This window comes from Diadema setosum, chromosome 14 (assembly GCF_964275005.1).
Source record: "Diadema setosum chromosome 14, eeDiaSeto1, whole genome shotgun sequence".
NCBI lineage: Eukaryota > Metazoa > Echinodermata > Echinoidea > Diadematoida > Diadematidae > Diadema > Diadema setosum.
In genome coordinates, this window is record NC_092698.1 from 248,452 (window position 1) to 309,399 (window position 60,948).

General features: G+C 38.3%; 2 protein-coding genes and 1 pseudogene across 2 annotated transcripts; 1 reads left to right on the forward strand and 2 right to left on the reverse strand.

Moving 5' to 3' along the window:
- Positions 1 to 11,872: 11,872 nt before the first annotated feature.
- Positions 11,873 to 22,551, forward strand: LOC140237805 (uncharacterized). Its single transcript, XM_072317735.1, has 2 exons — positions 11,873 to 12,608; positions 22,451 to 22,551. The coding sequence occupies exons 1-2, from the start codon at positions 11,873 to 11,875 to the stop codon at positions 22,549 to 22,551; spliced, it is 837 nt and encodes a 278-aa protein (XP_072173836.1).
- Positions 22,548 to 37,171, reverse strand: LOC140237806 (cholinesterase 1-like; annotated as a pseudogene).
- Positions 37,172 to 42,878: 5,707 nt separating this feature from the next.
- On the reverse strand, positions 42,879 to 57,479 carry LOC140237807 (acetylcholinesterase-like). The gene is made up of 12 exons (XM_072317736.1): positions 57,457 to 57,479; positions 57,144 to 57,171; positions 53,644 to 53,757; positions 53,152 to 53,328; positions 51,276 to 51,435; positions 49,730 to 49,807; positions 49,038 to 49,156; positions 48,685 to 48,852; positions 47,676 to 48,127; positions 47,368 to 47,562; positions 43,783 to 43,964; positions 42,879 to 42,994 (listed from the first exon to the last, which is right to left on the reverse strand). The coding sequence occupies exons 1-12, from the start codon at positions 57,477 to 57,479 to the stop codon at positions 42,879 to 42,881; spliced, it is 1,812 nt and encodes a 603-aa protein (XP_072173837.1).
- Positions 57,480 to 60,948: the final 3,469 nt, after the last annotated feature.

Genomic DNA, 60,948 nt, shown 5'->3' on the forward strand with positions numbered 1-60,948 from the left:
TGAGTAGGACAAACTATACAGGAACATAATTCTTTTCCTTTTTTTTTTTTTTTATGTTGAGTCCCTTGTCTTCCAGGAAGCGTGCAACTTGTCTTCAGTTTTCGACTTGATCTCCTATGTCCATGATAATTGTTAGTGTTGTCCTTACTTATTATTCTTGTACACTATCAAACTATGGTCTTCATGTGAAGCTTGACGTCACCCATACAGTGAATGGTATCTGCGACAATTGTTGTTTTTCCTTGCAAGATCTTGAGTGTTTTTTAAGAATGTAGTAACAATAAAAAATGGACACCAATTATTGACTATTTGATTTAAGTCACGAATTACCATTTTGTGTTTTTGTTTTTCTTCTTGTGCCATTTAGCTAACTGAGCTTTCCATCATAAGAACATTCCCATTTCTTCCAGGTTTGTGGGTAAAATTTCGTTAGACATTTCAACGTTTAAGAATAATTATCTCTTTCAACATTGGTCATGCGTGTGTGTGTGTGTGTGTGTGTGTGCGTTTGTTTGTGTGCGCGTGTGTGTGTGTGTGATATGACCTATGTGTTTATGTGAGCCAACAAATAAAAAGCTAAGCAAACAAACCATAAATCAAATCTTAAAGGAACATTACCACTACTGTTAAACACCGAAAAATTATGAGTCATCGATGGGCTGAATAAGCAAGAGTATCGTCAGGTTTCATCAAAACACCAGCAGCTTCGAACAGGTACTCCTTTACGCTATTGAGTTGTGTTTTTTTTTTTTTTTTTTTTCTTGAGCAATAAACATTATGGCCCAAATTCACGAAGGTGGTACAAATGTAACCATTGTTTAAACCATGTACAAAAACCATGGAGCGCCAAGTGTCGCATGGAATATTTCGTTACAAAATTGGTCATTTCGTCGAAAAAATGACAGTTTCGTTTACGAAACTATCATTTCGTGAACGAAATGTTCATTTAGATACAAAATGTTGTCATTTCGTTACAAAATAATAACTTCATCGACGAAATGACTGATTTTGTAACGAAATATTCCATGCGACACTTGGCACTCCATGGTTTTTGTCCATGGTTTAAACCATGGTTTCATTTGTACCACCTTCGTGAACTCGGGCCTATGTGTCATGCGTTTACATGCATGGTAATGTTATCTGCATGGTTTTATTGTTACTACTATGCTCTCCTTTATGAAGTAAAAGGTGTAAGATTATGCAGGGTATAGTCAATCTTGAAATCTACAACTAGACGCAAGGACAAGGGTAAAGTTTACTATGCTCTCTAGAAGAGGGACAAGGCATATTTTGATGATAAAGAGATTCCCATTGTTCAGTAGGCAAGATGTCAGTCCTTTGAGAATAATCAACACACAAATACAGTCCCAAGAACAAAAGCAAAATCTGGTCAAAAGCTTGACAGCCTGGAGCAAATTTACGCTACAAACAAGCAAACACATAAAAACAGTATCGATTAGAGGTGTAATAATTTTGTAAGAAGTGGTAAGATGTCTGAACTAATCAGAATTAGCAGCCGCAACTCACTCTTCAAATGCCAATATTGTAATATTGGCCAAAGTGGATATCGCCATACTTGGTGTCACCACACGTCGATACGTTTCACAACATAACCTCACTTTGATTAGCTACCTGTCACTACTGTAACAGTAGCAAGTTGTATGTGATATATGTACATCACAATTTGTTTCACCACAATCTCACTACGATTCTCATGTCGGCATACGTTACATTTCACCAAAATAATGTCATAATAAAGCATAAACCTGAAATAGATGTTTACAATATCGAAAACAAATTAAATTATGTGTAGGTTAAAGTCATTGAATTCCCATCTATCAGACACAGGCAATATCGTAGATCCTTGTAAAACCCCTACAATCAGATGATTTTGATGTTTTTCATCCCATGATGTCATGCGTGCGTTAGGTTTACAATAAACGTAGATTATACTTGTAGTTGTACGTCGGTACTCGTGGAAAGCGACATCTCTAGTTCATATGCCGTTAATATCAGACAAGGGTTGAAAGCACTGAACTCTAGCGATATGACGCTGCTCGCAGTAGGTTTTTTGTAGGTCCATGGTTGGAACAGCGAGGTGAGACTTCTCACCTCCCTCAGTCTGGGTGGAAGGACACAGTACATGTAGACGTATATACTTGCAATCTCACTGCTAACGGCGATACGTGGTGTGTCCCGCCAAAGATTGGAGTTCCAACTGGCTGTAATTATGCAAACAGTTGTCAGTTTGTACAAAATAATTCCACAGGTGCATTTTGTGCTTTTGGTGATGTGGGTTTGATGCCGTATCTTGCCGAGCAAGCTGAAGATTCATTTTGAACGTTAACATAACGTTGGTTATATATTGCCTGTTTATTTATTGAATGACATGAATTCTCACTCGATGATAAAGCATATAAAGCAAAAGCCAAACCGTCCAGATAAATGTGCAAAAGTGTAAATCAGACTTGTATCATGTGAAAGTGTTTAAAACTGTACTCTCCTGGAAAACCGGTTTTTATAACTTTTCCATTTAATTCTGACAAATAAAACTGACATGGAATAATCTTGAAGCATAATGCCTTCCATTAATAGTTATATCAGATCAGTGCCCGGGCATGCCTAGTTTAGTAATTTTCATTTTCTTTGTATCATTTTTTGCTCAATTTCTATTGAATTCGCGCTTTCTCGCGTCTAGGAATACCATTATATATCACTTAATATCTTTAATAAGCAGGGATGGCAAAAAGTAGGGACCATCACAAAGACATTTTTTTTTTTTTTTTTTTTTAAGTGGCTGGTGATTATGCAGCGACTCGAGTCATTTTGTTTTCCTACCTGGGCGGCCGCAGATCCAGTTTGCACATGCTCAGATATTTTCGAGTGGCGGCATCGAACGTGGCTTCAAAGGAAATAAGAGAGTTTTGACTCTATTCTCTTGAACCTCCTGGTCCTGCATTTCTATGTGTTAATCTACATATCTATAAACAATGTTTCACTAAAATTTAGTCTAGCTTCTGGACTCTTTCTACTCGTAGCGGTGATTCAGTGTACTACGTGACAAGCAGTAAGAGGGCCTGACAACCGAGAATTGCAATACGTAAGAAAAAGAAAAGAAAAGAAAAAAAGAAGAAGAAGTTTCGTTAGGCGTGTTAGGAGTGCCCGATTCACGCCTCACTTGCTCATCGCTAATATGACGTCACCTTTCAACGGAATCAAACGGATTTTCTTGAGAACTACCACACTTTCAGATTACCAACGTCAGTAGTCTGGTTTGCAGCGAGAGCAGGCCTAACCTTTGTTACGTCCTCCTAATCCGCCGCGTGTCGTCGTCTTGTGATGTTGTTTTGTGGGGATTGTGCTTGGGAATTGTCTCGAAGTAGTTTTTTATGTCGCTGGAATAGACTTTGCTTAATTATTTCCATGACATACAGTTTCAAAGAACTAACTTTTTATTTTGAATCTTAAAAAAGTTCTGCGAGTAAAGTGCTTAATGAGAAAAGAGGCTTTGACTTTTAAGGTCTCTTTAAGCACGTAATCTCTGAATACCAAACCATGACCTGTGCAATTATAATTGGGAAAAGTAGGATGTAGAACTCAAAAGTAACCACAATAAAGGGATTATCAGATTATGCTGATATTTTGCACACTTTGTCTCGCATTCACGAAGGACGTGGTACAATCTTTGTCCATGGTTTAAACCATGGACAAAGACCGTAGTTTTGTATGGGGCGCCAAGTGTCGCATGGCCTATTTCGTTACGAAATGATCATTTCGTCGACGAAATGACTGACAATATCAGTTATACATTATACATTGTGTTCCTTAAAAAAAGAAAAAAAAAACCAAGGTAACCGAAGTTCGAAGGTCAGCTATATCAATAACACATGGTTTATTCTTGTCAAATGTTTACTACCATACGAAGTAACTCATCAGCTTTAATTTGACCCCCTGTTTGCGTCACCATTGTTGCGGATCAACATGATCACAGAGTAAGGGTTTTTCGTTGGTGAAGTATACAATGCCTACTTTTTCCAAGTTTTGATTTGTAAGGTACGAAACCAACTTTTCTGTAAGTTTTTTGGATTCATCGTTTGTTTGTTTTTCACACCAAGTTTTAATGAAATCATATCCCCTCTCTTAACATTTTGCGAGTGACTGTAATTTACAATCTCTCGTTAGCACATCATTCAGCCCTTGCCTTTTATGAACCAACACCTTCGACGTGTCCACCTCCCCTGTCGACACAAAGCTGTGAACGACGCTGCATGTCTCGCACTGCTCTCCTAACCATTACGGGATCACAATGACGAAGAATATCCAATTCGATCTTAAACCGAATACGCGCCTGCAAGTTACCCAGATCACGTGGAGGGGATGCGTATACCCTGCTTTTTAGGTATCCTCAGAGGGGAAAAAAAGTCACAGGGTGTCAAGTCATGAGATTGTGGAGGCCATTCCATCTCGTGATTGAGGGCTATCATGCTTTGGAAAAATAGCTCTACCAGTCTCTCAAGGACAGCTCGGAGAAGGTGAGCTGGAGCACGGTGACCATGCTGTAGGACCTACCCACCAAAGGTGCCGAAACACTCCTCGTGTTTCAAAGTTTTCTTCCAGCTAGGGCACAAGACCCTAACTGATCAAGTGCATGTCACCATTCATGTTGAAGAAGAATGGCCCATTTATTTGGCCACTTCCACGAGCGCCAGCCCACACATTCCATTTTTGTCTGCTCATGTTTACGCCATAATTGAACTCTGGTGGATGTCCTGCAGCCGCGTACTCCACGACATTGTGGGTGTTCACTTTCCCGTTCATGCTAAATGCGGTTCCGTTGAAAAAACAACAAACAAACAAAAACAAAACAAAACTTTCGCAGGAAATTGGCATCGCCTTCAATCTTGCCCAGGAGCCACCACGAAAAATTTAGCCTCCTCTGGAAATCCCTCTGCAGCAGGCGATATCTTTTTTTTCCCCAGGATGGGAAAGGCATTTATTTGTCTTGGTGACTTGGATAGAGAATAACTATCAAGTCTTTGACTTTATTACTCTCTCTAAGCCTGACGGAATAAACCGTTACAAACTTAATATACTTTAGAAATTAAGAGCAAAAATGAAAACAAGATGTTGAGCAAAACCCAGCTTAGGGTTCGAACCACCGTCCCATGATCAGAGCACTAACACATCGTGCCTCAGCGAGGAGCTGCCGAGGTTTGTGGTCATTGGAGTTTTGAAGTATGTGAACACAATTTGTCTTCCTATAGTCTTAGGTTTCAGACCTTTTTTTGTCAGTAGACTGCCGTAGACTTTACACTCACTATTGACTTTCCAAAAAATGTTGCTAAAAGCGTTGATGACGTTCAAGCACTTTGTAGGATAATCGTGCGATACGGTGGAAAGCTGTTGGCCTTCAAATATCCCTAAACCGTTACGGCGTGCAGTTGCGGTCCTTGATGGATGGACTTGTTGTCTCCCGATAGTCTCAATGTTTTCTGAGCATCTCCTACTCCTCCGCCTATCAGAACTACCTCTGTTTCTGGTAATGCTTGTCCCGTATTGTTAGTATTTGTGCACATTCGCCCAGATAGTCATTCTGGATGGAGGATCTCTGTCTGGGGACCACAAACGGAACGCTTCCCTTGCATTCATTATGCTACCAGTACGGTCAAATGATGTCACCGCAAAATATGTCCTTTGATCAACTGTAAGTTGCGCCATGATCAGATATCATTTTGCTGTCTCCTGTTACATTTCAGACTGCACTTGTCACAATTGGTTATACAATTAAGTGGTGATCGAGTACTCACCACTGACCTTGCTGCTAGAGCAATGGGCTGTTACATGACAATGTAGCAAATCAATGCCATTCTTTAAGAAGAATGTGGGCCTGTGCTCTTCTGACATTGCAGCTGGAAATTTACCTCCGTTTTAAAATGACAATGAAACAATGTCAATCCCTCAGAAGAATGCGGAGGTTATGCATACCTGACATTGCAGCAGGGTAATTACTCTGCTGGATGAAAGTGTAGCAATCGATACGTTGATGTCATTTATCTCTCATTTTTATTCAAATGAAAAACAGAGATTGCTGCTAGACACTGGTTATGTAACTTTACATTCACTTACAAAAAGTTAGCAGAGGGGATAGTATTTCATTAAAACTTGGTGTGAAAAACAAACAAACAATGACACCCAAAAACGTATGGAAAAGTTGGTTTCGTACTTTACAAACCAAAACTTGGAAAAAGTAGGCATTGTACGATTGTACCCTTCACCTTCGAAAAATCCTAACTTTTTTTGATCCGCAACAATGTTGACGCAACCAAGGGGTCAGATTAAAGCTGATGAGTTACTTCGTATAGTAGTAAACATTTCCCCCAAATAAACCATGTTTTATTGACATAGCAGGGGCGTCACCAGCTTTTTTTCAAGGGGGGTGCGATTTGACACTAAATGTAACGAGATTTTTAGGGACAGACATTTGGAATTCAGGAAGCTCTCAATCCCCAGACTTTTAGGTTTTGTTCTGTTTTGTTTGTTTGGCTGTTAGTGTGCAAGGGAGCGAAGCACCGAGCCCGAGAGAACGGAGCGAGCAGGGGGGGGGGGATGTGGGAGGGGGTTGTCCCCCCTCCTACGGGGAGAACGTTTTGCATTTTGATGATGTAAATGGTGCAATTTGATGCAGGTTTTTGCGTGTTTTATCGACTTGAAACAGTCCCACTTGTTTAAGGTAGCAGTATGTTCTGATGTCGATTGTTGATGTTGATTGTTATTGAACAATAATTTGCCAATAAAGTAGTACAATCAAAATAAACTTCCTGTTTTGATATTTACACTGAATATCATGACCGCGACGAAGCAAGAGCGGGTGGAGTGAGCAAGGGGGAGGGTGTGGGAGGGGATGTCCCCCTCCCACGGTAAGAAGGTTTTGCATATTGATGTTGTAAATGGTGCAATTTGATGCATAAATATATTATTTGTGCTTGTTTTGCGACTTGAAACAGTCCCACTTGTTTAAGGTAGCAGTATATTCTGATGTCGATTGTTGATGTTGATTGTTTTTGAACAACAATTTGCCTATAAAATAGTACAATCAAAATAAATTTCCTGTTTTAATATTTACACTGAATATCATGAACGCGATGAAGCAAGAGCGACTATCGGAGTGAGCAAGGAGGAGGATGTGGGAGGGGGTGTCCCCCTCCCACGGTGAGAAGTTTTTGCATATTGATGTTGTAAATGGTGCAATTTGATGCATATATTAATTGTGCTAGTTTTGTCGACTTGAAACAGTCCAATTTCTTTAAGGTAGCAGTATTTTGATGTAGATTATTATTGAACAATTTGCCTATAAAATAGTGTCATTGAAATAAACTTCCTGTTTTAATATCAACACTGAATACCATGCACGCGACCAAGCAAAAGCGAACGGAGGGAGCGAGGGAGAGGGTGTAGAAGGGGGATGTCCCCCCTCCCACGGTGATAATTTTTTTTTTTTTTTCATTTTGATGTTGTAAATGGTGCAAGTCGATGCAGGATTTTGCGTGTTTTATCGACTTGAAACAGTCCCACTTGCTTAAGGTAGCAGTACATTTTGACGTAAATTGTTATTGAACAATGTCCCTATAAATGATATCGTTAACTAAAACTTCTCGTATTAATTCTTACACTGATGTCATGAACGCGACCGAGCCCGAGCAAGCAGAGCGAGCGAGGGGGAGGGGGTCGTCCCCCTAGCACGGTGAGAACTGAAATTGCATTTTGACGTTGTAAATGGTGCAATTTGATGCATGTTTTTGCTTGTCTTACATGTGCCTTATCGGCTTGAAACAGTCCAGCAGTGCATTTTGATGTAGATTATTGTTGAACAATTTACCTATAAAATAGTATCATCAAAATAAACGTCCTGTTTTAATATTTACACTGAATATCGTAAACGCGATGAAACAAGAGCGAGCGGATGAACGAGGGGGAGGGTGTGTCCCCCGCCCACGGTGGGAACTTTTTGCATTTGATGTTGCAAATGGTGCATTTTGATGCAGGTTTTTGCGTGTTTTATCGACTTGAAACAGTTCCACTTGTTTAAGGTAGCAGTACATTTTGATGTAAATTGTTAACGAACAAGTCTTTTTGCCTATAGAATGGTATCATTTATATAAACTTCTTGTATTAATTCTTACACTGATGTCATGAACGCGACCGAGCCCGAGCAAGCGGAGCCAGCGAGGGTTTAGGGTGTGGGAGGGGGTTGTCCTCCTCCCACGGTGAGAACTTTTTTGCATTTTGATGTTGTACATGGTGCATTTGATTTTTGATGCAAGTTTTTGCGTGTTTTATCGACTTGAGACAGTCCCACTTGTTTTAGGTAGCAGTACATTTCGATGTATTGTTAACGAACAAATCTATTTGCCTATAGAACGGTATCATTTAAATAAACTAACTCTTACACTGATGCCATGAACGCGACCGAGCCCGAGCAAGCGGAGCGAGCGAGGGTTTAGGGTGTGGGAGGGGGTTGTCCCCCTCCCACGGTGAAAACTTTTTGCATTTTGATATTGTAAATGGTGCAATTTGATGCAGGTTTTTGCGTGTTTTATCGACTTGAAACAGTCCCACATAGGTAGCAGAACATTTTGATGTAAATCATCATTTAACAATTTGCCTATAAAGTGGTGAAACTTTTTGTATTGATTCTTACACTAATTATTATGAACGCTGTCTATTAAGCAATCAAACAGAAAAAAAAAACATGCATAAGGTGTACATAATAAAGGGGCATTTCTCCTCCCAAACAAAGATGATTTTGTATTTTCAGACATGTAATTCAACGATATGGTGCAAAATTTTGGTGCAATTCAACTCTAAGTAATTTTTTTTTTTTCCGCAGGCCGCTCCCAAAAATAATAATTTAAACAAATATTTTTTTTTTCTTTTTCCGGTGAAATGTTAATGGCTCTTATTCCGAGTGTGCATCATCTCTGTGTACGTACAAAGTATAGTGAGGTAGTGCTTATTGGGAGGATGTGGGAGGGGGATACCCCCTCCCGCTCGACTGAGCTTCTGAGTTTTTAGAATTGAAATAAAGCGATCTGAAGCACACTTTTTGTGGAAAATCCGGAAATTGTCATTCCCCATAGTGTACTAAGTCTATTGAAGGGACAAGGCAATGGGAGGGTGGTAAGATACCTCTCTCCCATATTCGATTATATTTTTTTCCGCCTTCCAAAATCTTGGGGGGGGGGGAGCGACTGCCCCATTGCTCCCCCCCCCCCCCTTAGCTACGGCATTGGGAAAGGCTTAATTGTTAATTGAAAGGAGATAATATCCCCTTCCCCACTTTTTTTCATAAGTAAAGTGACAGATTTGGTTCACACTTTCGATGAAACATTAGGTTTGTAAATTTGTCAATGTATAGGTGTATTAGGTCCATGGAAAATAGACCGAACGGGGGAAGGTGTGGGAAGAGGTATCCCCCTCCCACACGAGAGAGACTTTGCTTTTTAGAATTGAAATTCAGCAACCTGCCATCTGGTGCATACTTTGGGTGAAATAATTGGACAGATTTCTAACAAAACAAAAAAAAAAGAATTTTTTTTTCATCGCGGGAATGATCATTATGTGGGGTGGGGCAGATATGGTGCGCTTGCCCCTCGAACATTTGATGGAGGCAACTTTTTTTTTTCTGTCAAAAAGCAAGAAAATCTTCTCATCTCACTATGAATATGGGAGGCAAAATAATTATTATAATATGCCTGCCCTTCCAATGTTTTTATGGGGGTAAACTTCTTTTTCAGGCAAAAAAGCAAGAAATCTTTTCGTCTCGGGAATTATGGGGGGGGGGGGCAAAATGATATACTTGCCCCTCCATTTGTTTTTATGAGGCTAAGGCTCGCACTTGGGCTCGCATTATCAATATGGACTGGTCAGAAGTAACGTGCTGTATACATATACCCTACATACTTGTAAGTAGCACACGTACATGCAAACGTATACATGTTCCGTACCGTACGGATGTACAGTGCGGTCAATAAATAGTAAACACTATAGAATACTCGTAGATATGTATAAAATCAGTGCTGACAGAGCCCAGGATGAGAATTGTTTTGCCCATGATTTTGTTGTCCCTGGTGCAAAATAAAAAAAAAAAAAGTAAATAAAACAGAAGAAGCCAAGAATAATTATTTAGCGTCCGGCGTTGAGGCCGCTCGCAGACTGAAGTGGTGATTTTTTTTTTTTTTTTTTTTTTTTTTTTTTGTCTGAAGGGGGGTGCGTCCGCACCCAACGCACCTCCCCCCCCCCTGGTGACGCCCATGCATAGCTGACCTTTGAACTTCGGTTACCCTTTTGTATGAACACACTGTCAAGGCTCGATGCAAAGGCAGCCGAGCAGCAGTACACATACCTCTCAAGTCTAGATCGGTCCGCGGTTTCACGCTTTTCGGAGATTTTCAGGCGAATGGACTGGGTCTCCATTCATTCATTAGTTCCGATCGACGGTTGATTGCGTTCCCTTCGTTCGTGGCTGTGGCCCGTTTCTCCTCAAGGCACAAGTGGCCCATTTCGCCTTTTCTTTTCCTTTGATTGAATTCCTTGATTACGTTTTTCCCACCTTAGTTCATAGACTCTCTTCTTCTTTGGAGGTCTCGGGTGTATTTTGATTATTCAGTTTCATTTTCATACCTTTCATGATAAAATGATTTTGTACTCTCTGAAAAATCGAGTGAAAATATTCACTCTTGAAGGAGTGAATACAAAAAAGAATAAATATAGAGTGAAATTGGAGTGAATTTTGAGTGAAAATGTTCATTTTCACTTGTTTTAGAGTGACCTCAGGGATCACTCCAAAATCTTCGAGTGATTCCTGAGGTCACTCCAAAATGAGTGAAAATGAACATTTTCACTTAAAATTCACTCCAATTTCACTCTAAATTCACTCCTTCATGAGTGAATATTTTCACTCGATTTTTAAGAGAGTATTGTTCAAATATACTTACGTTGTAGAATATTGTGAGGATCTAAGGATAGATGCTGCAGTCATGGCAGGAAAGATGTTCAGTGAAAGTTGCCACAATTAATATTTGTCGCTGTAGCTCCTCGTGTTATTCATAGGTATAGTTAGTGGAAATGGATCAGATACATTATTTTCTACTTCCATTTTAAGCTGCATCCCAAGGAGCTCTGATAAGATGTGATTTTTTGCTCTATCTAATTTAGTTTGCCACATCGTGAGTTGCTATCCCAAAAGAATCCCTCATTGGTTGATCCTAAATTCTTAATTCGGGATCTATTGTACGTACCATCTGCTCTGATAAGCGTCTCATCTCGGTTCACATGAACTGCGTGCAGCCGAGCCATTCCCTGCTGCATTATGGAAGTGTATGTCAGAATTCATATAAAAGAGATCGTTTCTATTGGCAAGTAACCATTTGTCAAAACAGGAACGCTGACTACATGACGTGGTGCCGCGATCTATGGGTGATACGTTGCTGCAAGTACAAATTTAACTCGTATAAAGTCTACAACCATACGTGACTACTTTGTCATTATCAGCGAACGGGCAATTCCTGAAAAGGATCGTGTTTTGACTACAAAGACCGGCTCAAAACTAGTCTTTTTTCTTGTATTGAGGGGAAAATATGGACAACTGCTTAAACATTTAAAGTGCATTTTCTATCTTTCTAATACCAGTTCTGCTTCTTTTGGGTTGTATCGAAGCAAAGCGATCAGTATTTTGTGCTCCTTGTTACCACGAATATAACACACTGAAGGTGAATTAGTAGAGGTACTGATAGTCTACTTTACCATTTATAGTATCGAAATTTAGTCATTATTTTAGTAAGTCGTAAAATCTTAGGGCAGGAGTAGAACCAGCATGGTCCTAAGCCAGAAGTACACCCTGCGCCTCATCATTGGCTGCTTGGCTGTAGGGTTGGGTATCCCTGGCAATACAGCAGCAATTGCAGTTTTCAGACAGATCGGAGTAAGGAACGCCACCGATGTCACTTTCATTGCTCTTGCTTTGGTTGATCTCGTGGCCAGCGTGGTGAACGGTTCCAAAATCGTCATGGTTTTCTTTCACAATGGACATCCTTGGGCGTGTTTTGTCGAAGTTGTTGCTGCTAGATCCGTTTTGTATGCTGGACTCTATCTTACTATGTCAATTGCAGTTTATCGTTACCAGGCAGTGTGTAAGCCGTTCGGTTCTCGCATCGGACGCCGAGCAGCCGCATGGATCTCCCTTGTATGCTTCGTCGTGGCATTTGGACAACACGTCCCATTCTTTTTCATCACCACTTCTCGAAAGTTGGGTAGTGACTACTCATGCAACGTGTACGGCAATGTGGCGTGGAGGCGAGATTTGTACGCTAAAACCCAGGCAGCCATCTTCTGTCTATCCGCGGTGGCAATCACGATTCTCTACGGTAATATATACAAGTTTATTCGAGATCATCAGACAATTCGCCAGAAAATGATGAAAGGAACGATAAGTGATGAGTCAACAGCCAGAAATCAGTCTGTCGATCACATATCGATTCCTTCCATCAGTTCACACTTATCAGCCTCAGAAGTCATTCCTTGCCAGAACGTTGATGAAAAACGCAAAAGATGTGAGATCCCAGAAAGCGTCTCTGCCAGCAAACAAAGCTGCGAGCCCAAGGAGTCGAGGAGGGACAGCCCCTCTCGACAACTTCGGACGTCGACATCGCCGTTTCTCCGCCGCCAATCTGACCACAGGACAACACAGACCCTGATCATTATTACTGTCTTATTTTTCTCCCTCTGGCTACCTAATGTCATCATTGATCAGCTCTCATTTCAACAAATTAATCGCATCAGCTCTGCTATTCCTAACGGTTCCTTCATCATATATTTCCTCTATCAAATCAAGTATCTCACTCACATTACGAACATTTTCGTTTATCTGGGAATCAACAAGAGATTTCGGGAAACTTTTAAGCAGTTGTTTTCCTGTGACAAAATATCTAAAAGTTGAGAGATCACCACCTACGTGTCATACCTATAGCCATGTCCGATAAATTTGCAAAAGTAGCTTTAACGCGTGAAGAATAGTTTTCTTTTCCTCTAAATACAGCGAAACTTGGGTTGATACATTGAAACATGTGATCTTGCTGCACAAAATCTACAAGACGTCAGAAAGGATTGAATTTCCGGTATGATTGTGCACATGTCAATTTTGGTCAACCGTGTGGATGAAATATGAGATTGTCATTTTCGAAGTGGTAAAGGTCTATACGAGTTTGTCTCAATGAATTATCCTTTATTGTGTGTAGAAGAATTAGAGAAATTTAAAGTCTTTGGCACTCACTGTATGAATCATCAGATTAACGTACAATTTTAAATAACGTAGTAATATACTCATTGATAGTATTCAAGTATCATTCAAGGCATCGTAAAATGAACTTTAACAGGTTGTGTAGCAGTTGTGTTTAGCAGTTGTGTAGATAAACCTGCTCTTAATCTGTTCATTGCTTTTTATAGTGATGTTCTGTGTGATAGGTAGATAATGAAGAGCCACTAACGAAACAAAACAGGTAGCAAATTCGTGACCTTGGTAGAATAACGTGTAACTGTGCAACTCGTCGACTATGTCTACATTGTATTCACACATAACGTATCAAATAGATAAATGAATGAATCAATATCAAACATGTATTAATAGTTGCCTGTATGCTTTATTGTCAAAAGTACAACATGACAAAAAAAAAAAAAAAACTTGGGAGTTTTATCCTGCTTTTTGGCTCTTGTGGTAAAATTGCAGCAACTTTTTCTTCACGACAACAGTAGCACGTGGAGTAATACTAAATGAGAGTGTATCACCCTATTCTGATTCGTTTATGGAATACATTTTTAACCAAAATTCGTAGATTCTCTAGTGATGAACATGTTCTACATGCGTAAAGTAATCGTGGCAGAAATGCCGATATGCATTTGATTACATCTAGGTGTAGGATGTCTGATGATAAAACTTGTTTTAAGGTGAAAGGGACCAAGTGGCAGTGTTGGATTTTTTTCGCATTACTTTAGAATTTGGAGCTTCTTGAAGTAGCATCACATTTCTAATGATCATTTTTCTATCTTCTTCATCATTGCTTGTAGTAACTTTTAATTGTTACAATTATCATCGTGTGCCTATTGTTTACACTACTGCGCACTCCCGTTATAACGAAGTCCTAGGGACCTGTAGTTTTGTTTCGTTATATCGAAGTTTTGTTATATATATTCTTACAAATACAGTATATGGGCAATTCCGCAGTTAGGTGGACATGACATGGATAAAAGAAATGTGCCTCTTTATCTTACTCTTTAATCTAGGTATCAACTAATGCCATGGATGTTCATCAATCATTAAGGTCTTTCAAATTCAGTAGATTTTATTTTTTGTATTTATTGCTATTGCGAGATCTAAAACCATCATTTAAAATGTACATGTGGGACTGGGGACGCTGAAATTCACTTAAATGCAAATTACAGTGGGTTCCTTTAAAAATTTTTTCCTCCAAGTTTTGCTTATGGGTAAAAGATGAATACATTTAAATACTCCGGAAGTCATGTGACATTTTGTCAATTACAAAAGGGTGAAATGACCTGCGGAATTACTCCGGACAAATGTAACGTTACTAACCGTAACGTTACTAACCATGCTTTTGGGGGTCTAGCTAAAAAGTTATTGGTCGAACTGCTAAAAAGATTTGCGTGAACATTTGTCATGATGCAACAATTGAAATTAATGCAACACTTTGTTTGAAGTAACTTGAATTTTTGCACACTTTTTGTTACAAGACATTGATTTTTTGTCATGTCCTTTTTTTCGTAACGTTACTAACCAGCCCTCGAAGTTGCCATAGCAATTCTAATATTTCTTGGATTGTATTCATTCTTTTCTGTATCATAAACCTGGGAAGGATGAACATGTTTTTGACATAATTTTGACTTGAAATGAATAAATGGTAATTTAGTAGTAAAAACAAATATCTGAATTTGTTCAAATTTAACGTTACTAACCGCGGAATTGCCCATACGATGAAATCACCCTAACCATATTGCACGTTGTTTATTGAAATCCCATCACAAGCTAAAAACCCAAAGATAATGGCGATGCTATTTTAATTAATTTCGTTGAAATGTTACATTATTTCAAGAGACAGTAAAGAGTTGTTTCTACTTTCGTGAATAGTTTGGGGAAAATGTTCATAAAAAATAAAAACAAATATGGGTTGGGATTCTGTTGCAGTTTGTTATTCAAAAGGTTCGTCACTCCGAAGGATTTTGTTTTCGAAGGTTCGTTCTTTCAAAGATTCATTATTCCCAAAGTTCGTAATTCCGAAAGTGAAATGAGGTTTGTTATTCCGAACGTTCGTTCTTCCGAAGGTTTGTTTTTCCGAAAGTTCGTAATTCCGAATGTGAAATAAAGTTCGTTATTCCGAATGTTCGTAATTACGAAAATGAAATCAGGTTCGTCATTACAAAGCTTCGTCAATACGCAAAATGAAAAAAAAAAATAGTTATTCCGATGGTTTGTTTGTTGTTTTCGAGAAAAAAAAAAGAGAAGATGAGGTTTGTAATTCCCGAAATTTATTTGTTCAGTCACTTTTTTTATTCTACTTTCGGATTAACGAGCCTTATTCCTTGTTCTGATATTTTGACAAACCTTCGGAATAATGAAAATTCAAACCATTTTCTGACTAAGGAACCCTCGTGATAACGAGACGCTCTGCTGTTTGATTTCGTAAGCGGTCTTGCAGTTGTATTCATTATAAGTGTACATGTATGTCCATGTCAATTAGGACGGAAGATATTCTCCTACACTAACATGACTAAGAAGACAATATGAGGAAAATATTTACGGTTGAATGTTTATACGCCACCTCTCTTTTGTATCATTTACTTTGTGTTTCCTTTCTGTATATATCTTTAGGCACAAGTGTGAAATGTCGTGAAAACGAGCACAAAAGTATGTACCGAATATTTCAAGGGTTTCGTTTTGCACAATAAATGGATAAAATGAGTCGTTATACTAATGTTTTATTTCTATTTTAAGAAACTGTTTGAGAATCTTGTTTTTTGGGGTGGAGCTATGAACGCTCGGTCACAAATGCCTTTACAAACTGCCATGAACGCCATAAGAAGGATTTTAGACCATTTCGTAAGATCTTTTTAAAACCAGCGTTCGCAGCTGGTCTATAATCTTGTCCAAAATTTGTTTCCACATCGTACCAACCCCCTTTTCGTACGAATGTCGTAAGAACAACGTAAAAACCTCACAGGATTTTTGTAGATTTCGTAGGTTCTTGAGACAATTCTAGAAGCCTCAAATTGTTAAGATGTTAGTTCGTCAGAACGCCTTAAGTTGTTCGTAATGGCTTTTACAGCGATTGCAAGAAAACCTTACGAACGAGATTCGTACGACGTTCATACGAACGACTCATAGCGTTCATAAGACGTTCGTAAGCTGCTCGTAAGGAGTACGTAGACAATTTGTACAATTGTTGAGTTTGAGTGAGTATGAAACCAATTGACACTAACATTTAATATTGACAGTATCAAACTTTAAATAGCCATAACATTTTCGACAGTACAGGGCAGCGCTTTTTTTTTCAAAAGTATAAAAAAATTCGTAATATCTTATTAAGAATGACTTGACAATGTCGTACAATCACGAAAATCGTAAGATGTGGGTGGGCATGGTGTGAGTCGGTTAAAAGTTTGATATTAAGACTAAACCAGGGCGACTTTTTGACAAGGCAGTGTACAGTATTAATTTTTGCAGTATTTTAACACTACAATCACTAAGTTTACCACTGCTTGTGATTTCACATTTAACTGCTGCAAAAGAATATTTTTGCTTAAGGATCTCTATTCCCAGGATATCATGACATATACTAACTGCTGCAAAATCTTTGGAACTGAATAGATCTTTTGAGCAGCAAATTATTTTGAAAAAGGTCGCAAATCGATGTAAAAGATATGACAGCTAATGCACTTGCTCTATTCCATTCCTTGGCCTTTTTTTTTTTCTCTCTCTCTCTCTCTATGATCCCTACTTTCTTTGAGTTAAGATGAAATCAAGTGACTTCATGAATCACAGTTAATGTGATCGAGGTTATGGGGGTGTACCAGTATAACAATGCATGACGACAAAAAAAAAAAAGTCAATCTCATCAAAGTATCTTATTTACCAGATTTTTAAATGACAGTACAAAGTTAATGGGAACTTATAAAAGCTTTGTGCACCAAACGGTATTGAAAACCTGGTCTGACTTGGTAAAATTGGTCTGAAGAATTTCTTTCAGCTGCTCAATTCCATTCCTAGACATCCTTCACAATGTCTATTGAAATGCCGATCGATTATATCTTTAGTGGGCTTTTGAATTGCTGAAATAGGTGAAGACTAGTTTTCATAATGGACGCTTCTCGCAAGATGGATCTCACTAGGAATTTAAAAGCTATTGATAGAAGGATATTAAATGCATAAATATTCGATTGATATTGGGTCCCTGATAGAAATCTATACAGGGGCGGTATGATGTTCACGATATTTATCTGCCTGAACATCAAGGTCCGAGAAATGTCAAGAGAGTTGTATCACAAAGATGATAAAAGGTTTCCTGATGAAAGCAGAGATACCTGTAACTTTCTCTACAATAAGAACTGACTTCAAGAATTTAACTTTCTAAACCAAGTGATGAGTAAGGAACGATGTGGGTTAGTGGAAGTAATCAATATTGCGCTTCAATACTACTAAGTGCGTATTCGACGGTTTTTATTTAGTTCTTCGGAGGCCCCCGTTGTAGAAAAAAAAAACAACAACAGCAACGTACAATTATTATAATACTAGGCATGTCATGCAACAGGCTTTTCAGTTTCATCTTCTTTCGCAGATATGCCCCGGAAGAGAGAGAGAGAGAGAGAGCTTGTGTGTGTGTGTGTGTGTGTGTGCGCGCGCGGGCGTCTCAGGGTAATTCATTTTCCTTATTGTGACTGTGATAATCCACTCTCATCTAGAAATAGCCTTTTGATTATCAGGATTGGTAGAACTTTAATGTCGTTTGCTTGCTCAGTACTGTTCACTAATTTGTTCCATAAAGATCAATAAGATAAATTGTGTTCATTATTATTCTTCGAGCCAATTGAGGGAGTCAATTCCATCTGTGTCTGAGCATAGGCAATGAATATCGAACTGCCCTGTAGTAACTCCATCCGTGATATGAATACTACAGAAGTGCAAGTGACATAATACATCCACTCACATGCGCACGCACACGCACACACATACACGGATCTCACCACTAGGACGACGAGGTCTCTTTTGAAATGTTCTTTGAATGTCGAGTTCGATGTGAACAAGAAGAATCATACAACAGCTACGTTCCCTTTATTTGTCAAGAAATTATATTACATTATGAACGAATCTTCGCATCTTGATTGATTGATTGATTTTATTTCTGCCTCTTTCCAAATGACACATAACAAAAGAATAGACATATTTAGAAATTAACGTTACACGACATTTAAGCATATACTGTCTTGCAAATTAATTCAAGGTACATATACACACACACACACACACACTATGAACGTGACAGTATTCGATGTATAATACGTGTAGCATATCATTCACAAAAAAAAAAAAAGGTTCGGAGGAGAATCGTTAAATCAACACTTGTAGAGTATGTAAATGAATAACTGATTATTCAGTCAGAGTATATCACGTCGTTTCATTAAACGAATTTTAGAAAAAAATAGAATATAACACAGGGGATATGAATAAATTGATTTTTAAAATTCAATATTTTTTGGTTATTATAATAACAGAAAAACAGAAGACCGCGATCATAAGCAGCAGCTTGACATGGATCGAGGCCTCGGGGTAAAATTCGAGACTTAAAATCGATTTGCATATCTGTATAACGGACGTGTCTACAAAAATAGAATCAATAGTCAAATCCAAAATATTGTAATAATTTATGAAATCAGAAGTAAAGGGGGAATTTAAAAAAAGTTTTCGTTTATTTGTTATCAATAGGCATTTTTACCATAATACTGTGCTGAGGTGAGTGCTGTGCTGTGCTGTGCTGTGCTGAGCTGTGCATGGGATGAAATACAATTTTGTTAATTTAATGTTTGGGTATATATACCTGATTAAATTGATTCTGGTTTATTCTTTGTGTCACATGTATGTCTTCTACATACTTCTGTATACAATTTTGATGCGCAGCAAAGTACTAAAACTAATACTATATCAATATAAACTGTTTGTGAGTGAACGTAAAAAAAAACAAAAACTTCTTATCACTCATATATCATTACATTTCGATAAAAGATATTTTTTCATAAGTGCCTTAAAAAAATGTAATTTGGTGGTTGTCTTAATTTGCTCGGGGAGATTATTCCAAACGTCAGGTCCATGATGTCTAATTGACTTGTGAGCTATCATTAACTTGGGATTGTGGAGGTGATAATCTTTTATAGAATGTCGAGTTGGGTAAGCGTGGACGCTGGAGTTCACAGTGAATAGGTTGTGGAACGAGGAAGGGAGGGTGTTGGATTTGTATTTGTACATGAATATTGCGCTTTGTAATGTATGAATATCATGGATTTTCAAAGTTTTCAATTTAAAAAAATAATGGTTCAGAATTTGCAAGATAATGTGAGTTGGTACAAATGCGGAGTGCTCTTTTTTTGGAGAAGATGAACTGATTGAATTTTTGTCTTGTTAGAATTTTCCCATACCATATTGCAGTGTGTCATGTATGGTAAAATCAATGCATTATATAAAATAAAAAGAGACTTTTCTATCAAAAAATCTTTCAGTTTGAACAATATACCTATGTTTCTTGATACAATATTACTTATATTATTTACACGTTCATTCCAGGTAAGATTAGCGTCAATAATTACACCAAGAAATTTAGTAGACTTTTTTTCTACAAGGGGTAGCCCATCAATATATAAATTACATTCAATATCAAAAGAATTAACGTTCTTGAAATGTATAAGATAGTTTTATCAATATTTAAAGATAATTTATTGCATTTGAACCAGGAAGAAACTTTACCTAATTCAAAATTAAGTGTGTGGATAAGTATCTGTGGATCTTTGTGTGAATAAAATATATTTGTATCATCTGCAAACAAAATGTAAATTAATATTGGTGAAACATTAATTATATCATTAACATAAATAAGAAATAACACAGGGCCTAAGATAGACCCTTGTGGTACTCCACAATTGATTTTTAACCTCCTGGAGGAACATGAATCAAATTCAACATATTGCTCACAGTTAGATAAATAATCGGTGAACCATAGAAGAGGTATTCCTCGAACTCCATAATGTTTTTATTTGCGGATAAGAAGTTTGTGATCAATAGTATCAAATGCCTTACTCAGGTCCATAAAAACTCCAACAATATGTTCCTTATTAATAAAAGCTTCAATTATCTTATCACAAAGTTGAGTAATAGCGTAATCTGTAGAATGGTTTTTCCTATTCCAAATCCAAATTGATTCGGAATAAGAATTTCATTTTTATTTAAAAAAGAAAATAGTCTTTTATAAACAATTTTCTCTATAATTTTTGATATGCTTGGGAGAAGGGATATTGGGCGGTAGTTTTTTAGTTGTGTGTGATCGTCTTTTTTATGGATGGGAATCACTTTTGCGATTTTCAGTGAGTTTGGGCAGCGTCCAGAACTGAGAGATATGTTGAATATGTGTACTAGTGGGGGTGCGATAAAATGAATGATATGTTTCAGGAGATAAACACTTAAAACCCGAAGACTTACTAAATTTGAGGTCTTTAACAATGTTAACTATTTCATGGTATGAAGTTGGTGAGAAAAAAAAAAGAGAAATATCAAATGATTCAGAAAAATACTGCATAAAATCAATATCGGTTTCATTTATGGAAGATGCTAAATTTGATCCTATATTAATAAAATGCTCATTAAAGTAATTAGCAATATCACTTGGGTCCGTAATTTCATATCCATTTTCAATAATTTTAGAACAAATAACTTTTTTTATTTCCCAAAAGATCCTTAAGTATCTTCCAAATTGAGTTTGTATTGGATCCTTTAGATTCAATATTTTTTGAATAATAAAATTTACGTGACAATCGTATAATATTTGTTAATATATTTCTGTACTTTTTATATCTATTAAAATCAGCATCTTGATACGTTCCATCATTATGCAGCCGAATACACTAGGGTGAAAATTTGCACTGTGAGTTTTCCTTGTAGTTCGTGAACTCTCGTTGCCAATTTGAAAAGTCACCCCTCCAGGACTCGTACACTAGATTCCACTCACGTAGTACATCATCAATGTCGTCTGCAAAACGGACACAGAGTGGATATGGTAACATTATCGCAAACTCTTTTAGGACATGTGAGTGTACAAGTCTCATAGAACAGTGACAACATTTCATTGACAACTGTTTTAAAGTCATTTACTTGATTCCAAATCTAGAATAATTACAAATGACTTTTTATGACTTTTGACAAGTGCACTGGTGTTGCATAAATGTAGGCCTACAATTAGTATACGCACACGCATATGCATGTTATATATCGTTATCAGCAATTCTGCAATTAAGACACTGGTAACGCAATAACAATTAAATAGCGTATAGGCATGACAAAATGCCTTTTTTTCTGTAATTAGGATAACATACACTCTTCTATGAGGTAAGCACCTACAATGTTTTGAAAAAAAAAAGGACGCAGAAAAATCGAAAAACGAAATAATATATATGCCCCTCTTCCCCTCTTTCGCTTTGGGGGGGGGGTGGAGGACACAATATATCCTTTAACAACAATTATCTCGATACAAAATTATCTGACAAAAATTGTGCAAACGCATTCCAATAAAAACTGCTCAATCAAAAGACTGTACAATATGTAAATTTGCTCTTGTGACCAGAGTAGACGAGTGAATATACCTGTAAATGGCAGCAAACGTAGCAGATACTGGCTCCAAAAGTGACACTGTTGGGCCCTTGCCGCTCTACCTTCACCCATTCTTGGAGACAAGACTTTGTACCTCAGTTCAGGTAATGTAAATTTTGGCCAGCTCTCGGATGGATTACTGAGTTCCAAAGAAATTGGAAAATAGAACACGTAGGTAATCACAGTTGCACATTAAGACTGAATCAACTAGTGATAATAAACTTTTGCGAATAGAATTCAAAAATGACGTACGTAATACATATAGAAAGATTCCAGAAGATTTTACTGAAAAAATCAAATGAACAGAAGAGTCAGGGAAATCAGTGCGCATTGCAGCATTTCAAGGCGAATAGTGTAGGAACATAATATAGAGGAAGATTAGCCAAACATGAAATGCAAAAAACTCTACAAAGTAACTGTTTTGAGGCAACAAACTAGATTTACCCGGTCTTTGCGAAATTTGTCCACATTGTCATAAAGTCGACACTGAGAGCTTTCTCGACACTAGTGAGATTGTAAACATGGACACCATCAAGCTCCTTGATGAATGGAAGGCCCCAGACGAAAGTCAATTCCTCTAGGTGTCCTGCGCCCAGCCATGGAGTTGAAGGTAAAAGGTTCTTATACTGGAGGTAGCTCCTACAAAGATTGAGAAGGGTTGTGATTTCACTTTATAGCAATTTTATTCATTTCAAGATCAAAGGCAGAGGTTCGCTTTTGTAATCTTCACAATATCTACAATTTTGTGTCTTATTACTGCATCCCCTATCTAAAATGCATAAGCTTGTAACATTGACGTGAGCTTATACCTGGACAGTTTAAGTTTATTCTATATTAATTCTGATCAATTTGGTTTGAACGGTGACTGTTTTACGATGTACTTATCGACCTGTGGTTTCCATTCGAATATCCATATCTAGGCCCTATCTACTTGATTTATCACATTTATCAGCACTTGTATTTCTACCTCAGACAGATTTTGCCAATTACAGTGCACTACATAGATCCACCATCTCAGCCCCTCCCTCGGTCCATAATGGTGGCAAATTTGTTTCGTGCTCGTGTGTTTCATAATGGTCAACATGAGCGTGTGATAACATGTTCAAGATGTCTAGAGAGGGGGCACGTTTTGTCACAGTGCTCGAACAGTATCAAATGCAAAATCTGCAACAAAACTGGCCACAAAAGCACAAGGTGCATGGAAAACACAAACACTGCCACGCCCAGTACATCGTCGCGTAACTTCCCAGCTAATAGCAGCTCACGTGACAGTGTGAGGAATCCATCGAAGTCACATGACCAAACCGCGGCAGCAACCGACGCGAATGACACACATGCTTCTCAACAATGGAATGATGTTATCAACGATGCCCTGATGACAGCTTGCGACTCCTCTTCCAGACAAACAAACAACCAGGAATGTGGAAATAAAAGCAACTCACAAGTTCAGACGGGCCCAACGCTGGATGCCAAGCGAAGCGATGATTCCAGTGTACGCTCGAAGACCCCACACCAGCAGAATATTATCCTACTTCTTGCGTCCTAAACACACAGCGTCACCTCAGTGTACGGATGCCACTGGAGAAAGCGCTAGAGAGCAAGCAAGCAACGACTCGAATAACATCTCCTCTGATGACACCTGCACTGATGACGATCAACAAATTGTCACACCTAAATCTCCAAAGTCAAACAGTGAAAAAAAAAGAAATCCGGAGGGAAAAGAGGGAGTCAACGAAAATAGAAAAACATACAAAACAAACAAGCAAGCAAGTGAATGATGATAATGAAACCCGTGGTGGTGATGATAAATCGTAAAAAAAAAAATTGAAAGAAGTACATAGTATGATGTTCTCAAAAACTCAAAGTATATCCCTTCTATCTCTCAATGTACGGGGAATCAGAGATAAGTGCAAATGTTGTTATGTTACAAGAAACATTCTTAATATTAACACCAGAATTGGAAGCAGTTATCAGAGTAGAAGGTCGTTACCATTGCTATTTCAATCATGGTTCAAACCATTCAAAAGGTGTAGCCATCTTTATTCGTAAAAATGAATTTGTCAAGCCACTCGAATGCTACACTAATTTTGATGGAAGGGCTGTAGCATTACGGCTGTATAGTCGTGATAGTGGTAATTTTTTTTTATCTTGTTTTGAATGTTTATGCACCTACCAAACCTAACGACAAAGAGCAGTTTTATAGAAAATTGTTCAAATGGCTGAAGAAGGTGAAACGTAAAAGTGACCTATTGATATTAGGAAGGGATTGGAATTGCGTGCAGAACCCTTCGCTTGATACTCGTGGCGTATCTTATGCATATAAACAAGTGAATTGGTTTCAGAAATTGCTTAATCCATTTGATATGGAGACATTTTTCCACTCAGAAGGCAATACACTTGGCGTCAATTAACGCTGAATGTTTTTTTTTTTTTTTTTTCGCGATTAGATTACTGGCTTACATCAAAATTTATTTTACCTTTTGCTCAGGCAACAGAAATAAAACCAGTTGTAAAGTGTGATCATTGTGCCATCACCTATAATACGAATAACAACTTCGCATAATCAGAGAGGAAGTGGAGTATGGAAGATGAACAACTCTTTATTGAAAGATGATTACTATGAAGAAAATGTAAAGCGTGTAATTGACACATTTAGATTGGAAAATATTCAAATGAATGCACAAGTTAAATGGGATATGTGCAAAATACGAATTAAAGAATACAAGATTAAGTATGCGAAACAACAATGTAGAGAAAAAGAGGAAATAGGAGAAAGTTACAAAATAAATCTGAGGAGTTTTTTGTGAAGACTGATGAAAATCCGTCTGAGGAAACTGTAAGGAAATTAACAGAAATTCAGAAGAGTTATGATGATGTTTTAACACAAAAATGTAAAGGCGCGTTTATAAGGTCAAGACAGCAATGGATGGAATATGGTGAAAAATCCACTAATTACTTCCTTCAAGTTGAAAAAAGGAATGCTCAGAAAAAAACAAATAAACTGTATAAAAAGAGATGGAAAGTATGTTACAAATCAAGAAAGTATACTCAAGGAAATATCTTGTTATTATAAAGAGCTGTCATACTCTCAGAAGTCAGCATTTGATGTTGATGAATGTGATGAGTATCTAACCTCAATCGAAATCCCCACTCTTAATGATGAAGAGGCAATGTTATGTGAAGGGCTGATTACTGAAAAAGAATGCCACGAAGTCCTTTTAACTATGAAAAATAATAAGTCACCAGGTAGTGATGGACTGTCAGCAGAGTTTTATATGTGTTTTTGGGATGATGTCAAGTCCTTATTAACCGAAAGTGTGAATGAAGGTCTTCGGAAACAAGAATTATCTGAATCTCAGAAGCTGGCTATTTTGACATTATTGTATAAGAAGGGGGACAAACTATGTTTGGATAATCGGAGACCAATATCCTTATTAAACATAGATTATAAGATTATAGCAAAGGTATTGTCCAAAAGATTGAAGAAAGTAGTAGAAAAGTTGGTTTCCTTTGATCAGACAGGTTGCATCAAACGTCGTTCGGCTATGCAGAATTTACGATTAGTTCAAGACGTTATTGAATACTGTGATTATTGTGATTTACCAGGTATTTTATTATTCATCGATTTTCAAAAGGCCTTTGATTGTGTTTGTCATGAATTTATTTTTCATTTATTGCGTAAAATGAATTTAAAAGAATGTTTTGTTGGTTGGATTAAAGCATTATATTTTGATGTTAAAGGGAGTGTTATGAATAGTGGATGGGTATCAGAGGTTTGAAATAAAACGGGGAATAAGGCAGGGCTGCCCACTTCCCGCTTTATTATTTATACTTGTAGCTGAAGTAAGGGTTTGAGAAGTAAGCAGAACAGTTATGTAAAGGGTATAACTGTTATTTCCGGCAACACAGCCCAACAAAAAGAATTCAAAATCTCACAACTGGCCGATGATACTGTTATTTTTGTTAATTCGATAGAGTCTGCTAGTATAGCACACGGAGAAGTTAAACTTTTGGGCAATTTGATGGACCAGTTTTGAATGTCATGAAAACAAGAGCAGCAACAATGAAATTTAAAGAAAATAGTGTAAATGATTTGAATTGGACTAGTGATCCTGTGAAATACTTGGGTGTATCTTTAACAAAGAACAGAAACGAATCTGAACAATTGAACTGGTTTTCAAAATTAGAAAAGGTCAAAGTTATTTTAAATTTCTGGAAAATGAGAAATTTAACATGGTATGGTAAAGTGGTCATATTAAATCATTGATAATTTCACAATTTGTGTATGTAGCTTCAATATTACCATTTCAAGAGAAGTTCATTATGGAATTGAATAAATTGATTTATAATTTTCTTTGGAATTCTAGGAAAGAAAGAGTGAAGCGATATATCTTGCTAAATCCTATTGAGAAAGGCGGTTTGAATATGTTTGATTTACATGCTCGATTTCAATCGTTGTATTTGTCGTGGTTCGCAAATTATTAAGATTGTCATCCAGACTCGCCATGGAAGTTTATGTTCATATTTTGGGTAGAGAAAATCGGTCCAAGTCCACTGATAATGAAAACGAACTGTTCATGTAAAGATATGTCAGCACTATGCAAGAAGCATAGACTACCTCGTTTCTATACTCATTGTTTACTTTCGTGCTGTGAATCAAGACATATTGATTTTCTTCATGTGAACAACATACTAGATGAAATATTGTGGTATAACAGTAATATATGTTTTAATGGAAAAACTTTGTTTTTTTGAAGAATGGCACAAGAAAGGACACTCTTGACACTTGATGATGTAGTCGAAAATGGATGTTTTAAATCTCGTGAGTCAATTTGTTGTGCTCTTAATTCTGATAATCTATTAGTGGACTTTAAGTATTCAAAACCTAAAAAGGCAATTCCAAAGATATGGGTGGAACGTATATCAGCAGTAGATAAATGTGAAAACACTCACAAAGATTGTGATATTGATTTATATGCGATAAAGGACAATGATTCTATCAGATTATCTAAAACAACATCAAAACAATTTCATACTTTGTTATGTGAGAGTAAGACAAGTGATGTAACTATACTGTTATATTGGAAAGATAGATTTGATTTGAATACTGATTTTGATTGGAATACTGTTTTGAAACAAAAATTTCGAAAACTAAGGAACAACAAAGTTAAGCAATGCTACTTCAAGACATTACATTGTATCTTACCTTATAGATATAATCTTTTCAAATAGAAAATTGCAAGTGACAATTTGTGTACATTTTGCTCTGGAACAGAAACCTTTAGTCGTGTTCTCCTGGAGTGTTCTAAAGTGTCTATGTTTTGGAAAAAGATCACTGATTTAATTCAGTTCGCTTTTAGAGAAACAATTTTATTAAACGAGAAATTATTGATTATTGGAGTGGAATCAAAGAGTCCAAATGTAACGAATATAGATAGCATATTGATATATGCGCAGTATGCAATTTATAAACAATACATGATGCATGTATTTCAAGGGCATTCATACAATAGTTTGAAAATATGGATTAGTTTTAGAAATGAAATACTGTTAGATAATGTTTCTGAGATTGTATCAAACATGATGAAATCATTTACTTAGTAACCAATGACGTATCTGTACTTTTTTTAGTATGTGCCCATTCAGTATTTGAAAAAAAAAGAAGAAATTGTTCGATGTATCGTTTTGGAAATAAATGAATAAAGTACCTCTGTAGAGGGAAAAAAATTACAGTGCACTCCCGTTACAACGAACAGGGTTATAACGAAGTAAGAATACAGGTCCCCAAATTATTGTCATTAAAGTCAGTGGTACAAATTCGCTTATATCGTATAACGAACACGATTATAGCGAAATTTTTGCTATTACGAAGTCTTTTCCGAGCGCCATCAACAAAGAAAAGCAAAAGAAATGTATATACATGGGCGGATGCTTCACATATCACCCTGCGTTTGCTTCGTGTGTCACGCACCGTTTCTGAGGAGAACTTACACGATCATAATTCATTAATCTGCAATGAAATAAGGTTCGTTAGTACGAAACACACAAATTGTGATATATCTAGATGTTCATTAATTCGAAAATGACATAGGGTTTGTTACGAACATTGTGGCGTTATTCCGAAGGTTCGTTATTCATAAGGTTCGTTAATACGAAAATGATAGCAATCTTCGTTACTTCAAATGTTCGTTAATCGGAACATGAAATAAGGTTCGTTAATCCAAAAGTGAAAAAAGCGAGTACACAAACAAAACTTCGAAATTACAAACATTATTTTGTCTTCGGATAAACGAATCTTCCGAATAACGAACCTTTGTGGATTAACAAACCTTTGGAATAACGAAATTTATTTCATTTCAAATTAACGAATCTTACAAACAGCGAACCTTCGGATGATCGAACCTTTCTCATTTTTTATTCATAAGCCATCAGAATAGCGAACCTTATTTCATTTTCGGCTTAACGAACCTTCAGAACAACAAACCTTATCACACTTCTGGAATTACGAACTTTCGGAAAAAAACGAATCTTCGGAAGATTGAAGATTCAGAATAACGAACCTTATTTAATTTTCGGATTAACGAACCTTCGGGGTGAGGAATATATCATGAAAATGGCGACCCTTCGGAATAAGGAGCCTTTGGAATAACGAACTAAATCCTAAACCGTCACTTTTTATACATGTGTGTTCACTGGGCATGAAAGTACAAACAATTTCATGCTCTAATACATAAACGAAATAATGAGATAGCATCACGCTTGACATAGATTTTTAATAAACAACGTACAATATACGCATGGTAAGCGGTTTTTTTTTTTTTCATCATATAGGCAAACTGTATTTGTTTGGTTATAACGAAATTTCATTACAACGAAAGAAAACTGTCGGTCCCGAGGATTTCATTATAACACGAGCGCACTGTATTTACACGTATATGTCCTGGTACCCGTTCAACTAAGATTAATCCTCAGATTGATCTCATGATTTATGCAATTAAAAAAAAACAAGTTATCATCAATATGCTATCACACCTACGCTTTAAATCAACGCCGAAGTATCTTCATAAAACAGACTTACAATGAATAACTCCCTTAAGCTCGATTCACTGAGTTACGCTCAATAAATCAGCTCCTGATCTACAAATCAATGTTTATTTTCTGTAAGTAAGTTTGATGATATCGTTATTTCTTAGACCCGGAAGGCTAGTCATTTAGAATTATCTAGAGTTTATTGGAAAGATACACACCCATCATCACTGGCGTACAATTTACTTAATAATGTAATGGTGAGAAAAAAAGAGAATTGTGTGACGTACATGCTTGGGTCGTGAGTCATGTAGTATTGGAAAACGGTATCACCCAAAACAGAGTGCAATCTGGAGATCTCATTGGTTGGGCAGATGAAGTCAAAATCTCCATGGAAATTGATGAGTTCTTGCAGGAAGTCTGCATCCGCGTCATCAGCTTTGGTCCAGTTTATGTACTGGTGTAAGATGGCCTCTTTAAGGATGTCATCTCCAATACCATACCGTGTAGCTGAGGCTGTGACAGACTCTCGTAGTTCATCCAGACTAATGGATGGGCCAGTGTCTCTACCAGCATACTGCAGGTTCTCACCGAAAACTCGAATAGTTCCCTCATCTTCATTAAATCCAGTTAGGAGCGTTGCATGTTGGAAGTCGCCCAGTGCGTATAGATTGTAAGGAGTATCTTCGAGAAAGTGGCCATCCACCGATACAGAATACCCAGGGTAAACCTACGGGATATAGAATATGCGATCCCAAATGGCTTATTATTACAATTGCTATGTCCATTCTTGTGGTTGTAGAAATGTTAGAGTTTTTTTTTTTTTTTTTTTTTTTTTTTAGGGGGTGTTTTCTATTTCATACCCTCAAATAAGAAAAATAAAAACAAATACGAAGCAAAAAAAAAAAAAAAAACCGACTATAAATATACCGTATGAATCTTACAAGTTCAAAGAGTGAAATGTTATACCTAAGTCAAAAAGAAAAAGGAAGACAAGGATTGAAAAATATTATCACAAAAAAAAAAAACATATACATGGAAAATAGATCTGATGTTGGAATTGATGTCTTCATAGCATCATGTTAACAAATATATGATGATGGTAATAACTCAGAGACATTATCTCCAAACACACATTCTGCTCTCTAAGCCATGCATGTGAAGTTCATATTGACGTCATGTTTTTACTACACATTATTCAACATTTTTATAGGGAGATATCATTATGCATTATCAGTCACATAGGTTTAAACATATCAAACTATGCTTTATTTTCTCCATTTGATAACATACACTGTCCGCGACGCTACGAAGTCGCCTAGCGTTGACCTGCTTCAGGCAGGCAACCATGTCCCGTGATGTACTCCTGTTGCAACCCAAAGCTTCCCCGACACTCTCGGCTACCTGGTAGTCCACATGTCGGTCTGACCGGAAGGCAAAATTCGACAAGGCCGAGCCACTCTACACATCAGCAGCAAACAATGACACAAAAGTAAATGTATAAGCAGGACTGTAAGTGGTTTGGTTTTAAGGGAGGAACGGAGAGACTGTTAGAAGTGAGAGAGAGAGAGAGAGAGAGAGAGAGAGAGATCAGCATAATATCGACTGATGATACCTTTACTTGTGGCAATGGCAACACTGGACAAATTGCATACCTGAAGTATTGCCTGCTGAAATAGGCCTCGACTTAGCTTGGAAAGTAGATGAAAGCTGACACTTGCAGCACCTGTACTTTCACCAAAAAGCGTGATGCGGTTCTTGTCTCCTCCAAAAGCTGAAAAGATTGTCAACCAAACCAAGCCTCCTGATGATGTTTGCTTGCATTATTCTGACAGCATCGTACTTAAATTGAAATATCTTTATTTGATGTTACTGTGCTACAGACTCAATATTTTCTTTCATTAAAATGCAAAGTGATGGCCAAGGAAAACATGTGTGAAGTTTAGAGGATTTTATGATCGTCGTTATCTCCCGAAATGTAATATAGCATTCTTTTCCTACTTGTGTACCTAGTTTAAAATTCCGACATTCGATTGACGGTTTGCAGTGCTACAATCTTTTCAGAAGAGAAAGTGTTTTAATCTTTCCTCTCCGCATCTCAATATCTTTCTCTTGCTGCATTTCTGATTGTAGTATAGTATTAGTATTATAGTATAGTACATAGTATTACTGTAATGTGCTATCTCACTGGAGTGTGAGATTCATACTTGTATATAGGTCAGTTATATGGCCATTATCTTTAAGGTCATGCATCCTAACGTAGTCCCTCCAAAATGCTAGCATTATATAACGCTCAGACTGTAGATAAGGCAGTTGAAGTGAAGATGTTGGCCTGAGCTTCCTTACCTTCGATGTTGTCCTTCACCCAGACTAAGGCCGCCACCTGATCCAGCATGCCGTAGTTCCCAGAGTACGTGTCGTCAGCTGCATAATTTAAGCGACGGGCATTGAGAAAAGAAAGACACGCGTGTTGCCGAGAACAAGTTTGCTTGCTTTGCAAGTTGCAAGTTTTGCAAACTTTGCAAGTTTTGTGCATTCGTAGACAAATGACTGTTGTTCAAATGCTTTTATCTTATGGCCATCCCAGAAAACACTTGACAAAACTGCTTGATGCAGGCCTTTCTATCTAATTCCCATTTGTTTGAAATGAATAGTCAAACTTTAAAAACAAGGATCACAAAATTGACACAATGTTGTCCAGTGTCTACACATTTTTAGTCAGCTGTTAAACAATAAAAGAAAAAAACTCGTTTGCGTTCATTACATTATTGCTTTTCTTGTAACAGGCCAAATGTAAGGCACGATCTAACACGTCAGCACAATGATATATCTTGGTGCCAGGAATCTTGGTGCTCCGCAGTGATTCTTCTGGTTGCTCAAAACCTATCAAGATAACAATCAATTAATGGTTTCCTATAAACTCTCTAAATGTGACAAGTAGCGGATGTGCTTTCCCACTAAAATGAATTACATGGATAGAGCAGGTACATCAGCGCAAGCTTTCAGAGAGTATACCGGCCTGATTCAACACTGCCATCTCATCGACGGATCAACATTGCCTCACAAAAGTGGACAGTCAAGAACATCAGCTCTTGAAAAAGGCTTTAAAAGATGACCGAAAGCTTGAGGAAGTAAATGATCAGCAAGAACGAGTCCCAGTAGAACCTTTTTACCTTCATAGATCTGTATCATGTATAACAAAAAAAAAAAAAAGTCCATATACATGTGTGTAGGTAACTAAATTTTCATGGCGCTAATAACTGTTTTGATCGACGTAAAGCAAAAAACAAACAAACAATCTCAGAACGTAATGATCACACCTGTTGCCAGGAAGCCGAATACCCCCAATCGATAATTGGGAACGACAATGATGACGTCACCGACAGCAGCCAATGGCAGTCCGTAATGATCATAAGTCATAGCCGTCCCAGTCTCGAAACCTCCGCCATGTATCCACGCCATAACTGTGGCATTTTGTGGCTGTTCAATTTGTCAAGTCGATACATTAATGAAAAGGATTTGAATTAAATGGAAATGAAATTGATCGAGAGATTATGGCAGATGGGGTGAGATACGTGGAGAGGGAAGTTTGAATTTCGTCATCACAATAAGAACAAGGGAATACACGATGCAAATTGTATTTCACTAGGCCAGGCAATATCCATTAATGTAATGTTAAAAAACATCATCATTGACAGAGAAGAAGGGCAGTCAACACTCATTAATACCAAAAACCATTAACACTCTGTAAGGATTTTTATGTTGTCTGACGACATAACTTGTACTCAGTAAATTTAGCTTACAAAGGAACAATCATTCCTAGTTCTATGTATATGCGTGTGCGTGTGCGTGTGTGTGTGTATGTGTGTGTGTGTGCGTATTAAAGTTTGTCGCATTAAGATTGAAAAGTACAAAATCTCAATATCAGTGAAATCAATCTTCTCTTGAGGATTTGGATGGAATTTCATAACGTACAGGACTTTACCTTTGAGCTGGGGACAAATATATTCAGGTATAGACAGTCTTCGTCCATGAAGGCAGGGTAGTAAAACGAAGTTATGGGTGTCTGCATACACGCTGGTCTGTGGTATGTGGCGTTCCATACTCCCGGCCAGCTTCTCTTGGGTTGCGGAGCTCATATCAAAACGATTTGGGGGATCAGCGAAAGGTATGCCCTGCAGATGGCACAATTATGTTTGATCATGAGCAACTTGTCAGGGACAAAGAAGGACACAGAGAAAACGAAAAGTTTCTCTTTTCATATCAATCTGATTTGATGAAATCGTTATACAGTTGCTGATACTCACTTGCAAAGCAATCCTACTTACATTGTACACAAGACATTTTAAAGAAGACTCAAATAAGAAACTGTACATTTATAGCTGATAGCTGATTGATAGCTAAATCATTATGAGTCAAAACATGGACCTACTATAGGCCTAAACATCATGGACGTTCGTTTTTTATTAATTGACATGATTGATGCCCCCGTTTCTGTCAAAATCGTTACAAGAGCATTTGAAACATACTTTCTTTCTTTGATCTCATAAGTCATCATGACCACCGACAGCCAGTCTTGGTAAGAACAAAAAGGCGCTCTGATAAATCTAAAGACTACATGCGCAGAAGTTGATAACTCTCTTAAGGCATTATTAATTCATGTGTAGTAATAGTGTCTACTGGGAAATATCATAGCTCAAGTAATTTTATTTGCGAAATGCACGTACTTTACAAGAGAAAGCAAATATTTTGGCAGGTTCGTTGTAATTTGCGATCTAATTGTACCCATTTTTCGCACATTGTTTTAGAGTATAACGGTAGAGGACATGCACGTCTTACCATTAAGAACGCTACGGGCCGTGTCCAGAAATGTCCACTTCAGTAAATACTAATTTTATCACACAGAAATATTATTGTCGTCTTTTGAGATTTGCTGCTACTTATCATGATGTCTACTCAAAGGCAGTTGAGTCTGAAAAGGCGCCTCAACCACATACGACCGAAATGAGGGAAACGATGTTCTATGCTGCGTTTACACCATGCTCCCGGCGATCACAGCATGCCCGAAACGTGCTAGTGCGCCGTGGGTAGATGAGACGTTCTCCTGCCCCCCCCCCCCCCTCCCTTTCGCATTCTAGTCTTGTTCATTCAAGTCCTCGTCCTGGTGAACATATAACTTTCAGACCATGTTCCCACTGCGTCTGGTCTGGCTATAGATTATCAATATTCCGCTTCCCGCTAGGACCGTCTTTAAGTTTTTTTATGACCTAATACGTGCTGTCGTTGCGTTTTGTTGAGTTCACTCCAATGAATTGCGGCATACAAGGTTCCTCATTAGCACCGGAACTTCCGTGCTAAAATTTGTTGACAGTTTAAAAATCTGACACGGCTTCCACGGCACTTCTACTTTTACCTATCCCGTCTCACCGCGTACTTTGTCTCCTGTCCATCCCGTTTTGTCTACGGCGACCTGAAACGTAACTGCCGTGGCCGCCGGGAACGTGGTGTAAACGCAGCTTAGTCAGTGACGATGCATGATTACACAATCGTCATTGTCCAAACATTTGAATGTACTTATTAAGATGCACATAATCAGGTGACAGCGGTGAAGATGGGATCACAGAAAGACCTTCGTTATAAGTCCATGTGTCGTAGGTCCATGATCTTCCAAGAATTCTACATTTTACTACTTTTGACTCTCCTGCATACTTTCCATCTGAAATCGTCACTGTACTCAGTGTGTGATTTTAATAAATTTAATTGAGCCGGTGCATATCACAACGAAACTGCACGTTATGTATACGAATTTAGGGCCTTCTTTATACGAAGAGTATAGTAGAATGAAAACAGGTAAGGGCGACATCTAAAGCTAGTAACAAGTTTCGTTAAGTAGTGATAATAGGCATAGTCATATAGGCCGTAATTTGTGGACATTGGACAAGAAGTTGACATTATCGCCTCGGGAATGTCTCTGTGATTAGTGTACTAATTTATGTTTGGTTTGGGATGATGACAACGTAACAACCTCGTCGCAACCTATAAGGCTATTAGGTGACAGTTTTACTTCAAATGAATGCTAAGAGCAAAATGAATCAAAATGGCTACAAAGAACTCAGTGTAGAGATACATGGTCATGATAAAACGAAACAAGATATGATTAGAAATTTCATTGTGGGAGGAAATCCTGTGAATGACATTGCACGCGATATGTGCATAAACAACAACCAACAAGAAAATTCTTACATGATACCTTCCCTTCCATACTCCTTTTCTTTCTATGCAGCAATTCATCCCAATATGTTTAGTCAAAGGGGATAAAAGACCAACCTAAATATATGATATAATTCTATGAATTGCTGTTGACATCATTTTATTAACAGATTTAGTATGGTAGTGTGCATTGCTTTGCCCCTATACACTTCCAGAAACAGTATCAACCACAACATGCGCTCTAAATCACTGGTCTGCTTACTGCCAAATAATAGAACATGGAACTTGCGCCCTGAACACATGCTGAACTTTCCTACGAACTGACGAATGGTCTTTCTTCCAGTCATTCAATCATATTGAAGAGAAAACTAATTGGACTAACTTAAATCCAATCTAAAACCATCTTTGCTAAAATCAACTTAGCATGTATATTACGAATGAATATATATGCACTGTTTGTGTGACTTTTTCTATGTATGCGTTATAATGCGATGTACTACAACACTGATCTACTCATACTATTGCTACTAAGTTTCCTTTGCCCAATAATACTTGCAACCACAACCTACGCCCCTCTACAAAGTTATTGCTCTGTCACTAAAATTTTAGAACAATTCAATATGAGGACTTACCTCCTGTATTGTCTACTGTAAATGAGAAAAAGGACGTTGGTTGAAAGATATTACGTATGTCTTAGCAAATGTAAGATTCAAAATCTGAATCACGCTATCTGTGGTACAGGAGAGCCTATATAATACTGAGTACGTCGTAGAAAGACGATATAGACATATCGACAATGTTTATATGTAAAAAAAAAAATGCTCAGGAATGTGTGCTACAGGAACTCAAACTGACCTCAAAGTTACAGTAGCAGTCGAAATTCTGTCGACATCGAGCACAGCTAATCGATGCTTTGGTATGTTATATGCTATACATATACCCATTACCCAATATATGCCACAAGTGCTTTAGGTAAATGTCTATAGTTATTGCTATGGGGTTTTCTGTGCCAATCGACTCTCGAGCAGTAGTGGCTGCTCTCAAACCTATCAACAATAATTGTTATGACGTAAGAATGGACTTCATGGTAGTGCGACGAAGACGAGACAGTGGTCGGCTTGTTCGACTAGTCTTTGATAGGTCCCGATTGATATAAATCAATGTAACCAAAGGAAAACTGAGCAGAAAGATAATACATGAAAAATGAGAAAAGAAAATGGGATTTGATTGGGATTTTAACCCAAGACCTCCGGATTGCTAGTCCGGTACTCGGGCCCACAGAGTTATGGAAGGCCCTACAGCGAGTTGTTTGCTCCTGAATCCCTTTATTCTCAATGCTCTTAACCTTCGCGTTTATGTCAAGTTAACGACGTAAACTCGATATAGCAATTCGGAATTCTCGGTTTCGAATCTCAATGGATTCCGATTTTCTTTGTTCTTTTTTTTATTGAAATCAGTGTAAAATTCAATATTACCATCCGTAATAATTTGTTTGCTGCAAATGTAAATTATTCAGATTCATTGAATTCTTCCGTCGAGGTGTTTTCATTGCAACTGACTGACAAATTGCCCTACATCGACGTCGATGTAGGGAAATTTGTCAGTCAGTTGCAAAATGTAAATTAGTATCAGATAAAAGCAATCATGCACTTAAACAGCCTCCAAATTGGAACGAAAGGATCAATAAATTTACAACATTTTCGTTTTACTGCATATAGGACATCCATAGAAATATTTATGAGTTTCTAGTTACCTGCATGTGTAGAGCAGGTGATACAGACGCGATTACTGAAGCGAACTTACCAAGAAGACGTCTATGTTCTTTGATACATCGGCGTAATTGGTATCTTCGAAGAGCTCTGTTTTTCCAAGCAACACACCTTGTTGCACCGTCACCAGCGGCCCTTGAGCTTGGGCTGCTGTTAGCAACATCAGCGCTACCAACACCAGACACCCCCTCAGCATTGTGGTCCGTTAGGTGCACAGTTTTGCCGGAAATGTAGTCCTTTTCTTGAGGGTGCAAAGTCCTGCAGTGCTATCAATGCTCGATATCTGATGCTTTGTTTTATCAAGCAGAATAAAATACTTCGCGCAGATCACACTACGGGATCAACAGTAACGCAGCATCCACAAAATGAGACTGCTCGCTCTTGAAGTACGTATAAAAAACTTGTAATCATAATAATAATAATAATACATACATACAATTTCTATAGCGCCGTTCTCCACTTTGATTAAATGCTTAAGGCGCTTTACAATAGGTACATGAAAGCAAACATTGAAAATACAAGTACATCACAGTAATAGAAGAAGATGAAGAAGCAGGAAAAAAAAGACATGAAAGTCTGTCTTCAAAAGACACTGGTCTTCAAAATGCACTGCTAAACAGATAGGATTTTAAATTACTCCTGAAAGATGTTATAGAGCTTGAGTCTTTCAGCTCACGAGGAAGTGAATTCCACAGTGTTGGTCCAGCGTGAGCGAAAGCACGTTCCCCCCAAGATTTCCTAGAAAACGGAATATGTAAGAGACCTGAAGTTGAGGATCGAAGAGTTCGTGAAGGTTGGTATTGACGAAACAAACAAACATTGTAATCAGGAGCTGTTCCCTCAATAACATGATAAACCAAAAGAAGTATCTTAAACCGAATACGCTCCTGTACAGGCAACCAATGAAGACTCTTCAGGATAGGTGTGATATGACTGCGTTTACTTGACAAAGAAACAATATGTGCAGCGGCATTTTGTAGCTTTTGTAATTGGGTAATTTGCGAGTTTGGTAGATTGAAAAACAAACCATTACCAAGATCAAGGCGTGAAGAAATAAGTGCATGAACAATTTTTTCCGTCGCAGAGCGAGTAAAATACTTGCGAATAAAACCAATATTGCGCAATTGATAACGGACTGATTTAGAAATGTTGGTGATTTGATCGGACATAGCCATGTGAGAGTCAAACATAACACCCAGATTGCGACATGACTTTGACAGAGGAATATCATTACCTACAATCGAAATACAATTAATATCCAACTTATTCAAGTGAGATTTAGAACCAAAAAGGATAAATTCACACTTGCTGTGGTTTAGAAACAATGAGTTAGACCTCATCCAAGCATCAATATCAATGATGCAATTTTCTAGACAGCGCAGTGCATGAGATGCTTGGATTTGATGTGGTGGAAAAGATACAAAAACTTGTATGTCGTCTGCATATAGATGATACCGAACAGAATGCCTTTGAAATATTTTCCGCAGACCGATCAAATAGATAGAAAAAAGGGTGGGCCCGCCAACAGAGCCTTGAGGTACACCACAGCCTAATGGCTTTGAAGACGATGTGACACCATTCAAAAGAACAGACTGTGAATGGTGTGATAGGTATGATTTAAACCATTCGAGAGCTTGTCCCTGGATACCCAAACTTCTAAGTGTATTGACAAGAATTCTGTGATCTACAGTGTCGAAGGCCGAAGACAGATCCAACAAAATCCGGAATCCATTTCCCTTAAAATATAACTAGAAACATTTATCAAAAGGGTCTCCACACTATGGTGAGGGCGATAAGCCGACTGTAAAGGATCGAATAGACCATGTTCCAGCATATAGTCTGAGAGTCTCGAAAACACAACTCTCTCTAAAATCTTGAACAAAAATGAAAGATTGCATACAGGACGATAACTTGTCAATGATTCCTTATCCTCAGCAAAACAGGTTTAGGTCCAAGTTGAGGTATTCAGGGGTTTGGACATTAACATGATGGTTACGTAAGAGAAAAAAAACCCAACTGTTTGAGGACTGCCAAAAGTAAAGAAGAACTGCTTGTTGTCTACTGCTATTAAAGGATCATGTCTACTGTTATTAAAGGATCACGCTATACGATATCATGACCTTTGTCATCATATTAAACATCATTTGAGGGAAGCTAAAGATGATGGACAATCTACCGTAACATGCTGAAACAAGAATAATTTCTAACTTTTTCCACCCGTAGACAGCGCTCCATTTCCAAAAATCAAAAGTCATTATTCATCCACAACAGCAACTTCAAGAATGCAACAAGATTTAAAAAAAAAATAAAGACAACCACAAGAAGAACAAAATTCTGAAATACACCAGAATCGGAATGGCTTTGAACTTTCCATCCGTTGGCAGTCTCCATCTACAAAATGTCACTTACCCACAAAAGGACAAAACAAAAAAACAAAACAAAACACAACACAACACAAAAATAATTGGGGTTACAACAAGATCACAAAGATTCAAGAGTTAACATTGTTATTATGCCATAATATAAGATCTACCTGTTTAACATGTATGTTTTGAGGTCCTTTTGATGGGTATTAGCTTTGGGAGCTAGTAAAAAATTCCACAAAGAAACCCCGGTATGTGTCCTTATGAAAGTGAAGTATTAAATGTTAGATTATATAAGCCTAATTTACGTCAGATAAATCATGTTTACTACTTTTTCTAGTTTTGCAGATGTACATCTGGGCCCAATATCATACAAAGTTGATATGATAGCAACTCTTGCTGGAGTGGGAATTGCCATGGTAATGACAAGAATCCAGCTTCCTGATTGGCTGTTTCCATGAGAAGTTGCCGTTCCAGCAAGAGTTACTATCGTGACATGCTTTATGAAATGGGGCCTTGTCATTAAATTTAAACAAACTAGAAAACATCTCAGGTTACAAACTCGTTTTTTTTTGCTTAACAATTAAAGGCATTATTTACCATTTGCAGATGAAACAAATACCCAGCTTTAGTGCTTCAAAATACACTCAGCAAAAAAAAAAAAAAAATAAGAAAGTTAAATGCTTTTTCCATTTCATAATTTTCACAGAAGACTTTGATGAAAATCAATATATTATATACCATATTAAGGGTAATTTGATTGGCTATCAACCTAGTAGGTAGATATAAAGAGAAACTTTACGCTGGAGTGAACACATTCGTTTTTGCCACAAAAGGCACAAAAGTAAAAATTACAAAAATTGACACATTGTCTTTCATTTGCAAATGCCCTTTAAGATAACATTGATAACAAAAGACCAGTTTAACATAGTAAGAGACATAAATGAAATAGCAAAAATAGATTTTCGTTCTCTTTATCTCTTCATAACCTCAAACAAAATCAAAGTAGGGAATAAGAATAAGAATAAGAAAAAGAATGAGAATTTTCTGACAACTCAAACTTCAAATGGCAGAGGGGATTAGGGCACATCCTATCTGAGCAGAATATCATCATTTCATTCATTCAGTTTAGTTATCTAAGAATTCATGAGACAAAGCAAGAACCGAAATAATATAATTCACAATTGTTTTTTCCCTAATTTGAGAAATCAATTCAAATCATACCATTTTTGTCAATATAACTTCTTCTCTCATTTCATTTGAATGTTTAATTGGCAGAAAGTTCTTCATTTTCCTCTATTATTTTTAGCCTTTATTGATATTTTAGGCTTCAAAGATATTAGATAAAGAGGTATATTTTTGCAACTGAATTCATGTTTTTATTGTGTTAAATTTGTCTTTTGTTCTTATTGTTTCACAGAAGAGCATTTACACATGAATAACAACTTGATAATTTTTGCAATATTTACTTTTGTGCCTTGGAAGAGAAAAACAAAGGTGTTCTTTCATGTGTAAAGTCTCCTCTTTTATTGACTTACCAAAGTGATAGCTAATAAAATTACCTTTCATATTGTAAATAGTATATTTAGCCAAAAATTCTATGAGAAATATAACTTGGAAAAGTGTTCACTTTCTTTTTTTCTGAGTGTATAGTTCAAAAATGTGAGTTAGGGATAGGAACAACCAATGTAAAAATTTGAATCAGCATAATCAATGTTCAATAATCAATGTTAAGTACTGTTGAATATACAAAATGTAAACAATAGTTATAAGAAAGATTGTAAACTAAACCGTTCACAGTTGTGGTTTATTGAGAAAATTTGGATATCTCCTTATATTTCAGGCTTTATTGCAGAAATTGTATATGTGAGGATGTTTGTGATAGAACTGACCTACACATATGCATCAAATGTGATATCTCAAGCATTGTTTTATCACTACTCACAATGGTAAACAATACCTTTAATGTCATACTTGCTCAGGTAAAACACGTGCAAGCATTCTTTTTCACAAACATGCGCTTTGATGTAAATTTGTGCACTATTGACTCTGATGAGTCTCTGCCAATACAGCATTACAGTGATTCAGATGGCATGAGTTAAACTTTCATACGACAGTTTCGAAATCGCCATGGGTAGAAGAGTAAAAGCTCAAAGCGACTGTACAGTACTGGTTGAGGTGGGGATTCGTGTTTTGAACATTCCTAAGTGAGATAATGAGAAACCTCTTATAAAAATACGAAAGAGCATGTAATTTTACGAAGGATTCGACGTTTATTTCATGAAAATTGGTTTTCAAATGGCTGAAATATAAAAAAAAGAGTGATAATAATAACAGGCGACAGGCCACGCCTTTTATTAGGATCTCTTTGTTTGACCTTGTTTTTTGGATATCTCAGCCATTTCAAAACCGCTTTTCATCAAACAAACTTTTGATACCCCTTAGAATTGCATGCGCTTTGTCATCTCATAGAGTGGTTTCTGAATATCTCGCAAAACGTTAAAAGCTAGATCCTCACCTCAACCAGAACTGTACACACCCTCTAATATTCATCATAATACTGCAGCATTTCTCAAAGTTATCGTATTCAGCATCCGTTCATAAAACCTATCTGTTTATTTTCTTTTTCAATTTAAATTATGATCCGTACAGACCCATAGAAATCGTGTACATTCTACTATGGAGCCAGTGTTACAGGTTCTTACTGTTAACAAAGGTACATCGTTCAATGTCATCTTGTCATAGTCAATTTCTTTATAGCCACACCACTTTGACAATTTAAGTAACCCATCGTTCTGATTTTGATTTTATTCAATTCATAATGGAAAAATAAACCATTCTAGAAATTTGAAATAAATCAATAGTAAAAACACAAAATATCAATGACTCCATTTGGGATCCCTGAGCAACTAGCTGCTCTAAGTTAGATGAATAATTATCAATTTTTGTGAATAGGGGTGATTTTTGGAGTGTTTTGAAAGTAAAAACAAAAAAACTAGCTGCTCTGAGTTAGATGAATAATTATCCACTTTTGTGAATAGGGGTGATTTTTGGAGTGTTTTGAAAGTAAAAACAAAAGCTGTGATGTTAGACTGTATTATTTAGAATGCATTCAAGTAAATGAATTATATTGACATAAGACACCATCAGTCATTTTCACAACGTCATACTTAAATCCTTAGCGCAGTGATTAAAATGTACTCCTTTGTATAGCTGCGAAGCAATGTTGACTATACAGAGTGAACACAGAAACAGAGTGTTGAAATGAATGATACTTTAATAGATTTTATGATTACACCTATTAAAAAAGAGTTCGGGGACTAAATTAAACTACTGCGATATAGGATAGTATGTATGTTAGCTGAAGATCTAAAGTCTTTGTTATAAATTATGAAATGCGACGGTCAGGCTGACGATATGGACCTTTACTCTGCACCAAGAGACCAAAAATACACATTATTTTCCTTTCTCTTAGTATAAGATAATAAGTATCGTGAGTATTAAAGTAAAGTACTTGAAAGATCACTATGTCAAAACGAATCAAGGACAAGATGTTTGACCCTGATACTTCTTGAATTCTCTTCGCCATGACTCCATCTCCTGTCTCCATGTCTCGTAGCTCTCGCGCCATGCCCTTTCATCTTCACCTAGGAGATCTTGTTGTAGTTTGTTTGAAGGGAGAGTATTAAACATGCAAGTTGATTTCATTATGGCGGCATCATTCACATTATTCCTTCAGCAATTCTTATCACATGCATTTTCTTAAACGTCCTCTCTTATACACTACGTTTCATTTTGGTAACATTGGTAACAATTGACGTTGTCAACAGATTACGGTAAATGCAGTGAAGTAGATTGATGCACATTGTATGTGTCAAACCTCATTTGTGACGCATCCATCAACTGCATAGAACTATCTAATAAACTTAACTAATTGAAGACGGTTAAGTCCAGCCTCACTTCTCGATTCCATGACATGACTTAATATCTGTTTCCTGAAATGATTGCTTGTAAAGGAGCGGAAAGGATGACCAATCTTCGAAGCAATTTAGGATAGAGATAGAAATATTCTGGGAATAAGGGTTTTGGGCTGTGTTGCAGTAAGGTGGACCAACAGTTACTATAAAAGCGCTCCTCTGTAAAGGCATAATACCGCGTAATATAGAGTATGTAGCTCATGTTTAATGCAGTTTGCCCTTCGATCACAGCAATGACCAGCAAGTAATAATTTGTCAAAAAACGAATTCCATATAGAGACGTGCACCAACGCGCATATTGCAATACAACCAGTAAACCACATTAAGAACAATGCGATGTAGCCTGGATAATTCCTTGTCACATTATCATTATTGTAAACTACAGTTGTGGTATGATAAGAGCGTTATTATTGCTAACATGAAGTGGGTCATTTCAACCGAGATACCTGAATACAGATTCAACTGACCATTAGAAGCAGACAGTGATGGGATGTGATGATTCCACAGGTTACACTGTCTGGCCCGTATTGCTCGTCCCTCCCCCATAGACAGAGAGATTTCCTTGTAACGCAGTTCGGGAATGGTGAAGACTGGCCAGTCTTCCGGTCCCTCTCCTCGAGTCCCGTCTTCTGATGACTGGCTCGGATCGCTAAAAGCATTAATGCGTATACCGATTTATATATTGTGATGTGCCTTTGTTTGAATATTTTTCTTTTAATGAGAAGGAGTTAGGTACATTACATTATCAGTGTCATCATGAATTTTGAATTTTGAATTTTGAATTTTGAGCATTTTCCAACATACTTGTGGATTGCCATATGGACGTTATATTGATCTCAGAATAGCTGTGGTTGACAGAAGCGTTGGATTTGTTTGGCTTGTTCTCTTTAACTAGTCAACGGTGGAACGTCCCACTGTTTACCTCTAGATATGTTTCTGTTCGCATTTTGTCTTTATTCTCAGACAAAGCAAATCATCAATACATAGACCATGAGAAGATATTACGAGGAGGGGGTACTTTTTAAATACAAATAGTTAAACTGAAATTGCATGGGGCCAAAAGTGTACCCACAAATATCCCTAAGTGAATTTTTCTCTGCAGTGTCAAAATAAAATTGTAGAAATGTGTTGCGACACGGATTGTCGCCCCTACACGGATTGTCGCCTCCTGCTCGGGGCGACAATCCGTGACGGGCGTTGGCGGCACGGATTGTCGCCCCCGTAACGGATTGTCGTCTGGCGACAATCCGTGACAAGGGCTGGCAACACGGATTGTCGCCCGCCCTCGAAGCACATTTTGCTGGGTAATATCGTTCTGGACATAGTCATTGAAATAACACATAACTTACATGGCTACATCCATGCAAACATGCCATGTAAAAAGTCATGGTGAGGTTTCAAGGAAGTGTGTATGTGCGTGTGCACATGATAATTTAGTGTCCGTTTGTGCGTGTGTGTGTGTGTGTGTGTGTGTGTGTGTGTGTGATGGAGCGCTGCGGGTGTTGTGGGAATTTGTCGCTTGAATGTTTCGTTCCTATTATCTCCTGCGTGCTATATGCAACAGTCACACAGTGCTTTACGATGGGTTACGTACGCCGCGGATAGATGCGGATGAGTGGACGCAGGGGGACGCAGCATGGACGCAGGCATCCGCAGGGACGTATGTAGACGTAACTGTCCGTAACTCGTCTGTCAAGAAACGTAAAATGAAGGCGGCAAACCTGCGAAATTTTGAAATGTTCAAATTTCGCAGAGGGACTCCACGGACGCAGACTTACGGAAGGTAACCGTAACCAAGCGTAACTACCCGTAACTGAACGTAATTCTCCATAGCTTGAACGCAGACCATCAGCAATACATGTTTTTACCTCCCTTCCGTTTGCGTTCGTTTACGTCCACCGTAAGTATTCGAAATCAACCGCAAGTTAACGTATCACAACACTTTCGTCCGCTTACGGATATTTGCGGAGAGTTACGGATGCTGTACACGATTACGTCCTTCGACGTTTTCTGTTTTCCACTCGCAGGGGAGCACAGAGACGCGTGGGAAGCCACACAACTCGTGTTGCCAGGCTGCAGCGCATTTACCTAAAGGAATGTTACAACACACTCGGAGCGGTGGAGAGGCAGAACCGCAAAGTCAAGTTACTAAATTTCTCCCACATATGGTCATTTTAGGTGGCACCCATATACGCATGACAACGCTTGACCACTGGTGCTGAACATTTTTCCTTGTACTATTTGAATGTATATTTTTCGAAACTCGGAAAGCAATTTTGGGTTGGGGATGAGGTGACAGCATTTTTTCACTTTTCTGGCCGGGAAGATGTGGGACAGCGATAAACGATATAAAATGAGCACGAATTTAGTATTTCCCTATAGTCTTACCCACTTTACGCTCCATGGATATTACTTTTTTTATATATTGTATTTGGGTGTGGGAGGGGTGTCCGAATGTCCTAATGATTTTATTTTCTGGAAATGTAATAGGCTTTGCTTTATTATAACAATCTCCTTAACATAACCCAGAAAGTCATGAATATCGCTGCACAATGACAGCGTAACCACAGTTTGTCTATTCCATGGCTGTAAGTAATATTTTCCTACTCTGTTTAACTTATCGATCTAGATAGTATTCTATGTGGTATAATTATGTTATTTAGTCTTTACATTTATGATGTTTATCCATATTTGAGATGCACAAATACAATTTAAACTTCAAGTTCAAACTTTCATATATCTTTCATTACTGTAAAGCAAATCAAAGAAATGCAAAAACTTTTCACAACTTGTACGTAAATTCAATTTCAGTTTTCCTCAGTGTACAATGTAAGACAGTCCAATATGTGATAGATTTGCTGTCATAATACATTGACTTGGCAGGGATCGTCATATTGTACATAATTATTTATAACAATCTGTAACTATCCGAAAATATCCGCAACTCTCCGTAAATAGTCGCAACTCTCCGCAAGTGTTCCGAACTATTCGGAAGTTTATGCAAGTTGAAAGAACAAAATCACGAGCCAATTCGTAAGAATATCCTCAAGTAGACGCAAGTATCCGCATTTGGTCGCATCTCTCCGTATCGCCCGTTTCCCGTATGTTTTGTAAAAATGCTCTGGTGACAGCGGGAGATCCCCGGGTGTCCGCAGAAAAAAAAAAAAAAAAAAAAGACTTATTTGGACGTAACGCCGGACGCAGAGCATTATGTGACTGGGGCCTTACGTAGACACACGAACGCTCACACACAACACGCATACGTAGGGCCTACGTAGCCCACGAACACCAAACCCCTCAGATACTCATGCAGGCACAAAACTGCGCCCACAAACACGCACCATCACATACCCTTTGATATACACATACTAAGTACGCCACTATATACCACATACACACGTAAGCATACAGGCACACGTATACACACAGACAAACAAACCACTACCACTATACAACCACCACACATGCACAGTTTCTACATATTGTATTATTATACTCCAAACACACACACATACACATACACACACACACACACACACAACAATACGGAAACCCATACACAAGTCACTTATTGTACGCACCTACAAATATCACATATCATGCAGCTCACAACAAAATACACACACACACACACACACACACGCATAACTTACCAGTCATACCCATCCCACCAAAGCTTAACACCGGAGGAACCACCCCGAGCCCGGGGCGACAATCCTTGACGGGGCGACAATCCGTGTCGCATCAAAATTTTTGACATCACGGATTGTCGCCTTCGAGGTCAAAAACTGGGAACTGCACAAGCGTCACGGATTGTCGCCAGACGACAATCCGTGACGGGGGCGACAATCCGTGCCGCCAACTCCGTCACGGATTGTCGCCCCGAGCCGGGGGCGACAATCCGTGTAGGGGCGACAATCCGTGTCGCAACAGAAATGTTTAAAGGCGAGCTAATATCTGACGAAAAAGCGTGAGAGTCAGGTTAAAAACGAAATGGGATATCAAAATTAAAGCGGGTCACACAACCAACAAACAACATTAAAATTTTTTACCCATATTTTGCAAAGTTTGTCCAGAATTTCATGACTCTGACGGACATGGCCTTTTCATCATCTGTCATGTTGTGTCCATGGATGTCTCGTAGCTGCTCGATGAAAGGCATTCCGAACACAAACATGAGCTCTTCCCCGTGTCCGGCTCCTATCCATGGTGTGAAAGGTACGATGTCACCTCGCTGAGAGTAGCTCCTGTGTGCAAATTTAAAGAAGGACGGAGGGGCGGTTAATATCGCAACCATGTTGAGACATGAGAACTTCTTGCCGACTGTCACATGTAACTAAAACTGATGACTATGACTTACGTGGCAGTCGGTTTGTGCGTCATGTAGTACAAGAAGACAGTGTCAGTAGCCTGAGAGTGGAACCGCAGGACTCTATCGTTGGCACAAGCAAATATGACGTCGCCCGCCATGTCAACTACGGAATTGAAGTAGTCTGCTCCGACGTCATCAGCGTGCGACCAGTCGACGTACTCTTGTGAGATGGCTGCCTGCACTAAGGCAGTGTCTTCTGTCGCAGTCATTAGAGAGTTCGTGAAATAGGTCATGTAGTATTCGAACATAGTCTTGTTCAAGTATGGAGGGGTGGGACTGCCTTGGTACTGCAGTAAATCTTCGTAGGGTAGAAGAGTTCCTTCATCTCGCCCGATACCAGCCATGATAGGTACGTGAGCAAACTCTGCTTCTTGATAGAGAGTGAACGGAGATGCCTCTAGGAATCGACCATCAGCATAAATCGTGTAGGAACCATAAATCTGTCAATGTACATAATCACGAGAATATAGAAATTGTTAATTTCGACACTTATGGGGGAGAAAAGTACATGTATGTATTGTACTAGACCTTTTCTTTATTTACCTCCCTACATTCCCGACCCATCTCTCATATTCTAGTTTACATGTTTTTTCTCTTCAAAAAGTGTACAAACGAATTTGCTGAAATTCAGGTACAAGTAAAAAAAGAAAAAAGAAAAGAAAATAAACAAACAGACGAAGCAAGGACAGGATCCTTCTTATTCCAATCTAAGTTTTTTTTTTTTTTTGTCATTTTACCGTTCAGTGGGCCTCACAGTATATGGGCGTTGTACATGAGTGAAAGAAGACTGACTGTTGTCATATAGAATAAGGGAATCATCTTAGAGAGTATCTCACATTTTAGGCCTATAACACTATAACATGAGCAAAATCTATGCAAGTGGCGAGAATGCACTGAAAACAAGTCCTAAAATCAATCCTTGTATATTGGGTTTACACAGTGCAATTTGTGCGATGGATAGTGATACGTGCCTTGCATAAAAAATATAGATAGCTACCTTATCTGCAGAACGTCGTAGATCATCTGCAGGCTTGGCTCTCAGACACTCAACCATGGTAGTCGAGTTGGTCATATTACATCCCATGGCTAGTGCAAGGCTCGAGGCTTTATTTCTTTCCTTTGCCGTATCGTTACTGAAGGCCCAAAAGGCAAGCGCACTTCCACTCTGTAGCACATTGTATAACATATTATATATAATAAACATTGCAATTGTGTATATTCAAGAATGAACGAATTTTGCGTCAAACATATTGTAACAACAAACAGTTGATGAATACAAGGATGAATAGTGGTGGCATTGATAAAAACAGCGAGTTAAAAGTTAATACAAATGTTAAGCATAACTCAAACCTGCATAATGGCCTGGCTGAACAATCCTCGGCTCTGTTTCGACAAAAGGTGGTAGTTGACGCTCGATGAACCGGCACTTACTCCAAATATGGTTATTCGATTCGGATCACCGCCAAATGCTGACAATAAATTCAAGGGAAAACATGCACTTATCGTAACAGGACTGTAAATACATAATTCTCTTTCAATATTTGAAAAGCAGCGTTCGAAAAGGCAAAACCATTTTTGCAATTATTACAAATGATATGATATTAAGTTCTGCTTATACATTGTATATGATTCTCTCTGTTTATTTGATGGAAATGAAAATAGATTTGAGCATTGAACCGCTCTTTCAGTTGCCATTCTTGGTCTGTAAATTTTGATAGGAAGATCAGCAAGGAAAGAATAGAATGTTTGCTTAGGAGAATAAATACTTTTCATTGCGTTGATTTTTACAATGTTGTATACGAGAACAATTTTGTCTCTTGCCAATTCGATATTCTGTCTGTTTCAAGACATCTAGCACAGATTACTGTAAAAGCTCTGTTCTAATCAAGTTGATTTGTATCCACACTTCTCGTCTCACTACGAGCTAGGTGCAATCATTAAGCAGTGTGAATTTATGAGAAATTAAATGAAGTCACATTTATGCTGAAAACTAACATATTCCAACAAAAAGGTTGTCAAACTATAGTGCATAAGTATATTACCTTTGATGTTGTCTTTGACCCATTCTAAGGCCATTTGCTGGTCAAGCATACCAAAGTTCCCTGATGCTTCGTCATCTCCTGTACACGGATATCATGCTTACGTCAACACGGCTCGAGGAGAGGAAAAGTGAGGAATGAAAACATTGCAACTAGCGTTTTCCCTCTCCAATAGTTTATACACGTGTGAAAGTATGTTTGCTTATTCACATGCGGACGAAATGCCTGTTTGACACTCGAAAGCTGTTCTTCTTTTTTTTTTGCGGCAAATCCATGCGTAAATCACAACAAAATTAAGACATCTACAGCAACACCACGGTATGAAAGAACATGATAATAAATCCTTTAAAACATGGAGGCCTGTGACAATAAAGAGAACGTGATAATCAAGATCATTCTAGCGCATAATCCAAATTGACATTATTAAAGTAAGAACATGTGATACAACAATAATGAGAACAAAAATGAATTAGGCGGTAACAAATTACGATAAAGTGAAACGAGTGAAAAGCAAATGTCCCGGAATCAAGTGCAAATGGATACAGGCAACGAAAAGTAGAAATGTGGGCTGTTGGCGGACCTTAAAGTGATTTCAGGTTGTTTTCTGTAACAGTTTAGACAATGATTGTGGCTCTGAATTCGATCGGATGATTTATATCAAGTCATATAAACGTACGTCATGTACAGTTTCTCTCTCATGTTCTGTCCTGTGGCTTTTTCTTTTTGGATTTGATTTTCGCAATGCATATATGGTGATGTACTCAATTTTCGACATCAGAAATGTTGTGACTATATTATGTAACAGTCTGCAGCGAAGATTACTATAATTTCCTCTTTTCTGAAACTGGTCGACTTCAATGGTACACAATAGAAACACAATTCTCTTAGGCGTCCTTTTGAAATGACTTGCGGTCGATTGAGTTTCCTTGATACTAAATGGTTGAGCAGTTTGATTTTTCTACAACAGTTAAGAAGAGTTCAGCTGAAGTTTTTACAATAACAGGTACGTACCTTAAAATCAAAATTGTTATTGCCTGTCGACACGCTTTACTTCATGCAATATTTCGGACTTTTCCTTTCAGAAATACAAGTTCTTTGTGTTCTGAAACTCCTTTGTTTCCACACCTGGGAATCTTAATTGTGATTTGTACCTACGCATTTAGATGATAGGCATAATCAACGTGAAGAATATTTGAAAAGAAAACAATTACATGTAAAATACACAGCTTGTAGATTCTTCAAGATTTCTGCAAAATTGACAATGATTGATAACTTCCATTGTATGGACACTCCATTTTCAGCTACCCCGACAAATTTCTTTTTGTGGATGTTTACTACTTTCTGTTTCTGGACAAGTCTTCAAATCAATAACGTTTCTGTGACAAATCCAAAGTCACTTTTGTTTTCCAATAATCGAACTGAATGCTTTGAGGTTGTTGTTTGTTTTTCTATCTTTGAAGTTGCGAGTATCTAAAAAAACAAAAAACAAAAACACATACTTGTAAGCAGTAGGATTGGTTCTTGTAAACAATATAGCGACTTTACTTACCTGTGGTAAATTGTGAAAATATCCCAAGTCTGTAATTGAGGGTGACAAGAATGACGTCACCTACAGCAACCAATGGCAGTCCATAGAAGTCCCACGTCATAGCGGTACCCATGATATATGACCCACCATGGATCCACACCATCACGGCTGTATTGAGAGGCTGGAAAAGTCCAAATTATATCCAAGTTAAAGGCCCTGTCCCATAACCGTTTAACAATTCCGTCTTTAAATCCCGCCTAAATATTTAAGTCAGACGATGTCAGACGAAGGCCATCCATATTTCTTTCTTTTTTTCATCATGGAAGGTACATAGGATACATGGCATATACTGTTCAAATACGTCTGGCAAACGCCCTTAAGGAGCCAACATCGAACGCCTAAGTATAGTCTTCTTATGACATGTATGAAGAACGATTTGAGCTGAAAACACATCGGAATTACGCCCACGTCTGGCAACATCCAGTTTGCGTCTCATGAAAGACCAAGCTCCGTCCATGGCCCCATTACAACAGTCCACAAAGCTCGTTTTAAAATTAAACATTTGAAACATTATCATCTCGAAACACTGTTGTGTTTGGAATACAATCGCACTTCATTTCATCATGCCAACTAAGAAAATGGGTGCGTTAGGCAGTGGGCCAAAGCCTTCTAAAGCCAGGTGATCGAGCTTCGAATTCCTCCTCCCAGAGAAAACATCTTCAGACTCAGATGCCCTAGAGGTCCCAGAGGTGGTCCCATGAGCAGGCATTTCAGAGGAACTACAGTAGGTCCTAGATGTCCCACAGGAGCATGTCCTCACACCAGAAGGATGGACACCAATCATCATCACGTGAACTCAGAGAGGTCCAAAGAAGAATTTGGAGGGGCCTCCAAGCCAAGAGACCAGGAGAGAAAGAGGCCATTGTAATGAGAAGGTCCAAGAAAAGAGTCACATCTGGCACCTGAAGACCTCAAGATCAAAGATTTCCACCCGTCTGGCCGTTGCTCAGGAGTCTGTTTCTCTTATCTCCTCTCTCCTTTTACCTGCGTTTTAGCCGTGGTTCAGACGTTGATAGACGTTCCACTTCAATTCCCTTATCCATCCGTTCTACAGTCAGACCATTACAAGAACTACCTCTTGCCTAAGATCGGACTTGTTCATTTATTGCATTAATGATTCGTTGCCATTATTCAACTATTTCCTTGCCGGTTTTTTACCGTTCCGTATAAATTATGTTCCATGGCTAGAGGCACACCGAGCTGTCCGCCTGCCCTAAAGCCATAACCTACAAAAGTGTAAAACCCAAAAGGTTTCCACCCGAGTAACGGTAAAAACGAAAAAACAAACAAACAAACAAACAAACAAACACGAAATAAACAGACCCACCAGAACCTTGATATACCCAAATTTGGCCGTTCCAAACTGTGTATGGGTCCAAAGTTTAAAGTGGCTATCACCGTCAAATTCATGGATCAATGAGAATTGGATGCTCTTGTCGAGACTCTTGGAGACTTTGGAACAGTCTACACAGTTCCAAAGTTAAACTCGCGCATCCAATTCTCACCGATCCACTTTGTCCTGTGCATCATTTGTATACTGATGTACCGAGCCTCCGAGGTTTACATGAACACAAGATGAAGAGAATAACCAGAGAGTAAACTGTGCCCAATCATCACACTGCGCCATACAACTTGTACGAGAAGATGAAGAGGCAAAAGTAGAGATACATAATAATGAATTGTGACCACATTGAAAAAAAAAAAAAAAACCTCCGTAAAGGACACCCAGATTTAATACACACAGATAGAAAGACCCCCCCACCCACTACACACCCACCCACACACACACACACACACACACACACACACACACATACATTGGCTATTCTCTACTAACCTTGGGATGAGGAGCATACACGTTGAGATACAAGCAGTCTTCGTCTGATGGCGGGTAGTATAGATGCGGTGCCTGCGAGCAGCTCGGGGTGAAGGAAGTGGCGTTCCACTCGCCTTCCCACGGAATCTTCTTCACAGGGGGTTCGAACCGTACTGGGACCTCAGCATACGGAATACCCTGAGTGAGGCCAGGTGATACACGCGTTGGGTATACAACTCACATGCTTCTTCATGTTGTGTCCGCTTGGTTTAATTTTCATTTGTTTTACTGTGCAAAACATATCACAGTGTATAAAATGATATCATTTAGAGATAGACATGCTGTTGTCTGCACGGGGACGATCGGGTTCCTGATCAACGATTAGCAGCATAAATTTGATGGCTTGTAATATTCACATACGTCATCTCGGTGTAACTTTATGAGTTGCATGTTATTGTTTAACAATATTATTCAACTACTAGCAAGCCTTTGAAAAATCATGAGTGCACTTACCAAATAGAGGTCTATCTCAGCGCTAACATTGATGAATTGATTTTCAGTAAACAGTTCTGTTTTTCCCATCACGACTCCTTCACTCACGTTCGTTCTTGGGTTGTCTGCATCACTCTTGCAAATACAGAACTCCATTATGAGAACAACTAAAACACAGGTGAGGATTCTGGTGTTCATTTTCCGTCCTTGTCTGCCCACAAACATAACTCCAGTGCAGATGTGTTTTTTGACTCGCATGACTTGATAGAGGTTCGACTGTAAGGCACGCTAAATTACATGTGATGTTATCAGAACAGCCATCATAAATCTTAGCTAACGACACAGAGCGACGGTGCTTGTACAAAGGTTATTTCATCACAATGTCTGTGAATCCAAAACACGTGTATTTTTAAAACAAATTTGAATAATGATAAACTGTTCAATCATTATTTAACGCCTTCAAATCCGATCTTTTATCGTTTATAAACTTCTTCATATGAAACCATTTGCCCTTCAATCGTTCAAGGGCAGAGAATTAAAAAGCTCTCTGAACAAAGCTTTTCTTCTAAATCGCATTCGGTCCCAAATAATACGTTATTCCGATAGAAGTAAAGCATGTTAAGTTATGGAGAAAATGTATGATATGAAGACACGTGCCTGCTAGCGAAGAGTGATTTGGGAAATCGCCACAGAATTGGTAGGCCTACACAATGAATGCCCTAACATCAGTCTTTCGCTATCTGATTGAATCCATGACGTTTCAGTATACGGTGAGTTAATAGCTCGGTCGGTATCGCGTCTACCTCACGATCCAAAGGACCCCGGTTGGATTCCCGAGTCCACATGAGCAATAATGTTGTTTGTAATCATACAGTCCCCTCTAGTAAGGGGCAAAACACTCTGTTCCTCGGATAGGACATAAAATGGGATCTCGTATGTGAGAGATTCACTACTAATGCACGTAAAAGTTTCCTCTTCATTTATTCATCACAAAGAGCAGCAATCATTTAGTTTGGAATTCTTTTTTTTTCTTTTTAGTCTTTTCGATAGTTTTGAATACAAATCAATTATGCAGAGTAAACTGGATTACTGAGGATTGACATAATAAAAGAAGCGTCTATTCAAATATTTCAGATCCGTTAAGATAGATCTCTACGTATTTTTTGTTACCTCGGATTAAATCATGTTTAATGCTCTCTGGATCGATTGTTATTAGTAATCATTTGAGCTGTAACAAAAGTTAACTTTCATACAGTGTTATAATTTTTACATACGCCCTGAACCTAAATAATACATAACTCTCCAAACATGTCCGTGCATATATGCACCCACTCTCTCTCTCTCTCTCTCTCTCTCTCTCTCTCTCGCCCGTGAACATGCTTTGATTGAACATGACTGTTTGTTTCATGTTTTGCTCACTCTCATGAACTCTCCTTTATTTTTGACTATTTCATTCTCAACTACAATGATGCACCTGTATAGTAATTATAAATGAATATCTCAGATAGTTCATGCTTGCTTATGTCTACTGTACAGTTACTATGATGTAGTTCATCATTGTATTTGTCTTGTTTTGAGATTTTTTGTTGTATGTATGAATTTGTTAACAGTTCTGTTACATTTATCGATTTTTTAAGAAGAACAGTCCTTGGACCAAATAAATGAATGAAATGAAACCTCAGTGTCTCATTTACAGTAAAGATTGACGCATTGATAACATTCAATAAAATTCAATTCGATTTCATTGTCTATTTCTAGGAATTTGTTTTTTCCGTACAAAATATAAAAGCCCACATAGGATGCATTCGTACAAGATACATGTATTGATTGATGAAATACGAATAACGGAACAATACTAGGTGTATATCAGATCAACATCGGAAGTACGTGACACTAGTGAAAGTTTTGAGCTGTCCTGAATCAAATTTGTAAAGCCTGCACTGGCTCATAAAACAGTCTCCAAAGAAAATATACTCAGAAGAAAATAAATGCTCGAACTGTACAGAAACGAGAATAACCTTCTTTTATTCTCTTATGACCAATAATATGACAAGTACTAACGAGGAGGGAGAAAGTGAAAAACAAGAATAAAAAAGAACTTGACCTGTCAACTCACATCGAGTAATAAGAAGACACGGTCTAAGGATCAACTATGAGTCATGACGACTCTATTTATATGTGTGTTTACAGCTTGAAGCAAACTTTTATCATAATGTAAAGACAAAAGCTAAGATGCTTATTGTCAGAGAAGACGGGACAGTAGACAGATCATAATGTATTAATGTCTGTACGAATGTGCCTGTCTTTAATTTGTGTGCATATCATTGTTTCACGTTGCAATTGACCAGGAAACAAAACAGGCCTGCCCTATTCTCTTTCCTGAAGTTGTAAAACATAGAGCTAAGCTCCGAAGGATATGGAATAACCAGTCAAATCAGTCATAAGAATGTACTCCAATCGAGCACGTTACTATTATGCTTAGATTGATCACCATGATTTTCCCTCATGCTATATATTTGTTTTCTTTTGATGTAGTTGGTTTCCATGATTAGTAACCTCTCAGAATAAACGTGTGTGTGCGTATTTTTGTATAATTATGTTTTTAAGGCAATTAATGCGTATGTATGTGTCGGTGTGTGTTAAGGTGTATCTGTGAGTGTGTATGGGGTTTAACATAAAATATATATATAAGAATCGCATTTTTTTTTTGTTACTAAAGACGTTTACATTCAGTGCCTATGGCACTAGTTTACATAATATTTATGTAGTCTATAAAGCACAGTTCTCGAACCACATTCAATAGTATCCACCTTAAGTTACAAAACTATGCAAAGGAAATGCATGTTGAAAAGAAAATGCAAAAAAAAAAAACTTATCAGAACATGAAAGATTGATACGCAACAAACCTTCATTCACCTGTAACTATAGCTATATGTAACTTATATCTGCACTGTCTAGTAATGAAATCAGGCGCAACATCATCGATCATCGTGAAACAGCCTTTGTTTGAAATACGTCTGATCACACCATGATACCATTCTATAATTATCATCATGCAAAAGAAGATTTCATGTTAACACCATCTCTAAAGGAGAATGAATCCCAAATATATGTAAATTGACGAATTCACCAATATTAGTGGAAGACACCAGCGAGCTTTGAGAATAACCAGACAATTATTTTATTCGTTGAAAAGTAAGTTTAGTCCTGCGAAAGCTGGATGAGAAGACTTCAACAGTTTGTGACGTCATGTACAACGTCATAAAGAAAATTCAACATGAATATTTTGCCTTTTCTAGCATAATAAAACATGCATTAGACATACATCTTTCAGAAAGCATGCAAGGAGAATATATTTACCTCAACATAATTACGACAATAACAAGTCGAGGGAATGCGAACTTTTCACAACGAATGAAATGTTAGGAATTTCTTTCTTATATTTTCCTTAATAACAGAGGTTATACATACGTGACCCCGCCTATAACCGAAATAATCGTCTCATCCAGCGATGACTGCACCGAAGTTGAGAAAAAAACAACAACATAACTTTTCAACGAATTGTCCAATTTTCCTCAAACCTCATTGATATATTTTACTAATTATTGCTTCATGTACTCAATCCACGGGTTTATTCGGGTTTTGATACCCTTTAATTAACAACTCAGTTTTCAGAAAGTCACTGGAAGGTGGAATCTTGGTACTTCTTGAATGCCTTTTGCCATTCATTGAGACTTGTCTCCCATTCCGTGTAACAAATCAAATCAAATCAATTCACAGGTTTAATTGGGTTTTAATCCCCAACTCAGTCATTGGCAGGTGGAATTTTGTTACTTCTTGGTACTTCTTTGGTACATCTTTGCCATTCATTGAAACTTGTCTCCCATTCCGCGTAACTCTCTCGCCAATCCTCATCTCCATGTCTTGCTGACCTGTGAAAGAGAAATGGCAAAAATATCTTCATCCCTCGAAAACTCTAGTCTCTAAGACACAAGGAACTAACACTGCCATTAGAAAGTAGAGGAATTTCAAGCAGAAACAATTAACAGAGCAGATTCCAGACGTTTCCAACCATCACAGGTGCCTGAAAATGAGATAAAATTCTTTATTTTTATTAACGTTTACATATATTTATCTGTCTAGCTTAGTATCAATTATCAATCAAATGGGCTACCTCTGTCTCGTTCTCGATAATCCTTTCCTTGCAATAAAGTTATGACGTTCACGACTTTTCTTTCTCATTTTCTTCTTTTGTTATCACATGGTTATAAGGAGTAAATTTACCGATGAATGTGACAAGCTCAGGGATGAAGACACTCAACAGGTGGCACTCTTTAGCTCTCAGTGCTCTTCCTTCGCCCAGTTCGAGATTTATCTCTTTGTAACGCAATTCTGGAATAGTGAAAGCTGGCCAGCTCATTTGTCCTTCCCCCGGTGTGGCGCCCTCACTTGAGAGACTTGGGTCACTGACAGAGATATCAGCAAAGCAACGAGATACATTACCTAGAAGATCACTCAGAGAACGCAGACCTCCTCCAAACAGCGCATTTCCACCCAAATTGAGATCTGTCTACACTATGTTATAGTCCTACATTCATGTCATCTCGATTATCACATTCCTTAACCAATGAAGAAACATACTCTCACTCTCGACCAGCCCGTACTCGCCGTACGCGACGGTATGCCAGTGTGTGGCCTGCGCCTGTGTATGTATTGACGATGGTCACACCACACGAAACACTATCTGCGTGAGCGTACTATGGACTCTCATCCTATGGCGACGCGATCGTCATACAAGGGCACTTCACGTATCCACAGTGTCAGTGACGTTCGCCATTGGCGATTGTTGAAAAAAACAACGAATGATGTTATTTTAATTCGTAATTCTCCGTACGGCATAATATGAGATCCCGCTTGCGCATGCGCCGACAATTCGCTCGCAATATGGCGCCGTTTCTAGTTTCTTCTCGCCGATCAGATTTCTAAATCTTTTTCAACCGCCGTTTTTACTCGACATCGACGTTACTTTGAGCTACTACGCTTTTTGTTGGATGTCAGTATGTATAGTTAAGCTGCGAAGCTGATTTGATTTCTTCCCTACTGTTTAGAGGAAAATTCTCGTCAGATTTTTCGGACTGATCAGCTCGCATGGACGCGAATACCGCAGCGGAGGTGAGGCCGGCACAGCCGCGCTCTGCCCCCGGAACTTCGGCCCAGACGCCGGCAAAGCCAGGCGCGGGCACGGACAGCACGAAGAGCAAACCGAGTGCGCCGCATTCGTTAGTGCCCACTGCAAAAGCGGGTGGAAGTAAAGGGAAAGAGAAATCTGGCAAAGGGAAGAGCATTTCTACCGCTACAGCGGGTTCTTCGGACATTTCTAGTATGGAGAAAAGACTTCAGAACCTGGAAGGTTTGCTAGCAAAAGTGATAGACCATCTCCCGTCTGACAAACGTACTCCCTCGCCTAGCGGCAGATCGGCTTCAAGCTCACGTCAGTCAGCCTCTGCGGGCCACGTTGCCCACTGCTCTGCCTATCAAGGAGGTGCATATGACTATGAAAGAGAGCATGACAGTGATTATGATCAGTACGATGAAGAGGGAAGTAGTTCTACTTTTTCTTTCCCCACAGGGGAACAGGAGATGGATCCGGATGCTAGTAGCGTGCCCTCTCTCGCCGCGAAATTTGCACGCCCAAATGAGATTGGGGAGGCTGTGGATGATAATGTAGCACATTCAGTAACATATATGCTCACTCACCAATTGGAAGAAATCTCCCTGGAAGAGACAGCCAAGAAATATCCCTCGCCAAACAACTGCAGCCTGCTTGATGTACCGAGAGTTAATCCTCCTATTTGGGAGAACTTAAAATCGGGCACAAAAAGCAGAGACTTGAAACTCCAGCGGGTTCAGCACTCTCTCTCCAGAGGCCTTGTTGCCTTCATGCGCACAATTGATTCCAAAGATATTTCAGAACAGCAGCAAGATGCTCTTGCTCTTCTCAGCAATGCTACGTTTGAACTGAGCTGCATCAGAAAACACCTCATCCGCCCTGACATGAATTCGCGATTCACGCATTTGTGCAAACCCTCAACACCAATTGGGAAATTTCTGTTTGGAGATGACTTGCCCAAACAAGTTAAAGACCTGCAAGAACAACAAAAGACCACCGCAGGTGTCATGCGGGGACAAAACAGAGAATTCCGAGGGCGTCGCGGTTTTCACCCATATTCGCGCAACAGATTTCAAGATGCAGGCTGGACATCCCACAGGGATACGCCACAGTCAGGGACCTCAAATCGGCCTTTTTTAGGGGCACGTTTTCAGGGGCAGACGCACAGACGCCATGCCGCACCTCCAGCCACGAGGAGCAGACCCCCGCCCCACCCCTCACAGCAGAGGCCAGGGACAGGCCAGGCTCCAAGGAGAGTCTAAGAGGAGCTTGCCTTGAAGAGGTAAGTTATCCAAATTCTCAGTCTAGACCTATGCATAATTCTCAAGTTGGAGGTCGACTGAAGCAATTTTATGATGAGTGGTGCAAAATAACAGCTGACCCGTTCATTTTGTCAGCCATACAAAAAGGGTATGAACTTGAGTTTGACCCAGAACTGGGACCACCATCGAGATCCTATCCTATCTTTGAATATCAGAAAGACAACAAAGAAAGAGAAGCCATTCAGGAAGAGATACAAAAACTTGTGGCTAAGAACGTGATCGAACCATGTACACATGAAAGTGGAGAATTTGTGTCAAACATTTTCACGAGGCCGAAGAAAAATGGCAGCCTCAGAATAATTCTAAATCTGTCTGATCTTAATAAGTACATGAGTTACCAACATTTCAAAATGGATGGTATTCACGTAGCCATGCATTTGATCTCGTCTAATTGTTTCCTTGCTTCAGTCGACCTCCAGGATGCCTATTATTCTGTCCCAATTCACCCTAGCCATAAGAAATACCTGAAGTTTGTATGGCAAAGACAGCTGTATCAGTTTAAGGTCCTACCAAACGGTCTGAGCACAGCCCCTAGACTTTTCACTAAACTCCTCAAACCAGTTTTTGCTTCCCTACGGCAGGAAGGGCATGTGGTTGTCGGGTACTTGGATGATACCATCATAATAGGGAAAGATGCAGAGCTTACTCACAAAGCAGTCCAAGCAACTACAAGCTTGTTTTCTCAGCTTGGTTTCCTTGTTCACCCTGAGAAATCGGTACTCCAACCAACCCAAGTAATTCAATTCTTAGGTTTTACTTTGGACTCCCATGCAATGACCATTTCACTCCCAGAAAGTAAGGAGGAGGAAATAATTGAGGCATGTTCAGACCTAC

What these genes read in the sequence shown, in the direction of transcription:
- LOC140237805 (XM_072317735.1), top strand. Translation starts at nt 11,873, where the DNA reads ATGGTCCTAAGCCAGAAGTACACCCTGCGCCTCATCATTGGCTGCTTG. An exon ending in TGATGAAAAACGCAAAAGAT is followed by an intron (nt 12,609 to 22,450) that starts GTGAGATCCCAG and finishes ATTGTCATAAAG; the next exon opens with TCGACACTGAGAGCTTTCTC.
- LOC140237807 (XM_072317736.1), bottom strand. Translation starts at nt 57,479, where the DNA reads ATGTACCAAAGAAGTACCAAGAA. An exon ending in TACCAAAGAAGTACCAAGAA is followed by an intron (nt 57,172 to 57,456) that starts GTAACAAAATTC and finishes TTCGTTGAAAAG; the next exon opens with TTATGTTGTTGTTTTTTTCT. An exon ending in ATTTTCACAATTTACCACAG is followed by an intron (nt 49,808 to 51,275) that starts GTAAGTAAAGTC and finishes ATCCGTGTACAG; the next exon opens with GAGATGACGAAGCATCAGGG.